The sequence below is a fragment of the Ambystoma mexicanum genome, chromosome 14, assembly GCF_040938575.1.
Source record: "Ambystoma mexicanum isolate Mex_15411 chromosome 14, UKY_AmexF1_1, whole genome shotgun sequence".
NCBI classification, from domain to species: Eukaryota; Metazoa; Chordata; class Amphibia; order Caudata; family Ambystomatidae; genus Ambystoma; species Ambystoma mexicanum.
In genome coordinates, this window is record NC_090940.1 from 640,023,912 (window position 1) to 640,096,000 (window position 72,089).

A 72,089-nucleotide genomic window follows, 5' to 3' on the forward strand; every position below is an offset into this window, starting at 1 on the left:
CCCCATCACAATGGATGACGCCTTTTCAATGGTGAGCGCGGCAGCAGCTAGATTTTGTTTGCATGGGAAGCGGCCCTTCATGACCGGGTCCTGACTCCCGCTGTAATATGCTGGGGGCTTGTACACCAGTGAGGTTCGCTGTGCGAGCACTGGCGTCATAAAATTGCCATCAGTGTTTGAGAACAGGTAGAATTCCTCTGCATAATTAGGGATCTCGAGAACTGGGGCCTTACAAATCGCCCCCTTGAGTTCTGCAAATCCCTTTTCCATTGCCTCAGTCCATTTGATTTCTTCCCTTGTCGCCTGGGTCTTCTTTAGGGCCTGAAGCAATGGCTTGGTATACGAGCTGTAGTCGAAGACCTATGCTCTGACATTATTGCACAGGCCTAAGAAGCTCTGCATTTGTTTTATCGTGAGTGGCTTAGCCGTGTTCATGATAGCTTCAGCCCTTTCCGGGGTTACTTTTTTCCCCTCATGTGAGATTAGCTCGCCTATGTACAGCACCTCTCGCTGACAGTATTGTAGCTTTTCTTTATCAACTTGATATCCAGCCAGGATAGTTAGTAGCTGGACAGAGTCGCGCCTGCAATGTTCCTCAGTGATGTTGCAGATTAGAATGTCATCCACATACTGCAAAACAACACTGTCTACTGCAATATTGCTTAGGTCCATCTGCAGGACTCTGTTGAAAATGGATGGAGACTCACAGTACCCCTGTGGCAACCTCGTGCTTTTCAGGTGCATTTGCCTGAAAGTAAATGACGTCAGGTCTTGTGAGTCACGGTGCAACAGGATTGAGAAAAATGAATTTTTCAAGTAAATCACCGTGAAATATTTTGCCTCAGTGGGTATGTTGCATAGAATTGTGGATGGATTAAGGACTAGAGGGAACTCGGCTTCAACTATATTGTTTAATGCTCTTAAATCTTGGATTAAATGCCAAGACCCTCCTTTTGATTTCATGACAGAGTAAATCACTGTGTTGCAAGGTGATTCTGACATCACTAGGATGCCCTGCTCCATCATGGCGGAAATTGTCTTCACAATCCCTTTATCTGCCTCTCTGGACATAGGATATTGTCGTGCTCTTGGTAAAATTGCTCCTGGTTTCAGTATAATTTTCACTTCACCTGCTCCCTTCAGGAGGCCTACGTCATAGGGCCCTGTAGTCCATACCACGACAGGCACTTGGGCCATGTCGTCATCAAAGCATTCTGGACATATCAGCACCAACATCATTCTCTGTGGTACCTCTCGTTTGATCATTTTGACCCAAAATATGAGACTCACTTCCACCCTTCTCTCTTCTAGGTCAGGGTGTTCTTCGAACAGATCGTCATCAGTGACGTCAGTCACTCGATACCCTTCTTCGATGCCGATAATCGCACACCATTGTCTACCTTCATCGTCATATCCTTCGACCAATACCACTTTTCCTCGTACTGCGGCAGATTGGATCATTAAGGGAAATACTTGTCCCTCTTCTTCATGCATAGGTATTCTTGGTCTGAATAGGAACTCATCAGGTGTCGTCATAGTTCTATCAGCAAGGCCTGGCAATCCCACCATGAGCACCCGCACGCCATATGCGAAGACTTCTGGCTCTAATGGTATAGCTCTCATGGCTATACGTCCTGAGTATGATCTGATCATTTCGCACACGTTTGAATAATGCATTCCTGGAGTGGAGCATACTATACCATCCTCAGTAAACGAGATTGTCATATTCAACTTAGTCATCAAGTCCCGACTTAGGATGTTTACTGGGGTCTGATGTGAATACAATAAGGGTACATTCATTTCACGCTCTCCCACAGAGACTGAGAGTGCATCTGTAAAGGGAACTCTACTGTGAGCTGGACAAGGAAAACTTGCCTTCTCGTATGCACGAGTGCATTGCACCCGTGTCAACTAAGAAGAAATATTCTTTACCCCCTATGACGACATTCACACTAGGTTACCTGTTAGGGTCTGGAGTTACTGATAGGATAGAACACATCAGAGTCCCCCGTGAGCTGTCCTATTTTATATATAAGTTTGGCCCACTGTATACTTGCTGATTTCCCCCATTTCCAGGGTTGACTCCCCCTCTGGAGCTTGTGCCCTGCGATATTTGCGGCGGTGCCTGCTGGGATTGCCCTTGCGGTACGTTCCCCATGTGCGAAGGTTGAACCACCTGCTGCGCACCTTGCTGTGAGCCTGACACCTCCTGCTGCACTGTGTGATTTTGGGCACTGCTCTGGTGTGGGACGGCAGGCTGATACACCATGCCTGTTCCCATTCCCTGGCCGTTTTGCCACATGGCTTAGCTTCTGCACATGCGCGCCACATGTCCTGTTATTCCACACAGCCAACACACTGGCGGTGGTCGGGCCATCTGTCCATCTGGCGTAGCTGGACTGCCCATCTGTGCGTTCTGAAAGCCACTGCGATTATTCTGAAAGCCTCCTTGGTTACCTCGAAACCCACCCCGATTACTCTGACATCCTCTTCCCCTCGGGTAAAATCCTGCGCTACCCTGATTATTCAGCAATGGGTTAGTCGCTTGCTGGGCGCGTGGTTCAGCTGGGCTTGTCAACATGGCTCCCTCTAGAGCATACTTTGAGAGTTTCTTTTGCACCAGCTTCGCCTCCTCACCCTTACGAGTTGCCTCTTTTTTCCGATTCTTTTCTTGGAACAATCTACAGTAACGCACAATTGTCAATTGCATTTCAGTCCATGGTTTGGCTTCTATTCCTACCAATTTCTTGAGCTGTTTTTGCACTGGCTCAGGCAACTCTTGGCATAATATGTGGTAGAATACAGGGATAGATTTCATCCAAGAGTCATGCATTTCGAGCACCCAAGCGTCTTGAAAATTCTGGATATAAATCAACCGATCCTCTGACTCTTTCATTTTCTGAGTCATTATAGCTCCCATATTGGAAGTGTCTGGATATAGCGTACGCAGCGCTTTCCACACTCCTGCTCTTTAATTATTAAATGACGCTCTGTCATGGGAGGTGTTGATTAGGGTTCCCCTAGGGTAGCCTGCCCGTTTCCATACATCGTCTGCTCTTTCACCAAGTATGGCAATTAAGAGGCCCTTAATGTCCCCTATAGCTAAGGTGACACCCCCCGTCATTTTCTCTAACTCATGTATCCACTTCCCGGCTCCCGATGTCAGCAATGGGAGCTTATTTTTTAGGTTCTCTCGGTCCATGTGTGGCCATGGAATATATTGTGGTCTTGCTCCCCCCTTTTCTAGCAGCGGGAATTGGAATGAGCAGTCCTCCTTTTCTTTCCCCATAGTTCTTTGGTCTATTGCTGGGGTGGCATTCCCGCCTTGCCGTCTCCCTGGCAATGCCTTTAATTTATCTGCATAGGCAGGCGCTGATGGCCCCCTCTGACCGTGGGGTGTTTCTTCATGTTGGCCGGGCTGCGCAGCAGACTTCGGTGTCCTACTTGCGGACTCGCTAGCATCTGACCATTGTACCCCTTGGTCCCCTGGGAGCCTTTTTCCGCACTGTCTCCCTTCCTCGTGTGCCTCATCATCCGTTTCCCAATCGGAGTGAGATTCTAAATACTCCCAGTTTATGCAACTCCTTGCATCTTCTTTGTCCTGCTCCCAATTTCCAGTCTGTCTAGGGACAGTCCCCTATTCCCACTAGTTCGGGTGACATCCTCAGTGTCATATAGCTGAGTGTTCTCCAGGTGCTCTTCTTCCCTTCCCCCATGGGATCTCTGTTCTAGCACCAGCTCATCGTATATCTTATCAATCGTTTCCCCGATGCTTCTGGTGTCGAAGTCATCCTCAATATTTGTCCCACTCTTACCTGGTACCGAGTCATGTGCAGGAAACAATTCTTCTATGTCTTCCCATTCTACAACAGGATTGGGTTTTTTGACTTCCCGCTCCAAATATTCAAGATCCCGTGCCTTCTGTCTGTGCTTACGTTCTGCTTCCTCATCTATTTCCTTGCGCTTCCTTGCTTCTTCTCTAGCCTTGTCTACTTACCTCATCCTTTCGTTTCTACGTTCCTTTGCCCTTCTTAATTTCCTCATCTTCTCTTCTCTTCATTCTCTTCTCTCGTACCCTTTGCTCTTCTTCCAACCTTTGCTTATTCTGTTTGTACTGGTCGTAGGCTGCCTTCTGGTTGCGATCGAGCTGTTTCTCTTGCTTTTCGTGATATAGTTGTTCTCGCTTCAGCCTATCCTCATTTCCTTTTCCTTTTCCCTCTCTCTCCTTGGCGTCTCATCAGACCTCTCTCTTGGCCTTTCATCATCACTTCCTTTTCCATCTAGTTCTAGCAATATCTGCCCTGCCATCCATTCGTCTTTTGCGAATGCTATCTCATCAGTTCTACCTTCGTTTCCCTTTCGTTTCTTTCCCTCTCTCGCCTTAACGAGAGATGCACAAATCTGTGCCTGATCCTTTCCTTCGTCGTTGCGTCTCTCCTTGTCCCTCGGGACTTCGGAGGCAGGATTAATTTCCTGGTGTTTTCTTTATTGTCGTCGTTACTATACATAGGCGACTCACATGCGGGTTTGCTGTACCCCTTGGCTGCCTTTAGTTCTCTGAACGGCTAGAGCCCTCTGTCTTACTTCCCTCAATTGCTGGCTCAGGCGCAGCTGGTGGCGCGGTAGGCATCTCACCCCCCTCTGTGCATACGTTTAATATCCAATCTAGAGGAGGCTCTTCCTCCTTCGTTTGCTCAAACATCTTCCATAGCTCTAGAACAGCAAGATGTTTGTCTAGCTTTTTGCCTGTATATGTGGCATGTAGATAAGTCGTCATGTCTTGTAAGACGACTTTCGATAGGGACCCATTCTGTGGCCAAGGCATAAACATCTTGTGGGCGGTACCCTTAACCCACTCTGTGCTATATTTTTTTAATTTAGGTGCATGCTTAGGTAGTTGTTTGCATAGATGCGCCAGTGGGGTGACCTTCTCCATTTCTATTCCATTACCAAAAATATTTATACAGTTTGTTTATCCTTCTACTAGTATGAGTGAGCACCAGATACGCAAGCTCCAATCCAATCTTCTCCCGCCAAAATGTATACTATCAATTAACTCAAAACCATCAATTCATTGGCGATTCCCTCTTCTGCACAGAATCGCGTAAAATCAAATTTCATCTCACACAATCAACGATACAGTTCTCTTGCATTCAACATACAACAGAACACATAGGACAGACACTTGACAGACTAGACGGACACCAGCTGGTCAACATATACCTGCCTTCTAATCAGTACTCTGTCATGGAGTTTAAACACACTCCTTTAATGCATCTTTAAAGGTCATCGTAGTCTAATTGTCCCTTATTATATGGGCTATGACATTTCTTCTGACCGCTGTATTAAAGCGCAGGAACAAGGCGAATCCTTACGTTTTTCTCTCGGATGCCCCTCCGGTAACCTTACGTTTTTCTCTCGGGTCTCCCCCCCCCCCAGTCACCTTATGTTTTTCTCTGGGGTGCCCCCTTGATAACCTTATGTTTTTCTCTCGGGTGCCCCCCCGGTAACCTTACGTTTTTCTCTCATTTATACTCGAGTTATTAACCCCTTATATATATATATACAGTCTTCTCTAATTCTGACTATTTTTTTTTTCTTCGCCACCCTCCGTTACCTTTCCTTTGCTTGTTCTAATGCCTACAAGACATTTGCCAAAGTAACGAGTTTGTTGTTTCACTCACCGATCGCATCTTTTCCTCTCTGGAGCTTCGGGATCACCGCCCCTTCCTCTTCAGCCTTTTGCAGTCTTTTCGTCCGATTGACTGCCCGTGGGAATGAGAAGGGTTATGCTTGGAAAGGCGGGTTCCTTCAGACCCACTGCAGATTTTTATGGACTTACACTACCATTGTCCATGCGAAGCTTCTCAGCCTACTCAGCCGGAATGGCGAAAGGACTCGTGATATTGCCGAAGGCCTAGAGTTACTTCGTGCCGTTGGTCTACAGGTGTCTTATAACTATATTAATCAATAATCCATAATCGATGGCCGAAACCATCCTCTGCTACCAAGTGTACAGGAAAGCGAGATATTCACCAACGGGCCCATAGGTCAGTGCTCACCCTCTAGTACTTGTAAAACAAGATAGCTGCACCATGTGAGGACAGGGGGTGCAGGATTCACTTACTCCAACACGACTCAATAATGAGGACTCAGTAATTTGGCAAAGGGAAGTCAGTTTAATGACAAGTACATCAACCCGGGAAGCAGTTGGGAATCAGCATCGTTGCGACCACCTGTCTCGCTCTGACTTCCTCGATCTTCTGTTGAACAGCAACTTGTATGCACAAATCTCGTCATCATTGACGTCTAATTCTACAAAACTTGTCATGAAATATAATTGGTTGGGAAAGGTAACTTAAATATAGGTGCTATATCTGTATACAATAATGGAGCATACGGATTGGATAACTCTTGTTGGGTGGGCGTCTACACCCCTCCCTTTACATCACACGTGATAGACGTCACTACAAGTACGACATCTCATTGGTTCTACGATATATAGGACCCTAGATAACTTGGTCCAGTGTGATTGGGCAGGTTACACCCCTAGACATAAATTTCCACTTTTAATTAGCAGCATGCAGAATGGACACCCAGGTGCCTGGTGTCCCAGGTTTCACCCTGCCTCCCTTCCATCAATCAGTATCTTAAGGCTATGTGTCAATTAGTTGGCTGGGTATGGCCTCGAAACTGTAGCCTCTTATCAGGAAAATTTATGGCATCCTCGGGTTCTGGGTGACATCAGGCGGTGGTACCTCTTCGCGCCTGGCTGATCACGTGTTAGTTCACCATGAATCTGCTTCAGTTTCCAGCTTTTAGTGTATTTAATTCTGTTTCAGCCTCGCCACCTGCATGGGCCCCCCCTTATCTTGACCTTCATGGGGCAGGCTGGTATGCTCTGAAATTTGGGTCTTCTTAGCTGACGCTCTCCTCCCTTTCTCTGAATGACCTCGATTTCCTAGGCATGAGCCACTCTTTGTTGAGTTTCGATTCCGCTCCTTCTCTTGACTTTGGCTGGGTTCTGAAAATTGGCCTGTTAGGCCTCTGGCAGCCTGGGCACATTTCTGCTTTACAAAATGGAGTCGCACTTGTATAATGTGCCTTATTCAGGTAGATATATGGTTGGCGCTTGCCGCTCCACTCTTCTACTAAGCATTGCAAGCAGTATCGTTTTCTTTAGCTTCTTGCATTCCAAGCCTATTTACACACGTTTAACTGGTTGGTTGCTTCCATCTTGTTTTGTAGCAATGTTTCCTTACGTTTTAACATCGTCTCTTCCCTGTGTCCATTACATCTATTTTTATAGTTACTCGCACTGGCGTGCTATCTTCGAATGCCGGTCTTGTTCACTCATGAGTCTGTCCAGGCCCTTTTGTCATTTCCACTGGCCTTCCATTAAGGCTCTTTGGGTCTCTTCATGGACTGTCTGTAGGTACTCTTCGTTTCATCAAAGGGGCTGGTACGGCTGTCTGATAGGGTACTGTGCTGTCCAGGGATGTCTGGTTATGGGCACTTCAACAGATATGGATCTTCTGATGTACACTGGGCAGAGTCCCAGTGCAGCTCTCTGTTGGTTAATTTGTTCCTCATACATCACATACCTTGGCGAGTATGTTCCTGATACTTCAAAATGGGGGGCTGGGGTGCAGGCCATGTCTGGGACCTCCTCTATACAGGTTTGAGCTTCTCGGGCTACACTTGCTCGGCGTTGGCATCCCTTTTCTTCAAGACCTTTTAAAATGTATATATGTTCTTTCTGGACCCTCCCCAGCAGAGGATCATTGCCCTTCTTCAGTCTCCATGAATTATTCTTCATTAATTCATGGCTCCAACTCTTCCCAGTGATGTATGCTTCCAATGGTGGAGTGAATGTTATTACTCCTTCACTCTTCTTCTTCCCAGTATCATTGGATTCCAATCTGTTGGCACTCTTCATGTTTCCTTCATTCTTCCTCTTCTCAGTGGTTGTGGATTTTAATTGTGTAAGGGAAGAGGTGTTACAATAGCAAACAGTGTTTTTTTCAGATTGAGGTACTGATGACCTGAGGGCCTCTTAGGACAGAGGTTTAGGGAGTTCCTTTACAGAACAGGAGTGCATATACCCAAGAGGGGAGTCTCTCCCCACGATGTCCCGCTTACCACCACCGTTAGGGGGAATATTGTGTAGCAGGCTCACCTCTCTAGCCTCACCGGGAAGGGCTCTGCTCTGGGGAGATGTGATGAGATCCCATGAATCGTCACACAGAAATTCCAAAAAACAAAAGGTGTATTACATTAATGACCATGCCCATGTGAATTTTAGAATGTTGATCCCATTTAGATGGGCAAGGCCAGGGATGACACATGACGGCCTATGTGTATACAACAACAGTACATATGTGTCATGCAAGATTAGTAGTAACAAAGGGCATGGCTTCGTAGTGTGTCATGGTACTGGATCACATTAATCTTCAAGATGCCCATCGAAAGCCACGCAGCACTCATCCATTGCAACACGGTGTGACCTAAGCAAATAATGTATGCTATCCTTTGCAATTGAACCCGAGAGCCTATTGGAAACATGTATTTGCATGCGCACTTACATGAAACATGATAGAAGAAATGTGCAATCTGCTGAAGAGATAGGTGGATCTCCTGCACGTGCAAGAAATGCTCCATTGCTAAGAATATTTTCAAATGAAGTTTGAGAACATTTAAAGGAGTATTCAGCAGCTAAGGAAAAGTAAAGTGATATATAAAGGATAGGCCTACTCTGGAATAGAAGAGTTGAACTTGAACTAGTTACTAAAATTGAATGCCATCATTTATTGTAATCATGCTAAAATTGAATGTGATAATATATTGCAATTACGTTAAAAATTAAAATGCTAATAGATCAACAAGCTTAAATGTGGGAATGATCTTTGGTCAAATGAGATATGAATGCAAATTAATTGTTTGAGAAGTGTGCTTCAATCTTGAAGAAAACTCTAAGCTTTGCGTGGCTGTACAAAAAAATATTTCTAACGAACCAAACAAAGAATGTATGCGATCGTCAAAGCACGCAAACTATATAACTATTTAATGGAAACCCGAATCATAAGTCAGAAATGTAAGATGATGGGGTTTAAGGAGGACTGTTTGAGGATATAACCGTAGCTAAATAGAATAACAATAGAGAGATGGTTGGTACGTCATTACGTAAACGTATGATGACGTCACTACGTCCTTTATGTGACGGAGAATGATAATGGTGTGAACCGCGAAAACACAGGAAACTTCAGGTATATAAACATAAGAGAAGAGATGTTGGCTTTCTTAGAATTACAAGCTGAAAGATGGATGAATGTAATTGCATAATTGCACTCCTCCAATGGAAGAATTGTAGCTCACAGAAATTGTGTCTATTCTGAAGATTAGGTATATTTATCGCGAGCAAGAAAATAATATGAGTTAAAATATATTTTTTTATTTTTTTCTTGATTTTTGCCGCTGAAAAGCATTTGATACCCCATATTACCAATACAATAACAAAAGAAAATCATTCATTTGAGGCTTAACACATATCTGAAAAATAAGTAATTGTAACACAGCCATAAGATAATAAGAATGTAGTTTTAGTATTCAGTAATTTACTGTATTAATGGTTAGAATTTGGAAATGATACTACAGTGATAATATGTAATTTTTTAGGTTGTTTGAAACTGAAGGAATGACAGAACACTGATAAGTGGAGGATTACAATTGAGAAGATACTAGCTAATATACATTTGGAACTGAGGTAATTGATCAAATATGTGAAAGCACAAATATATATAATCTGAGAAAATAGCATTAATGTACAAGAACTTTTTGCTTTTTAAAATTTTTAAAAATACGTTTCTGTTTTTCTGTCCTTTTTAGTCTGCTTGGTTTTAATTTGCTGAGTTCATTAAAAAATGTGAAGAGACGATATTTGTAAACTACAGAACAGAGTGATGCAAATTAAACAATTAATATGTGTTCTATTATCTATTTATTCAATAGCCTGGAAGAAGATCCAAATGGATTGAAACATGTGTCAGCATTCATAATTATGGCAACTATTATTTAAATTGTGATACTTTAGATTGATGTGAAAACTTGCAGGGTAATCTTTGATTTGTAACTATAAAGCATCTGTTATTGTGAATTTGATGAACTTGTGACAATAAATATTTGTGACAAGGTGACTAAATACCTAAATTATTCAAGTGGTTTAAGTGAAAAGGTCAGCACCCTTAAAAAAGAGGTACAATGTTCTAGAAGTTAGTGTTTAACGCAGCAACTTCCCTAATGAAAGCAAAAATGGCTGCACATCTGTCGACGAGATGTGATGAATCCTACAGAGCTACTGCTGATTGCCAGGTGATGATCTCCCGCATGGCCAGGGGGTGGCAGCCGCTACCTGATCCTGACCCTGGGGGTGGTACTATGAGGGAGGGTCATGTGGAAGGAGGCGACTATCAGGAGAAAGTGGTGACTCCAATTGAAGAGAAACAGTACCCCCCACATACCCCTGAAACAACCTCTAAAATACTGATGGCATATTGTCAATCTGAGCAAATTACCATTACACATAATGCTCACTTAACACCTCCTGTGTCTGACAATTGTGATTCTAAACAATGCAAAGTATACAACTTTAATGGACTCCAACTCCCAGAAAACCTACTATAGTACTGGGACAAGGATGAGGAGAGAAGAGTTAATGCTGAGTAGAAAACATACCAAGCTGAATGTACATTTTAGTTGTTTTAATACCAATCAGCCATGTGGGACATTTAAAAATGGTGTACCTTTGAAAATGGAGAGAAGAGCAAAAGGAGAAGAGAGGGGCAGAGCGGGCGCAGAAGAAAGCAGAACCGAAGGCAGACACACGCGAGAGGAGTGGAGAGAGACCGGGAATAGAATGGCAGGTGAAGAAGGGGGACCGCTGAGGAGCTGGCAGCAAGGGAAAGGCTGTCAGTGATGCGGTCATGCTGAAGAGCAACCATTCCACCGGTGTGTGAAAGAGAAGCCAGCGGGAGAACCGGAAAACTGTCTGCAGAGCGGCAAACACTTTTTCTCCACACAGCCTTCACAGCAGCTACACGCCAACGTTCAGGAACGTAAGTAAACACCTGTGGGTCTGCCCAGGAGTATTAGGAGCCCTGGGGCATACCAACAGGTGTATAAACAATTGAAAAACTGTTTTGAATACCAGCCAAGTAATATAGAAAGACTGAATTGACATACATCTCCATATATGAAATGTCGATATGAGGAAAGACTGTCGGGTGAGGACAAAGGCAGTGAATATGGCATGGGAAATGTGCACAAGATCACACAGTGAATAGCTTTGAGTCAAACAACATGCACACAGGAACCAAGACACATGTATACTAAAACCCAGGAGTGCAAACAGAGTGTGACAACAATACAAATATATGAAAAGGGATGTGGGGCAAGCACTTAGAAGCTCCTTATGACTGCAAGGAAAGTCGGCAAGCTCCTTACCCACAATTGCTATTGCAGATACTGACAGCGCTAAGCCCACATACAGGGCAAGCAACAACAGGATCTGTGAGCTAACACTCTTGATGTTATTGAATAAGGTAACTTAAAAACAGAACTCGCGAGGACGAGAAATACCACTTGAATGTCAGCAAAGCCCACAAACCCTGTTGATCAAACAGGGACCCAGAAAGGCTATAACAGCAATAGGAGGATAACTTAATACATAAGAGTCCTGACAAGGGACAAGTAGGAATAGTGATTACAGAATAGTGAGGAAAACATAGGCATTAACACAGGAGCTAGCTACAATAGCACACCACACCTAATAATCAATGGGAAATAAATTCATAAGTGCAAGGGAAAACCTGGAATGGATTCCAAGAGAAAGTAAAGGAACAGGAGCAGAGAAAAACAAAATTACAAAGGAAAACCTCCTCAACCCATCCAAGGAAAAAGGCAGGAAGCTAAATCTATAAAGAGGAAAGACTAAAGGATCAAGGTTTACAGCAGCAAAGGGCAAAGTCAACGAAATATAGAACACAGGCAAACTGGGCTGCACCAAAAGGGAAAGCACTGAGAAATGCTGCCTGCAAATAGAGGAAGACAGAAAGGGAATCTAGGAAGCAGAAATCACAATTAAGCACATAAATTCAAAATCTAGGGATAGGGAACGAGAAATAGAAACTAGGAACTAGGCACAAAGCTAAGAACCAGGAACAAGGGACCAGTCACAAACAGGAACATGGCATCAATGACCAGTGCTGGACTGAAGCAAACAGAGGCTTTTAAAGCTGCTTAACGAGCACACGCCTCAGGTGTGCTGCTTGCTGCACCTGCAGCCACAGGTGTTGCCTATCCTCCGCCCAACCTTGTCCTGCAAGGGTGGAGATGAAGCTGTGGGCCAAGCATTCTGGGAAGCATAGTCATTTGATTAAAGCAGCATGCTGGCTGCCAAAAACCTGGAATGGATCTGGAAGGGAAGTAGTTTGGAAAATAAGGATTTAGCACTCCCAATTCATCACAGTACTGTAGCATAGGGTTCAGAAAGAAAGTCCAGTAGGGGATGAACTCCAAATGATGCCCCCAAGTGGTGGGAATGGGAGCGAAGGGAGTGAATCGTGACAAAGACGGAGTGAATGTTGTCATAAGCAAATGAACTTTAATGAAGCAATTGAAATGCAAGATCTGTACAACTCTTCACATATGGGAAGTCAATATGGGGAAAATTGGAACACGCATTGCCACAAGCCAATTAATACTAACAATAAAGTTAATCAAAACTTGAACAAGTCTCCATATAAGGCATACCAATATGGGGGGAGTTGGAACAAGTAATATCTAAAGCCAATATAGAATAAACAGTGAAGGAGTGCAACAGTGTCATACTCAAAGAGAAAGAGAACTAAACAAATGCAAGAATACCTGTTGACATTTATACACCGGGGTGAGCCTTTTAGGGGGAAATATACCTGGCAGGAGAGTATACCAGGGGATCTACCAACCCCAAAGGAGGATTCCTGGCAGGGGTGTACACAGGTAATCCATCTAGAGTGTGTAAAAGGAAAATACGTTGTGAAAGGGTTCCTGGCAGGAGAGTATACCGTTGAAGAGATATTTTACCAGCCATAACTCAATGAAAGCCATTCAGAGACGTAATTGTGCATAAAACAAAGGCTTTTCTTTGTTTTCAGCTGGCTGGGAGAATCCCACATGCCACAGATTATTAAGTAACACTGAAAGACTCAAAAGAGTTTGTCCATTTTGAACACATTCTAATATAAAGCAAAGCATTGCACAATAATTCAATGACCTCATATTATGCTAATTAGCATGACTGGTTGCTTTCCACTTTTACGGAATCACAAGGCATATGTTGCAACATAAAAACTAAAAAAAAGCAGTTCTGGGAGGACACATGCTCCAGACATCCTTCCAAGGACATAGATCAGCTGTCTGGTTTCGTATTGGCTTCTTTTCTCTACCATATCCTTTTCTGACTTTATGCCAGATTCATTTGTGAGCAGCACCCTTAGAAAATATATATTCTAGCATTTGATTCTGCTAAGCCATGCACCTGGCTTTCCCAGGCTCCAACCTGCAATCTTGGCTTGAGCTGCTGGCTGCTCTGAGCCTCCACACAGCCCTATATTTTCTGTGTGTTCAGTACCTTTACATTTCTCTAAGGCTTAAGGCCTGTAGCCATTTGTAATACATGTGGTGGCATTCGTTTTGAAAGGAATTGATCCCTTTGATAGTGTTATAGGTCTTATTCTGATGTGTTGTTCTATTGTCTATTGCGTGTGAATAATATTTCTTATGTCAGGTTGCTATGATCTGTGTTTTCCTAAATGAATGTGTGCCATGTAAAATTTTCCATATCTCTTAAATACATGTGTACATATATACCTCTTTCCCCTATTCTCTGCCACCTTCAATTTACTTTGTACTTACTTTCTAATGTGTCTGTTTGGGATAAGGGCAGCATGCCTGCCACAATGGACAATACTTCTAACGTTTCCAATGTTTACACAGGAGGGTGGGGCATGGGCCCTAAATGACATATTCACCTGTCTGTCACCAGAGGGAGAAAGAGTCTACTCACATTCAATGCCAGGAGATCATCTTTGATACATTGCTGAGTAGAAAAGACATTTTTGCCATCCTCATAAAAACCACCAGTGTTTTGAAAATACACTTTTTTCATCATCTTTAAGGGAGTGTTATGTGAAATAGACATTTCTACCACTCTTCAAGAACTATTGTTTGGACTGAACATTTCCAATATTCTACCTGAAACTGTCCAGGGGAAGGAAATCATCCCCTGGATACAAGGATTGTTTTGTTGGATATATATACTTGGTCTCTGCACTTATTCTGCTGAGTTTAAAGCAGAAACATGTACCTTGCACATTTTGCTGTTCAATTCTAGTGTGAGAGTCAGAAACGTTTTGGACACAGGGTCAGTTTGCTTAAGTTGGACGAAGAGACACAGACTGATCCCTAGTTTTGATTTCATAGGCAGGGAAACTCTTATTTGGATAGGGATAGGAAGGCCTTAATGATATAATATGATGATATGAAATGGCATTTATAACGCGCCTATACACAAGTGTTTCAAGTGTTTTATCCAAACCTTTTCAATATAATAGAATGTCTAATGTTGAAAACATTACAACTTTGTGTCCATGCCTCCTTCCTGACCTCTCACAGAGAAGCCCTTCATTCACAAGTTCCTGTGGTGGAATTCAGTGAGAGGGATACCATTTCAGTATCCTGTGTTTGACACATGCATCTTTCTCATACATGTTCATTTTTAGAGCTTGAAAGCCTTTTTCATCTCTGTTGCATTGCAAATAGCACAGTGTCATGGATTGTCCCCCATGACCACTGAGGTCCACTCCTGTTCTAGTTAGCTCTGCCAACCCAAGAGAAGACGTCTCTGTGTCTACTGTAAGGATGCAGAAGAAAGACTCAGACATGGAAAGGTCATAGCGTTTGCTATAAACTTTTATTCAAGGCTAATAAGGAAAAGAAAATCCTATATCGCCTTAACTCTAAGAGGGGTTTCCCTGCCTCAACTGAAATAACTAGTGTCAGTATGTCCAAAGCAAAAGTCCCAATGTCCACTGTCAAAATCCTAATTCTGCCCCTTACACACTAAGCTAACTAAAAGGAGATGTCTTTTTGGTCCAGAGGGGTGTCTCCCTTTCCCTGGACACAAGTCAATTCTTGTCTTTGTAGGATGTTCCAAATGTTGTTACAGCCACTCCTTAGCTATTGGGGAAAGGTCATCCTACCCCCACCCTTCATGAGGGTTACAAAGTAGTTCCTTGGGGTCCCAGAACCTGATTGATAGCCTCAGAATCATCTTGCCGTATACTGCACTGAAGAACAGCCTTCAGTCACTCTGCAAGCTGTAGTGGATGTTTTGGCCACAAATAGCGAATCAAAATGCAGAATGCGATCTTAATGTGCATTGAGCATGGGGAAAAAAAAGATTCTCATAATGTTGCACAAGTGGAGCGGGGGTTGTGGGGATGTCCCCCACTCCCCTTGTTCGATATTATGGGTTTTCAAGTAACATGAAAAGCGGGGGGGAGAAAGTGATAAAAAACAGACCCTGCGGCAGGGGTTCTGTCACACAATCGGGAGGCAGAACTCACACCGCAAGGGAAGAAAGTAACACAGGTAAGTAAAAAAGGTAAGTGATTCTCACCTTACATAGGGGTTTAGGGGTGGCGGGTAGGGGAAATGCTGGCAAGGTTGATCTATGTGATTATTCCAACCTGCATTTTTCAAAGTCGGAATGTTCTGATTCAAAATGTTCCGAGCCACAATAAACACGTGGATCTGTAGTGGGTCCCTGACCCTGGTTGCCCGACCAGTTTCCCTCTCACCAGGTACTGCAATGAAGAAGAATAGCATGGAACACTTCACAAACTGGAGTGGGTCCCTAGCCCTGGTGGGAAGATTTGGTTCCCTCGCACCCACTCGGCAGGCTTGCCTCAATTATCTCTCATTAGTGTGCACTGCCACAAACTGGAGAACAAAGAAAGGCAGATCCATGGAGCCTTTGATCATTTAATTAGGCTGCTCATAGATGGAGGAAGGTGTGCCTTCCCCCTTCTTGGAATGCTTTCATGTATCCAGGGATGTCACAGTCCCGCTGAATATGACAGGGAAGATGGCGCCTGTATGCTGTGCCTACCCAGAGTACAGGTGACTATGTGTTTGGTGCGGGAAGCAAATGAAATGGGTGCGGAATGGCCACACTCATTTCTCTGAGGCTTGTCTTCCATCATTCATTTTCATTTATCAAAAAATCAAAAAGCCCAGACAAGCGCACTTTCCCTCTGTGGATGGTCGAATTCCTCAAACCCTGACCCTGGTGGGCGGATCTGGTTCCCTCTCACCAGGCACTGTGACAAAGAAGAGTAGCCTAGATGCACTCCCCAGGCTGTAGTGGGTCCCTGACCCTGGTTGCAAGATCTGGTTCCATGTCACTAGATACTGCAATTAGGAAGAGTCGCCTGGAAGCACTTTGCAAGCTGTAGTGGGCCCCTGACCCTGGTGGGCAGACCTGGTTACATGTCACCAGGTACTTCAATGAGGAAGAGTAGCCTGGATGCACTCCCCAAGCTGTAGTGGGTCCCTGGCCCTGGTGGGCAGACCAGGTTCCATGTCACCAGGTACTTCAATGAGGAAGAGTAGCCTGGATGTACTCCCCAGGCTGTAGTGGGCCCATGGCCCTGGTGGGCAGGCCTGGTTCCATGTCACCAGGTACTGCAATGAAGAAGAGTAGCATGAATGCACTCCCCAGGCTTTGATGGTCCATACAGACGTGGTTCACTAACCTGACAAGTACTGTATGAACTGTCTATTAAATTACAGTTCTCTTTATTTGAGTGCAGTGAGTAGCAATTTCACAATCCGAGCCTTTGCTTCACTTTCTTTGTGCTTGATTCCCTCTCCTGCCAAGCCTTAGTACAAGTCTATGAACTTCTTTGTTTTTCTCCCACTGCAATAGGGTCACAGACCCTCCTTTCCCACCCTTCCGACTGGTGCCACCACCTCCTGAAGCCTTCAGCTACTTCTCAGCTACCCGCGTACCTTGTGGTATGGGCTACGTGGCGGCCCTTGAGGTAGCTGGACTCGTTCACGGGACTCTGGTAACTTGCTGCCGCTTTCTTTGCTCTACGGCGGCTCTGCAGTCTTTTTTCCTTTTGGGGCAGCCTCAGACCCTCTCTCCCCGTTTTCCACATCCCAGTCAGCACCCGCCTGCACGTTGACCTTGTCCTGGCTCTCACGGTTCCTCCAGGGTGGGCCTGATGCTGTATCAAGTCCCTTTTCAATTTTTATCTTGTTTCTTCCAATCAATTGTTTGGGAACCCTAGACTGGTAAAGTGGTTTTGATGGGTATTCGGTATTGCTCTGCACTTCCTCCTCGTCTCAGTACTAAGTGAGCGCTGATGTGGTAACTCACTAAGACTCTTCCTCGTCTTTGCACTCTATATTTCGACTGCTTTAGAAAAGCACATAGGGAATGAGGATAGGAGTGAAGAGGAATGAGGAGAAGGAAAGTGGGATAACTGTGGGAAGGTCGAGGGACATGTGATATGTGGGAATGCCACATTTTCCTACAATAGTCGTCACTAGTCCCATAAGGGGGTTTCCCTCCCCATGAGATCCTCCCACTGTGTACCACCCCTACAGGGATAATCGGGTAGCAGCCTCACCACCCTGGCCTCCTGGGAAGGGTCTGTCCCTATGGAAGCAATGACGATACCCTGGGTTTCGTCTCACTACCTAGACACGTGCCACGTGCCTGGTCAGCACAAACATCGTTGAACAGGTCAGTATTGGTGGCTAGGGGTAGTTTTGTGTCTTTTTGCTGCAAACTACAGGGGTCTCTTGTTTAAAACCATGTCCACCTATGCCAGCGAGCTCTGTCTGAGTGGCAAACTGCCCTCGGATGTAGGTCCTTCCTAGGGCAGTTTGCCACAACAGGTGAAGCGTGCCGAAGAGGCGGGGGTATAGAAGGACCTGAAACCACCTGCACATTGATAATGCCACGTGACCAACACAACAGCTCCCAGAAACATTTAGGTAAGTATTGACAATCCTTTGGGTTACAGAACATACACGTTCTCACGCTGTTGGTGTCTTCTGCAACATACTCTAAATCTGTCCCTCAGCCCCTCTTACCTGACTTTACATACCGCCATTTCTAGGGACTATGTCCAAACCTCTTGACTCTTCCTTAATTTGGCCATTTAGTTGAGCACTTTTCACATGAATAGTGCCTTTCTTGAACACAGTGGCATGGCGATGTAGGCACTTTGCACACATATGCACTCAGTACTGTGCATCCTAAGTGTGCTTCCCACACGGTAACCTTTCCTTTCAAGCAGTGCCAAAAGCAGTCCTGGGATGCCTAAAACAGTTAAATGGAAATGTATATGTCTGCAGGCATGGAGATTGCGCTTAACAAAATACTTTTAAAAATGTCACTTTAATGAATTTTGCAGAAAAAACGTTTTTACTCAACTAACTCTCCAACATGACATGACACAAGGTGCACTTTAAACATATAATTGCCTAATATCTAAAGTGACAGCATGACATTTAATTTTACGTGTGATGTGGAGACTGCTATTAGAAGTTCCTTTGAGTTTAATTCAATGAAATTGCTTTGCGTTTGGTGGAAGCCTGTTGGGCCGCTTAAAGACCAAGGGACAGAAATTCCTGTTGATGTGAAAATATAATGATTCTTTTTTTTTTCCTCAGGCAAAAAATTCATGAAATAAAAAAAAAGAGGTTTTCTGAAAGAAGGACTTGGACCATAAAAGCAGCATGGCGGGAGACCCACCAGGGTTGGCCATCGGACACCAAGATCCAATTAACGCTCAAGGTCAGGAATATTCTCCGCTGGAGCGCGGGGGTTGGGTTGCGGGCCCGCATTCTGATTATGGAGGACCTTGCAGCAAATGAAATTACAGTCCAGCAGCAATCTGATTGTATTGGGAGTGAAAGTGAAGCGCCCGCGCATCGCGCAATCTCCCAGCGCGCCTTCTGCCATATGCCGGCAGAAAGGCGGGAACTACGCGGCGAGAAGCGACGATGAGTCGCCGGAGGCGATGGAAATGACATTGAATAAGAAAGTGGAGGATGCAAAGTGGAGGGGGTCCAAGGAGTTTCCTTCTGTGACACAGGGGTCCATTGTGCCGCTTAATGTCGCTGAGATTAATAAAACATGCAAGCCCGGCCTACCTGAGCGCGGGATTCATTTAACAGATACTCGCATTTGCATAAACCCTTTCAATAAAAATGGTTCTCAAGTCACAGAAAAATGAGAACATTAAATTTCTAAGGAATGCATCAGTCCATCAGTCTTTTGACGTCTTATGGCCAGAAAAATAAAATAAACTGCAAAAATAGGAGTCACCAAGACAAAGACTTGCATAGATCCCCTCCAGCTGTGGGTCCAGCGCAGTATCCTTAAATCAGGCGGTTGCCAGCTGTGATGAGCAGTTGCCAATGCAAGACTTATTGATTAGAAAGTGGAGTTGTAGTCTTGAAACCGTTGAAGTCACTCTTTCTTTGACCACCAAGAGGTGGTATCTGCATTCTTCGGTCTCCCGCCATCATTGTTGTACAGTAACTCCACCAGGGGTGTTGCTAGGTCTGGAAAAGATCCGGGGCTACGCTAATGCCGGGACTGTCGGGACTCGGGGCTAGCTAGCCTTTTGGTTGTAGCCCCTGCGATTCTATCTGGGGCTACAACCAAAAGACCCTGGGCTATAGCCCCTTAACACCCCCACTAGCAACGGCTCTGACCTCCACGTTTCTTCTAAGATTTCCTTCGGTCGAGATCTTCATGGACGGACTTCAGAGTCTGCCACACTTTCACTGTCATTTAACCCAACATCTGAAGCCCCCCCCCCCCGCCCTGCGCCCCCAGGAGAGGTCTGATCACGCAGCAGTGTGACGCTCAATGACGGGGAGCGTCTCTTTAAATGGGCTGTTCCATCAGGCCTGGCTCCAGGAATGTTCATCTCAGGTTATTGATCAGGGGCCCCAATTTCCATTGGGTGTAGGGGCATGAGTACCATAATTGTATTTTATTTATATAGTGCACCGAGCCCTGAGGCAACTCGGCACATTTCTTAGGTACACATAACAGTACATATTTACAGTTACAGGCATAGTGATTCACACAATTTACAAGCATGGAAGATAATCAATTAACACAGAACACAGTCTATAGACATTACAGACTGGCAACAAAGTGGGTTCATTTTCGTTCAGAGTAAGCCAGGATTTGGCCTCATGGCGGAATTTGTGGATGGAAAGAAAGTGCTGGCATAAATCCAGATTTCCCAGATCCGTGATCCAGCAAAAAAGACCTTCCCAGATCCAGAAAATACATTTGCTCAGCTCTATAAACACAGCACAGAGCAAAAGAGAAACAAAGACAATAGAGTTGCAACTATCTTTCCTTCCCATCTGCTCTCCCCTTTCTATTATATCCACTTCTAGTTCACCTACCCCCCACCCCCAGTCACCTTCCATCAGGTCAGGTCTCCCTGACCACCATTCCCATTTACCTCCAATCAGAGGCATTGCTGGGGGGTGGCTGAGGGGGCTATAGCCCCGGGTCTTTTGGTTGTAGCCCCAGATAAAAGCTTAGGTGCTACAACCAAAATGCTAGCTAGCCCCGAGTCCCGCCAGTCCTGACATTAGCTTAGCCCCTGATCTTTTCCAGACTTAGCAACACTCCTGCCTCCAATCCCACCTACCCCAAAAACCCACACCATGCCTTTCCTGGACTGGCTTGGGAGAATCGAGGGTGATGCTTCCTCCTCCTCTGCGATGCCTGAGCAGCAAGGCCCCCAGTCCTTTTTCCATCTCAGATGGTGTGCGCTCAACAATACCACCCTGAACACTGTGGCTCCTTCCAGCAGGCCCCACAGGAGGTGATTGTGGGCCAGCCATGTTGTTGTAAAAGACAGCCCCCACCTCCAGAATACTGAAGCAACAAATAGGACACACCATATAATTTATTTGTTGCATTTCTGCAGAACATTTTAATTGCGTTGAGTGCACAGGGCAGTGCTAGCATGCAGGAGAGAGAGCCTGGGTGGGGGGTAGTGATATCAGGAAGCAGACAGTGTGGATTGAGGGGTTTTCGGCTTTCTGGTATCACTCTTGTGGGGCTTGGCAGGGAGGCAGGGCGTTGCTCCCCTGCCATGGCCCTGTAGCTCATTGTCTGGTACATACTGTTTATATACTGGTTATAATACCAGTCCAATATGGACCTATCACGGAACTAGCTGGCCATTATCTGATGATGTGGACAATCAGAATGTTAGCCATCGTGCAACACATTACGATCACATAGGATCTTTCTATACACCAATCCTCTCCGTCCTGATGAAGGCCGATCAAGTTACAGCCACACAAGAACAGCTTTGAGGCCGAAACACAGTTGTGTAGACCTTTTTCTATGTCACAACAGCTTCACTCAGTAATAGTCCAGTCAATTAACTTGTACTTAATGTACTGCAATTGCATTATTCTCCTCATGGGATCCCCCACACGGGATCATAGAGATTGTAATTGCTACTAAACTTGTCCAAAAGGAGTCATTTTGGCACATGTATTTGTATATTGTTGTATGTATTTTATTGAATGTTCTATGTTTCTTCCCTATGCATATGTAACATATGCTCTGATGCATTACATTTGAATCACATGCAGTAGTCAATGCCACCATGTGTTCGTAGCTTGACTGTCGGGAGTAGCGTTTCCTTTTTCCGTGGGTTCTTACGACCTTGCTCAATTGCACTATATAAATCTTTTATACTTTGCCCGCAACATTAAAGAACACGCTCTTCTCTTGTGTTATTTTCCAGGTGTTCATTATTCATCTAGATAGGCAAATGCTTATTGGTGGGGAGCGGGTGGGAACAATCCTCCCAACCCGCTTCCCTCCCCATCACTGGTGGGGGTCCCACAGCAAATTCTGGCACTGCCTAAATGCCCTGCACCCAGGATTTACATCATACTTACCAAACAAGATCCACAATACACATGATGTATTCTGTTTGCATGCAAACTCTGTTAAGTTTCTCAAGCAATAATAGGTTATCAATACAGTACTTATCAGTTTGAATCATTAAAAGTTTTGTCAGTTCAGGTTATACTTCCACACAGACAAAGATGCATTCTATTTAGTTTGGAACCCCACTGGCAAGTACTCATGAGAGGAAGATCAGAAACTGGTCCATACTTGTCATCCTAGCCTTGCCATTTTAAGGTAGGGTCTTCTTGTTGAACCAACTCGGTGAGGTGCAGCTTAATTCCCCAGGCTAAGGACACAAAGCACCCACATCTGGGCATATGCAGTTTCAGTTAGGGAGAAAAACTGAAACCAACCTGCATTGGCAAAGCCAACAGCTTCGGCTTTTGATTAGGCATGGATAGGCATTTGCCAGGCACTGCCACAAGGGTATCACCTGGCCATAAAATGGGAACTGCGCGAGTACCTGGTCATATGATGTCATTGCCTGGCAAATGAATGTCTAATACCTATACACAAGCCAAAACTGCTGGCTTTGCGAATGCTTGTTTTAGACGGGACTCCCGTGCAAGGAACAGAGACACTGACACAGACATTGCTTATGAAATCAGCTGGCAGAAGACACACAGCAAGAGATTTTTGTCACACCAGGAGCTAATTTCCAGAGGCAGTTGAGTAATTAAACACGTCAAAAGAATGCTTAGATATAACACTGCCAGGCCCTATACAGCATAGATATTAATCTTACTTTGTGATAGAGCTTGCTCAAAGAGTTCCCAAAGCGTACGTTTTGGCGGTGAGGGGCAGGTTGTTGCTAGTAATGCCATAGGCTTTCACATAGCCATGGCAGATCATTGGGTGAGTAAATGGGCAAACACGCCCATAGGCTGTATGTTTCTCCTCACATCCTAACTCCATTCTATCTGTGTTCCACTGCAAAAGTTCTGGCTTACACCTAGTAGGCAAAACTAAAAAAGGACGGATGTAAGACAATCACAACCACCGGCATTGCTCTGGGCGCCTTGCATACACTGTCTGAAAATCAGTCTGGGCCCTGCCACTAACTAGACTGCTAGACCACAAGGCCTAACATTGCCTGTGGTTGCTTGTATTCCAGTGCAGAGGGTACATGGCCTAGCAATTGAGACTGAACTGTACCTTTTGGTGGCAAAACCCGAGTCATTTGCTAATGGCTTGTCCCCTTGTGTAATGACACAGACCTACTAAAGAATTATGCATTGGAATGTTGTGCAGAGCAATGAGAGTGGTAATTCTAAATTGAAATAATTGCATCTATCACTTTTTGACTTTACTACTCTCCCCTCCAGAATTATATTTTTGTTACTACCAACCTGATTTTTTCACTTGTACTTAAGTTGTTAATGCAGCAGAATATATATGTTCAATGTAATTTGTAAGGGCCCTGCGAGGAATCTTTGAACAACATAAATTCTCCACATGGGTCAAGCTGTAAGGCTAGGGTGGGGCAGCCGCTAACCAATATTCCCCCTAGGGGTGGCAACATGTGGGAGGACCTCCCAGGGGGGGCTCCCCTCTTGGGGATGAGGACGGATATTCTGGGTCAAAACCACCTTATTCCTTAATAACCCCATTATCCAGCATACCAGTACACCACCAGATATGCCTTACTGTAGGAAGGTGCTATATTGTAACTTTTTAAGGTACAGTAGTACTGGGACGAGGAAGCCCCGAGGAGACATATAAATCGCCTCAGTAAAACACAAAAGACCCTTGTAATTCTCCAAAAATGAAAACGCCTACAAAAATGGAAGAAGGACTTACCTTGTTGTCAAACCCAGCCGGGAGAGTCAACAGATGCAGAAACCAGCGGGAGTTTCAAACGTTGTGGGCAGGCCAGAGTCGGAGCAGAGCAGAGGATGCCAGTGAAGCGTGGAAGGAGTTCTCCGTGGGTCCAGCTGACACAGATCTGGACACGAAGCAAGTGAGAAGAGCCGAGAAGCATACCAGAGCGTGGAGCTGCCATGGTGCTGTGTAAACCAGAAAGAGAAGTCCAGTGCATTGGAGAGAAGATCCCCAGTCCTAGGAAGTTCCAGTGGCGTACCGGAATCCCTCAGAAGGTAACAGGAGATGTAAGAGACCCGGAACAGTCATGGCGTGGAAGATAGATGGGTCAGGCACCCTAACACTTGTATACCCAGCATCCGAGGAGGTTTCCTCATTGCAGTGGTAACAGTAAGCCCACTGACCACCAGAGATGGGTCAAATACCCCAACCAGTACAAAACCAAGCATGCAAGGAGACCTTGCTCATTGCAGTGGCAACAATAAGCCCATTGACCACCATAAATTGGTCGGAGACCCTAATCAGTACAACTCAAGCATCTGAGGAGAGTTCCATCATCGCAGTGCTGACAAGTCCACTGACCACCAGAGACGGGTCATAGACCCCAAAGATTGCAAAATATGCATCCAAGGACAGCTTCCTCTATGTAGTGGTGACAATAAGCCCACTGACCACCAGAGCTGGGTCAGAGACCCCAACTATTGAAAACCAAACATCCGAGGTAAGCTTCCTTGTCGCAGTGGCAGTAATAAGCCCAGTGAACCTAGAGAAGGGGATCCCAACAAAAGGGAACTGAGCAAGCAAGGAGAACTTCCTCATCGCAGTGGCGGCATTATGCCCAGTGATCAGCAGAGAAGGATTTGGGACTTTGCTAACACCAAAACAGAGTGGCAAAGTGTACATCAATCTGAGGATTGTGAAAAATAACTTTTTAGACACCAGGAGAAGGGAGTCATTCCCCTGTGGAAGGGGCCAAAGCTCTCGGGACAAACTCTAAAGACGCCAGTGGAAGGGAGTCATTCCCCCTGATCTTGTTGTGAACTCGGTCACGAAATACAGGCGAAGGGAGTCATTCTCCTGGTCCCCAACTGGGAGTAGTGCTAGAGACGCCAGGGGAAGGGAGTCATTCCCCCTGGCTTTAATGGAAACTGTATAGACCTGTACCAGAAGAAGCGAGCCATTCTCATGGACGTGTGAATTATATGAAGGCTGTGTGAAACCTGCGCCCCCCTTGCATTCTTGTTGCAAGAGAACATTCTTTTAAACACTATCCGAGCATAGGGAGAAGGGAGACATTCTCGTGGAGAAGTAACTTTCTGTTAGATTATCCTTTAGTTGTAGTGTGAGTGACAGAAGTAGGTTGCGATACAGGACAGTGGAGTTTGAATTGACGGATATTCTGATGGACCCTTTAGTATTAGTATTGAGGCAGGGAAACCCCTCTTGCAAGATGGGGATAATGAGGGCCTTTTTATGCACAAAAAAGTCTATAACCACCACCACCACGCCCCTTTGTGCCAGCTTTCTTCTGCATATATCTGTGTGCAAGCAACATCATGTTTCATTTATTGATTGATATAGGTAAGCATTTTATGAAGCATGATGTGAAAAACCACTATATACCCACTAAAAAATGAACATTCTTTAAATTTCAGAAACCAACTTTGTGATTTAAGTTTTGAGAAAATAGCTGTAGGCAGCATGCTTAAGTGTGTGCCCTCGCTTAGAGGTGTGCATGGCACTTCATCTCCATGGTCATTTGTGCTTTCATGGCTCCGGGGCATAGAGAATTGTCCAGGAAATGTAAACAAATCCTGGCCGGCCCTCCTGCAGTACAGCCTCTCAGAATGCACATCTCTCTGCAGTTCCTGCTGCACATGTCGAGCTAAATACCCCCCCACACCACACACAACGCCTCCACTCACCCGGGTCTCACATGCAAGGCCTCCTTTCTAGCAGGGCGGAAGAGGGGCCTGGCCCCCCTGCTGCAGCTGGGCCTGTTCCATGTTCATTAAAGGCAGGAGAATAGATAGACTCACCAGATTGCCCATGGACGCTGACACGGCCCAGTGTGTTCAAGTTTGCGAGAAGCAGGCACGTGTGGTGAAACGCCCGCTAATCATCAAAAAACCTGCAACTATTCTCAGCACTGACACATAAATATCTGTGGCCATTGAATACAGTATTTCTAGATATGGGGGTTCTGAGGTGAATTAGAGAAAGGTACAGGGAAAAAGCAAGGGGAAACTTGCAACACAAGCTCCATAAACAGAGGTTGTCCAAACATGAAACTCAAGTCGAGATTTAGGACAAAGGTTTGGAGGTAAAGGTAGAAAGCAATACTCCAATGTTGGCGTGTCTGCGAGAAAGACTAATTCAATAGATCAGCTTAAAGGATGGAAGTAGTTCATATCTCCTTGTGTTACTCTAAGACGGCTTTTAACACCCAGGATACTTGTGAGATCAGGATTGTAAGGAGAAAATGGGCTCAATTCATCAAAAGTAAATTGAAGCTCCTGCAAATAATTGGATTAGTTTGTGTAACGATAGAGACTGGAGAGGACTGCAGGAGTAGAGGCTCTGAATTTTAGCAATTCAATGGTAGATCATCATTTTAGCATGCACATGCTAACGTGGGTTTGAACTGCAAATGCAATAGGGGCTCAAGGGGTGAAACTCATCTCTGGAATCATTCATGCAGAGTGTATCAGGTCCAGTATTTTATTTGTTGTTAGTGACCCTGGTAAAAACAATTATTAGGCAATATTCTGAAATTAGTCTCGCCACTATGTGAAAACATAAAAATAATATGAGGCCGGGAAGCCCAGAAAGAAACACACCAACACAGGCTACAAAGAACATAAAAGTGCTTTATTTAAAAGCTACAACAGTTACCAAAGTCAATTGACAAACCGATAGCTATTCGGCTCTCAAAGTAACATAACGAACTTCAACGAGAGTTCACTGCGTTAGTGAGAGAGACCGTACATTGGAATACTTGGGTCTTTTATACTTTTTATCCAGCCCTTGGCCAACCCTCTCGCGGCTTAACCATTCTAGGAGTCGGGCCTATGGGTTCCTTGCCAGGTCAATCCTATAATATATGCATTTTGATCAGTTTCACTGATATAGTTGTACATTTACACATAGGTCAACAGTAGGACAAGGTCTCAGTTTGCGACCCCGTCAAGTGGCCTGCGGGCATATTAATTATTCGTGTGCACGGAGGTCACAACGGCCAGAGTTTTACTCAGAATGTCATTCGGCCTCCATTTTGATGTTCAGGGTGACTTCCATATAACAAGAGAACCTAAAATGGCGGCTTAATCCAAGATGGCGGCTTACATTACTTTCTCTAAGGTCAAGACCTTGCCGTGGAGTTTGTTCGCATATGATGTTTAGACAACTTGGCGCAGCCCAATACACATACAATTGTTGCGATAGGAGGCATAACATTGTTTCAATTCCGACAAACCCTCCTTTTGGCCTATGCCAAGTGCTAATATCATTTCTGATATCTTTGTAAATAACTCCATGCATTGTCATCCATACATCCTGAATCATTATCTGTAATGTCTATAGCCATTAGGTCGTTCATCAGAACTTCTTGTAACACAAACTCTTTAGATGCTGTATCTGGGGCATATATTTTGTGCCCTACTGTGCTCACTGCTTGAGCACAACATCCCCCTAGAATTGCACATATACTAGGTAGACATTGGAAACAGCAACAAAGGAATAGCAGAATTCCCAAAATAACCAGTATAATAGAAAGCACCTTCCAACCCCAAGATCGTAGAGAATCCCAGAACCAGGCGCTAATATTCCAATCTACCACAGGAATATGCATTTCAGAACTAAGGATGTGCAAGTTCTGTATTGCTTTAAAAAAATTTGGTGAGGAATCCGGTACCAAAACACAGCAAGCGGACCCCACTAATTTGCATACTCCACCACGTTCTGCCAGGATGACATCTAATGCCATCCGATTTTGGAGTGCTACCAATCTTATTGCTTTTTGTTCTAGTGTCATATTGTAGAGTATATCCGTGGTCCGGTTGATCGTTCTCTCCAGTACTCTTGCTAGTCCCCTAATATTTTCGGAGTTTGCTATCTGTCCCCAAAATGGCACAACTGATTTCGCTATATCTCCCAATACTTGCCCAGGGGTATCCCCATCCTCGTCCCGCCATGGGCGAGCCTTAGAAACCTCCCATGTACTAGCTATAAATACCCCAGGTAACAGGATCCATAAATAACAGGTTCCCTGCCAATCCTTGGGCAACCAGGGAAATGCTGAACCACCACAAACGAAATAAACAGGCCCCCCCTACATACAGAGGCCTGTTTTCCCCAGTCAAATTTACAATGTTCTTACAACCCTCAAAATCTCCCATTGGCCGAGTGCCATTTCTTTGTACACAGAAGGGGACTGAATCGGGGCTATGATTAATAGAGTAGGAAGGGGGCACAGCGTCCTTATTGCCTATTGGAGCCATTTTAAAGGAAATTAGAGTTTGGAAGGGAAGAGATAGTTTATCAGATGGACTAATAGAAGCGACATTTGATCTACTTCTATTTGCAAAAAGCGAGCATCCCGGGGAGTCAATTCACGTTTCTCAAAATCATTTAAATTAGTTCCATCAAAGTTCCCTGAGACGCTATCATTCCAACGGCCAAAGAATAGTGCTCTAAGAGAAGCATAGCAAGCAGTCATTAAAGGTAAAGGGTGAATATACCATCCTAGCCCCTTGTTCCCATGTTGCGGTAAATGGGTACAAATCCAGCAATTACTCTTATTAAAAATGGCATGCGTTGCATTCATTACTATCATTAAAGTGTTATTATGATACTTTCGTCTATGATGGGAGTCTCTAGGTGACAAGGTGTGAAGGTGTACAGAGGGAGTCAAAGCAGTAGGTACAATCTCAATTGGCAGTAGAGGTTTTAGAGGGTAGATTTCTTCGAAGTACCAAAGTCCCACAGCGGTAATTACACAAATTCCAATTATTATTAACACAACACAGCAATACGTTTTCGGGGCCCAGGCACATTGTTCGGTGTCCGAGTTGGTCACCCCCTTATTTACAAGTCCAGTTCGGGGAGCAGCGGTGGAGGCGGCAGGCATCGTAGTTTCTCAATCGACGACCCCAATGTTCGTTGCTGGCGACACTACGGTCGCGCGACTTCTTAGTCCTTCCCAACCCTAGCCAGCAGAATCCCTTTTTTTTCCTTTTGTTCGAAAGGAACTTCCTTTTATAAGAGAAAACTTTCAATCACTTCTTCTTTCCAAATGCACGGAAAACACCCGTGCCGTAGTTCTATTTTCTTCGTCGAAGGTTGTACCTGGTGGTACCCAGAACTGTTTGATCCGGAAACAAGGCGACGCCACTTCCTGAGGGAAGCGACGTATCGGAGGGGACGGAAGCCGTAGAATTTGAAACAATGTTTTCCGGAAGTGACTTTTCCAAAGAGTGCGGAGACGAAATGGACTGTTCCCCAAGCTCCACGGGCTCAGAGAAATTCTCCGACACACTCACAGTGCTGTTTGCTACTCCAGGATCAGAGATTGTAGCATCAGCGAGGGGTTCTGCTTCTTCTGTAACGTGTGGTGTCGGGTGAGGAAGTTTCTTGACATGCATCGCGTGGATCCAATGTTTTTTTCCAGCCACCCGCACTGCTGTCTGGGTGACCAACAGCACCTGGTAGGGTCCCCTCCAGCGAGGAGCGAGACAGGAAGACCTTTCGTAGGCCTTCACTAAGACCCAACTTCCAGGCTGAATATCGTGTCCTGGGCCCGTAAACCGTACAGGTAAAGCTGCTTGGACCTGATGATAAATGAGATACAGATTTTTAGTCAACTGGTTACAGTAGTCTACAAGCAATATGTTTTCTACCTCCCTTAAGGGTCTGGGCTTCGGAAGGCCCCAAATGTTAGCAGGTCTCCCCATCACTACCTCAAATGGGGAGAGCCCAGTCTTAGTTTGAGGTGTGGTACGCATGGCTAACAATACAATAGGTAAGGCATCTGGCCATTTCAGTTTGGTGTCGGCACATGTTTTTGCAAGCTTATTCTTTAAGATGCCGTTATGTCTCTCTACCAACCCAGCACTTTGAGGATGTCTAGCTGAGTGAAATCGTTTTTCAATGTGTAACGCTGTGCATATCTGCAAAATTGCTGCTGCAACAAAATGGGGACCATTGTCCGACCAAATTACCCTTGGAAGCCCAAATCGTGGAAAGAATTATTTTACCATAATCTTTGCAGTGGTCATGGCAGTAGCATCCTTAACGGGGAAAGCCTCGACCCATTTACTAAAAGCACAATTAATCACGAGAACATATTTTAGATTGTTACACCGTTCCATCTCAATAAAATCAAAATGGATGACCTCGAAGGGAACAGAAGGGGGTCCAAAGCTTCCCCTTGGAGTTACTGTCCCCTTCCCCTCATTGTGCTGTAAGCAAATCATACAATTCTGACCATGGCGCTGTGCAATCTTCGAAATTTTATCATTCACCCATACTTATTCTAACATTTTCGTGATCTGCTGAGCACACACATGCGTAGGACCGTGTGCCATCGTAACCATTGCCAGCACATATGAATCAGGGAGCAACCATTTTCCTTCAGATGTATCCACCCAACACCCATCATCATCCAGTTTCCCCATTCCTTCGGCCCACCTTTTAGACTCTTCTATTGTGGCATCAGTTTGAATATCTCGCACAGACCCAATACCCTCATCCATTACATAGGCATCTTTTGTTTCCCTTAGAGCATACATGTCTGCGCTAAGGTCTGTGGCCGTTTGCCTGGCTATCTGGTCAGCAAAAGCGTTCCCTTTTCCCACATCATCTATGACCTTACGATGTGCTGCACATTTCATGATTGCTAACTACCTAGGGAGTGAGAGTGCCGAGAGCAATTGCACTATCAGGGGACCGTGCTGAATCTTGGTCCCATGTGAGGTTAGGAACCCTCTTTCCGACCAGAGCCTCCCGAAGTTGTGAGCCACCCCAAAGGCGTACTGGCTATCAGTATATATGTTTACTATATGCCCTTCGGAGAGTTCACAAGCTCGGGTCAACGCTATAATCTCTGCGGCCTGCGCGGAGTTATGCGGAATTCTCTTAGTTTCAACAACCGTACTCAACGTAGTAACTGCGTAAGCAGCTGTAGATGTACCATTGGGGAGTTTGAAGCAGGAGCCATCACAAAACAGCTCCCCTTCTGCATTACCCAAAGGAGTATCTATAAGGTCTATCCTACCCTTCGTTTCCTGTTCAGTGGTATACAGGCAGTCATGCAATTCTTCGTCACCGCAAACAGTATTTTGCGGGAAAGGTAGAAGTTCAGCCGGATTAAGAACACAACACCTCTTAATTTGAATGTGAGGGGCAAACAGAAATAATTCATACCTTGTCAGCCGGGCAGAGGTGAGGTGTTGCGTTTGAGTCTTATTCAATAGGACATCTATAGAGTGAGGTACCATCAAAATTAAATCATGGCCTAGGACCATTCCCTCACTCTGTTTTACAGACGCGGCAGCAGCAGCGACAGCTCGCAAACATCTTGGCAAAGCGCATGCGACAGGATCAAGGGCGGAGGAGTGGTAGCCGCACGGCCTATTCTTCCCTCCGTGTTCCTGTGTTAACACAGCCAAAGCACATCCATCACATTCATGCACAAACAACACAAAGTCCTTGTCATAATTTGGAGTACCCAGAACCGGTGCAGAGCATAACGCGGTTTTGAGAAGCTCAAATGATCGTTGATGTTCCGATTTCCATGGCAGCGGCAAAGAAATGCCCTTCTTCGTCAAAGCCAACATCGGTTTTATCACTAGTGAAAAGTCGGGATCCACAACCTACAGTAGGAAGCCATACCTATTAAGGCTCTGACTTCCTTCTGCGTATTTGGAACAGACATGCCAGAAATGTGTTTTATTCTTTCAGGTGTCAATCTTCTCCCCTCCTTTGACAGGAGGTAACCTAAATAGGCGACCTCCTGGCAACAATATTGAAATTTCTTGACCGAAGCTTTATGACCGTTTTCGGCCAGATGAATAAGTAACAATACAGTGCCTTCTTTACAAGCACTTTCAGAATCTGCAGCCAAAAGCAAATAATCGACATACTGAATTAGTGTACAAGTAATGGCAAATCAAGGGTGTCAAGCTGCTCTTTCAAAGCTCTACTATAAATGCTTGGACTTTCAGTATACCCTTGAGGTGCCCTAGTAAATGTGAATTAACGTCCCCCCAAGGTGAACGCAAACAAATATCTACTATCCTTGTGTATAGGAATGCTAAAGAAAGCATTCTTTAGGTCCACAACACTAAAGAGAGTAGCTGTAGCAGGGATCATTGTTAGTATCGTTGTTACATCAGGCACAATTGGAAATTGCGGGGCGACAACTTTGTTAATAGCACCAAGATCAATTATAAAACGGTATGGGATTGCATTGTCGCCTTTCTTGTATACAGATAAAATCGGGCTGTTACTTAAACTATCTGCAATCTCCTCAATCACCCCTCGGTGCACAAAATCGTAGACAATGCACTTCAAAGCACGCTCGCCCTCAACTGATATTTTATATTGCGGAATGCGTGGTAGTTTAACTCCATGTTTCAAAACTATTTTGACGGGCTCAATCTGTAGTACCCCGACATCATTGTCGTCAATCGCCCATAAACATTCCGGGACAACACTAAACTCAGGAGGCAATGGTCGAGTCAGAAACTGAGAATTGGGAAGTTGCTGTGGTGAAACCGTCAGTCGCACTCCGTCAGAGGAACAATGAATTACTGCATTCAGTTTCTTTAACAAATGTAACCCCAGCAAATTCTCTCCACAGTTCGAAAGTCAGAAGGAAAGGGGAATGGTCCGTAAAGGGACCCAAAGAAACAGACACCGGCGAAGAAACCGGACAGACAATTGGTATACCAGAAAACCCTACAGAAACATTTGTTTGCCCTGACAGTGGAATGTTTGGAACCCGGCAATGATCAATGGAGCACTTCTATGCTCCAGTATCTATCAAAAACTGATGTTCCCTATTCCCCACTAACAATTCAACGTAGGGACCTTTCTGATTAACGGGAATAGGTGAAGGTTCCAAACCTTGCTTCGGGCAGTCCTAACGAAATAAAATGTCATCGGAAGGAAGCTCTTCAGAAAGGTAGGCAGCAGAAGGGTGATCAAATATGTTTCTTGTATCCACACTTGAAGTCTGATTTTCCCGTGTAAAAGGTTGCTGAGGATCTTGCGAGAACCGACCTCTATCAGGGCCCCCTGCTCCAGGGCGACCTCTAGGTAGTCTACCCATACTCCCAAATGCATTGTTTGACCTTTGTCAAAGGACGGGGCACTGTGCTCGCCAATGACCTTCCTGGCGGCAATAGGCACATTGATTAATATTCACAGGACCCAAAGGAGTGTTTCCTTTTGGGACATACTGACCTCTGATCTGTGAAGTTCCTCCTCTGGGATTTCTAACAATTTGCTGTAACAATACTTTAGTCTTCAAATATCCTTTCCTCTTCTCTATTTTCTCTTATTCATTATTAACACGGTTCTCATAATACTGAGCCATGTCCAAAACTTCAGATTGGGATTTCGCCTGCCAAGCGCTCTCAGAGGACATAATCTGTGACTGGATGTCGGGCAACAATCCATGTACAAATTTGTCCACAAACAACCTTTTCCCAGACTCTGTGCCCAAGTCCTGTCCACTGAAGTCAGAGAATACCTGTTCGAATCTATTAAAGAATTCGGTGGCACCTTCAGTTTTTCCTTGAACACAGGCCGTAAGCTTGTCCCAAATAATTATTTTCTCTGGAATTATAGTTTTCAATTTTGCGACAATTCTATCAGGCAAAGTAAGTATTACCTGAGGTGGTTTCTCACCAGCTGGTCTTTCCCCATCAAACCTAGTCATGTTAGCCCACGTATCTCCCAACCCTGGCACATTGTCTATTGTCCGAACCTGCTTCCATAAATCTACGGGCAGGAGTACAGGGAATAGCAAGTCAATATCACTTAAGGTGAACACAGAGGACTGCAAAACGGGCTCTATCTCTTTGTAAAACCCTTTCGGGTTTTTCCTGATATCGGGAATTGATTGTCTAATAGTGTTCACTTCCTGTCGTGAAAACGGGATGTGAACAAATTGTGATACATAATGTGCAGGGATATTCACAGCGGGTGCACCAGTCCCAGCGTTAGCGGGAATCTCAACCTTTCGGACAAATGTCGGAGGAACCTCTCTCATAGGCAACTGAGATAAAGGTAACTCCGACCGCTCACTAAGCAACAGAGCCAGGTCGAGCGCTAAGGCAGTCGAAGAAGTGTCGGGCGAAAAAGCCCTTTACAAATTCCCAATAACTCTATAGGACAACTAACCTTCTTCCTTACACATTCTTCCTGCAGGTACTCTACCATTACCTGAATCACCTTCCTTTGCATTTCTACTGTATACTGTCTATACGTGTCATATACTTCATCTGGTGGTATCGATGAATCCGAGATCCATCGAATCGCATCTTTGGTACAAATTAGTACTTCCTCAGGCGCCATCTATGACATGGAAGGAACCGTGTCTGCACATACATACTGTCGTCTTCATCATCCTCATCCCGCAATTTCTCAAAGTCCCTCCTATACTCAAACAATCTCTCAACATGACCATGTACTTTCTCCTCTGTATCCCTCGGAAGTGCTAAAGTATTTAGATCCCTCACCCCTTGTGGGAGATCCGAATTATGTAATCTACCCCACATTACACATAAATGAGTCCCCAAACCTTCGATAAAAACATTTTTCTCGGGAAAATTGTCCATATTTGATAATGTGGAAAAAACGTTGACTTGATCACCTTTCTCCATACAGTGCTTAGCCCATGCAAATAATTCCTGTTTCTTGTCTGCAGAAACAGTATTTCGAGTGACAATCTTTGACCCCGCACCCTGATCAACGTTAGTCAATACAGAACCACTCGGGAGCGGAGATATGGGCAAATTCAATGAGGGTGCAACTATCGGCGCAAGAGGAAGGGGTGGCGGGATAGGTAGAGGAACAACAACTAGAGGAATAGGAACAATAGGTTGTACAGGGGGAACAGGAATAACAGCAGGAACAACAGCAGGAATGGGCAGAGCACCCGGGAGAGGATCATACGGAGGTGGCGCAGAGGCACCAGGCCTGCGTTCGTTTAACAATTTTTCAATAAATTCTTCAGAAACATGGAAATCTTTAGAGGGATACATTTTCTGGATTCCGAGTGAAAAAGCCCTATCCATATTTTTAACTGACTCCGAATGTTTTTCCTTATCATATAACAACGCCTTTCTGGCATTTGTTTTATGACGGCGTGCATGTTTATCCCTACTTTTAAGCTGCTGCAACGCTTCTTTTTTCCAATTCTGCAAAACATCAAATGCTGCAGGTCTGGCCTTCTTTTTTAGCAAGACCGATTCTAGGTATTCAATACGGGGGATTTCGAAACTACCATTGATTGGCCACTGAAATTCGGAGGCATGTCTGGTTTGTCTGTGCCAAATATCATTAAATACTATACTTCCAATGCCATACTTACAGTACATAGTACATGCCGGCGACCCCTCCTGTGGTGCCGGGTGGCTAAATTCCAAAGATTGTCGTTCGCTGTGGAACAGAGCCCTAAAGCAGCTAGACAATTTCCCAGGCATTTCACAAAAAATTGGTGTTACCTGGTCAGTAATTGTGTCTGCAGATACAATACGCCAAATTCAAATTGTCAGGGTTAAATTAAGAGCCGAGTCACGACTGCACCTGACCAAACCTAAGGAGGACCGTACGGTTTACCAAAGAACTTACCTAACGAATTTTACCTTGTGTTTGGTGGTTTCGACAAATCTGCCCGCCTCAAAAATGGACCCTCGTCAAGATGCCGTGTCAGACCACACGACTATCATCCAAGGATCGGATCGTGCAGTGCTGCCGAGGTATCGCGTCTCATTCGGTCGGGCCCGCAGTATCACACCGTCCGATCCCGGTTCGATAGTCTGCATCAACCTTCAATGATCCGGCATCAATCTTGAGGGTCCCTATTCGGGCACCAACTGTGAAAACATAAAAATAATATGAGGCCGGGAATCCCAGAAAGAAACACACCAACACAGGTTACAAAGAACATACAAGTGCTTTATTTAAAAGCTACAACAGTTACCAAAGTCAATTGACAAACGGATAGCTATTCGGCTCTCAGAGTAACATAACGAACTTCAACGAGAGTTCACTGCGTTAGTGAGAGAGACCGTACATTGGAATACTTGGGTCTTTTATACTTTTTATCCAGCCCTTGGCCAACCCTCTCGCGGGTTAACCATTCTAGGAGTCAGGCCTATGGGTTCCTTGCCAGGTCAATCCTATAATATATGCATTTTGATTAGTTTCACTGATATAGTTGTACATTTACACATAGGTCAACACTAGGACAAGGTCTCAGTTCGCGACCCCGACAAGTGGCCTGCAGGCATATTAATTATTCGTGTGCACGGAGGTCACAACGGCCAGAGTTTTACTCAGAATGTCATTCGGCCTCCATTTTGATGTTCAGGGTGACTTCCATATAACAAGAGAACCTAAAATGGCGGCTTAATCCAAGATGGCGGCTTACATTACTTTCTCTAAGGTCAAGACCTTGCCATGGAGTTTGTTCGCATATGATGTTTAGACAACTTGGCGTAGGCCAATACACATACAGTTGTTGCGATAGGAGGCATAACATTGTTTCAATTCCGACAACTATAGAAATACCCCAACAAGTTACCTCAATATACCACCAAGAATAAAAAAATACCACAAGGTAATGTGTATAACTCAAATATATCCAACAGGACTTACTCAGATGAAGGAAGGGGTTAGTTGGAAGGGTGTAAATTCAATGGGAACATGCTTGCCCTCTCCTGACATCTGCTCACCTATATTTTTATGAAAGTCATGTCAAGATAAATGTTATTTTGGATTAGTCACACCCATAGAAATTCAACATAATTACATATGTATAACATCAAAACACCATATAGATGTAAACATTCTGTAAACTGCTCTTTAAATATTCATGATCCAACCACAACTTACAAAATATATAGCTTAAAAAGTACAGATGGCTTGTAGTGCCACGTAGTATGGTGCAAAATGCAAGGGGCCATCAAGGTTACTAATTCCATACAAAGTCGTTCCAAAACAAAATAGATAAATACAATTATTACATCATATTTCACAGCCATTAATAGCATCATTAAGACACCTAACCAAATTATACATTCTAAAAAAATAGAAAACAATAATTAGACCTACAGTTTTGCAAAGGGACACGTACAGGCAATACACAATGGCTTAGAAGAACATGTCTAGGAAAGGTAAAACCCCAGTTCCAATCCATGAAAGGTAATTATTTTCCACCTGGGCTCACACACTTCTCACCCTGATGTATTTTAATAACTGCCTTATAAAAATGCAATTTATTTTATATTATTTACACTGCTGACAAAACCTAGGGTTGATGTCACAGGTCACATGTATTTTAGACCAATATCAGACTTGCTTTTTTAGCAAAATCCCTTACTGTTGAATGTGACTGAAGTTACTGGAAGGTATGAAGACCACTTGCCTTATTTTAGAGTTTTGGGCAGGTCATGAGACTGCGCCCTCTTATGCCTATATTTGGGGTCACGGGAGTTGCACCTCAGTGCAGATGAGCTGTTGGGAAGAACTCAAAAGGCGTTCGGCAGCCAGTGAGGCCTCCTTGAGACATGTGGACCTTCAACAAACCCAGAACAAAACAGAAAACGTTGTGACTTTGTCCCCAGCCTTATTCTGAGGACTTCTAGTGGGGCAACCCAGGAAGCTAGGTCACCCCCCTAATTATTTCTGTGAAATGTTTTCAATTGTGGTATACTATGTCTAAATACCCCTCACTATGAAGTTTAGACTTTACATGTAACAATCTCACTATCTTCCCATTTAACAGTGTTCATGAGGGTCTCAAGAATCATTTGGAAAAATGTAACAGTATTGAAAACAATGTGTTTTTTCAAGAAGGTTTTTTCAAGAAGGTTTCATGAAGGTTTCGCAAAAATGTGTTCAGTTTTTACCCAAATGTCAACAAGAAAAGCTTTTTTGCCAGAGTAATTTAATGTGCTTTTTATGAAACATTTGTTTTAAAAATGGTTCCTTGTTTGCTTCAGGGGAACCCTGGGGTACGCATGGTGTTAGGTGCAAATGTGGGCAAAGGTGCATGTAGGCGCGGTGCTGCTGCTCTTGCAGTCTTGTGGTTTTTTCAGTATACGTAACCCCTCTACAGACTGCCCTGGTTGCCCACATTCTAGAAATGTGATTTATTTTCTGATTGGCCTCTGGGATTTGAAATAAAGATGCAGTTACATTCAAAAGTGGGTTGAGCACACCTCCCTCTCTCCTCACAGGAGATAAAACAGGATTGCAAAGCTGGACTCCTTCCTGAATGTTCCAGAATACCCACCTTTCAGAACTCAGTAGCTTTCCTTGCAGGTTACCCCGCTGCACCACAATTTGCACGTGACGCGCGCCTATCCGTCCAGGTGGTATATTTCCTCCTTAGGCAATGACATGTACCGTTCCTTTTCCCGCCGCTACGCCCAAAGAAAGAAGTGATATCAGCGTTGTTGATATTTCTAAGCAGATGAAGAGATGTTGGACAGGCAAACCTGGAAGAGGACTATTGAAGCCCCGGCTGGTGCGTTGCAGGTAGGGGACCCTTGGGGACCTGGGCAAGTCACCCCTCCCTGCACTACCTAGATGTCTGCGTTTCAGAAACATATGGTGTTGCTGCTCTTCCATGGGTGATGGACTCCTAAGACCTTCCAAGGGACATCTTGAATTTCCATCAGCATTCATGCCGTGCTCTCTTTGTACCAAATTTTCCTAGTTGATGCCAACCTATCCTATAATTGGGTAGAATGTTTAAACTAGAAGGTTCACCACATATGTGTACTGGTACCACAATACTCATGAAGAGGCTCTCATGTGCCAAAGCGACATGCAGCAGATGAAGTACTAACCTATGTGTACTTCTGATATGGTTTCCCTGAAACATAAGCAGTACTATGTTCTCCCTGTGAAACATTGAACAGTCGAGGGGTACAAGATTATTTCAGGCATGTGGGGTGAACAGTGGTTGAGGAGGGCTTGCTTCCTGAGATGCCCAGGAAATAGACACAGTAGTGATGGATAAAAAATAGACAGAGTGTTTCAATGGGTGCAACATAACAATGCGTTTCTTCTGTGTCGCCGCGTCCAGGCGCTCTTGGGATCTATAGAGGACCCTTCCAATGAGGCTTACACACTGTATGTTATGTGACAAGACGTGGAGGGTGCTATCTACACTAGAAGACTCAGAAGGGAACATTATTCCATGGCCCTCGCGTCAAAGTCCCATCCCCTCATGTTACATGCATCTGTGGGAGGATGGGTCTTTCTACACTCGGGAGACTAGGTAATACTTAGGGCGCAGGAGCTCTGAGGGTGACCTGACACCCGGCACATCATTGTATGTGGGGCCTGACGGATTATGAAATACTCTCACCTGAATGGCCTAGTCCGAGGGACCCAACTGTATATCAACATGTTGCAGTCAAGGAGCAAGACCCACGATTGCCCGAAGGGATCCTTGCAAAGACCTGTGGGGCTGGTCCTTGGTAGGAACGCCAGAATGAAGAACAAGGTACGCTGTAGCGTAGCGTGTAATGTCCCACCATGAACAGGATTCCCATTGCTACGTGTGAGGTCTCCCACACGTGATGTCAAAGTAGGAAATGTACAAGTAATTGAGGGTAAGAAGACACATCGGTGTAACTTGAGGGTACGATGTGGAGGAGGGGCCACTGCCTGATGTTAAGATGGCTGCCGAGTCTTTTGCTTTCTCATGACGTCACACACATGCACCAGCGAGGTAAAGCACAGCCATTAGGCAAATGTACCGATCCAGAATCCTCATAAAACACGAACCAGAATAGAACCGCCTAGAAAAAAAGACTATGAGGGTCCGGCCTACATAAAGGAAGAGTGAGGCAAGGCCACGGGAGAAGCAGTCCTCAAGAGTCAACTGAGCCACAGCAGGAGAATGAGCCAAGAGCTTGCAGGAGCACAGCAGGAGAACCTGCCAAGGGTCTGCACAAACATGGGGGAAACAGAAGTCCTCAGCACCCTGGGACAGCTGGGCAGGCTAACCGAGCTTCTGGTGCTGAGGAAGGTGGAACGCCCTCAGAGCTGAACCCCCTTGATAAACCTGATGGGACTCGGACTGCATGACCTTGAGAGGGAACACATGACAGTTACAAGGGCAACACACCTCTTTTGAGTGAAATGGGACACTATACACTCAGGAAGAGTTGGGCCAGGCACGAACCTCTTGGCTGGATTGCAAATAGCCCCATTTTGGGGCTATTGCCTTGCGCAGGGGATTCTTGACCAAGGCGCTATCTCCCAATGACTGAACCTTCAGCAAATAAGTGGCTGGGTGCTGTATGTATGTCTATGAAAATGTGAAACGTACCTGCTTGCTATTTTTCTGAGACTGTATGGGGAATACAGAACCTGGGGGAGTCTGGCATCCGGAATGATCTTGAGAAAGAGACATTGGGGTTGGACAATGCATTTTGGGATTTTATACCTTGACCGATCCTGACATTGTCGAGCCTAGATAGTTCCTGACGAGGATCTGCTAGTTCCCTGGTACATAAACCCAGAGTCACACTCAATGTTTATTCTAGCCATATCCTGCATTTAAACAACTAATGTTTCTGAAACCTTACGTTCTGTGTCTAATGCTCGTTGGTCGACCACAGGTAGGAAGTCACACTCCGAGTTCCAGCGGGCACCAACTCCAGTCATTATCTCACACCTCTGTGCTTGAGGCCTGCTGCCTCCTATTCATTATCTCACACCTTCATGCCTGAGGCCTGCTGCCTCCTTGTCATTATCTCACACCTTCATGCCTGAAGCCTGCTGCCTCCTTGTCATCTCACACCTTCATGCTTGAGGTCTGCTGCCTCCTAGTCATTATTCCACACCTTCGTGCTTGAGGCCTGCTGCCTCCTAGTCATTATCCCACACCTTTGTGCTTGAGGCCGGCTGCCTCCTAGTCATTATCCCACACCTTCATGCTTGAGGCCGGCTGCCTCCTAGTCATTATCCCACACCTTTGTGCTTGAGGCCGGCTGCCTCCTAGTCATTATCCCACACCTTCATGCTTGAGGCCGGCTGCCTCCTAGTCATTATCCCACACCTTCGTGCTTGAGGCCGGCTGCCTCCTAGTCATTATCCCACACCTTCGTGCTTGAGGCCGGCTGCCTCCTAGTCATTATCCCACACCTTCATGCTTGAGGCCGGCTGCCTCCTAGTCATTATCCCACACCTTCGTGCTTGAGGCCTGCTGCCTCCTAGCCATGATCTCACACCTCCACTTGGTCTCCAGGCCCCCGCTCTGCCTCCCTTGCTCCACTCTCCTTCTTGGGTCTACTCATCAGGATCGGTTCCGGCAGTTGTGCTTGGACCGGGTGCATTATGGCTCTCTTGCTCTAGGAGCCCTCATAAACCCGCTTCCTCAGGAACACTGCCACCCAGCTATTTTCTAGGTCACCCGTATGCTGTGATGGTTCTTCACTGATGCTACAAGCATGCAGACCATCAAACGCCCCACGGCTACCACCCACCCCCTCTCACCTTTACAAATCACATGTGTTTGCTTAACAATGCTCTGCATTCTCCCTTCCTCTCCTTTGACACTCTCTTCCATCCTCTGCAGACTAAGGGCGAGCTACCCCTGGCGGTGAGGGCGTAATAAGCCGCCTTGTGGGTCAGTCCTGGTGCCGTTTGACCACTACTGTGGTGCCTGGGGCAATATAAAACCTTTCATAGTCAGGGAACGTAGACACTGCCGTGATCTTCCTGCAACAGTCCTGGATCAGGGTCCGACTGGGCCATAACATTGTCTCGGGCACTAATGAAAAAGTGGCACCCAGTTACAAATGGCAATGCATTCCTGTTGTGACAGACTGTTTGACTAGTACCCAAGGGGGAGGTTTTTTTTATAACATGTCATGCAAAATGTGCATTAAAAAAAATATTTACCCAGCAACACTGGTCAAAACTACTAACCGCAGAGTGAAGTAAAAAAAAGGGCCCCATACCAGCAGTTTGCGTTTTTGGTTCGGCCATGGGCCTATTGCCCTATAGGCCAGTCCGAGCCTGTCCTGGGTGAGAGGCCATCACACGGAGAAACTGGTGTCAAAGAAACCTATGACGGTACCAGCCCTGCAGTAATTACTTCAGCCACACAGGACCTTGTTGTGGTTTGGTTCCCTTGCTGAGTGATGGAGAACGGGCCTGTAGCTCGGGTCTTTCCCGTTCCCATAACTCAGGCAAGGCCATTGCCGTGGCGTGCTGGCGAAGCAACAGATCTGAACACTAGTTAATAATTGCCCCAGTCTCTCCACTCTGGGCGAGGCCCAGAAAAGTGCCAGGGCGCCGCGCGTGAACTAACGATGCGGCGTCGCCATGCGCCCGGGAGCTACGGTGCAGGGCTGGCAAGGTGGCCAAGGAGTCCCACGTCAGCTGCCCGTGCCCAGGCCTGCAGGGGTGAATTCGATTCCCATGCAGAGGGCCACACGGCTCTCCAGCAGCAGCGCGGACGCACGGGGTGCAATTCCTTCCAAGACTGTCTTGTTGGGAAATGTGCATTTTCTCTAATTGCGATATGATTTACAAAATGTAATCAAGCGGGCGGGCGGATTCTGTAAACGCTCTTTAATTTTCACAGCGCGTTCAAAACATAATTCCTAACGTTTGCAATAAAGGCATAAAAATCAGCGTTAAGCATTATTTTAAATAAGAGGAGGCAATCATGATGGTGTTAGCATATTCATTTGCGCTTAACAACTGTGGGCCAAAGCACTCAGTCTGATAATGGAACTCATTATACAACGTGATGGGGGGCGGGGAGTGGGGGGACTGGACCTCCAGATTTTAATGTAGCCGGAAAACTCCATGGCTTCATTTTCCAAACAAATGCAGGCTGTTTTGGGGGGTTGGACATGACTGGTCGATGCACTGGGTATGGCCGTGATGTTTCAGTCACTTTGCAACGCTTTTGGGGTGCCTTACAGGCTTGTGACACAGTGCCAGCTTTATTCCAAAGGCTCAACCGCGGGCAACAAGGTTTTAAGGTACTGAGCGCTTCCGTGTACGGGTTATCAGTGGGTGTGTTTCAGAATTCGGTATCACTCAAAAACAGCATCACAACTGGGAGTCTTCTGTCACTCCAATGTGATTTATTTATTTATTTATTTATTTCATTTGTAAAGCGCACATACAACCCAGGGGCATTGAGACTGCTGTTGCGCATACAGGTCAGGTACAGGTGTGGGGGGGCACAATTAGTGGGAGCAACAGGGCAAAGGTGGAAGGTCAGCGATAGATACATATGTTATGTTAGGTTATGTTACTTTGCATTTATATAGCGCCTTATGTACCATTGGTATGGTCTCAAGGCGCTGGTAGGTTGAACGCCCTCGGGAACCGAAGTTCAAGTCAGTAGAGAGAAATAGAGGGAGTCAAAAAGGTGCGCGTAAGCACTGGATATGTGAGCAGCAGGTGTGGCATTTGTGTGATAGCTGCTTCTTAGCGGTAGGTGTGGTGGTTGAGAGATCAAGAGTATGTGTTCGTTCTGGCAGGTTGTTATCCAGACCGAGTGTGGCTGCGTTAGGCCTGAGGAGAATGCCTGGCTGGAGGGTGTGTAACCAGCAGTGTTTAGTTAGAGTGATGGGGAATATGAGGCAAATGATGGTATGAGAACAGCTATACCAAATGGTGTCATAGTATCGCTGTGTTCTAGTTGAGTGGTGGTGTAAGGAAGAGAGTAAGCATGGAGATGTGATATGGTGGTTTACTTTAGGTGCTTGCGATCGAGCACAGTCCAATAGTTCCATGTACTCCATCCGTTCCATGTACTCTGACTGTTCTATGCATTATGACCGTTTCAAGCACTCAAAACCGTTTGTTTCAATGCTCTTTCAAACGTTCATGCACTCCAAACCATTCCATGTAAGTCACGCCAATTCTATGCAATCCAATTCGTTCCATGCACTCCAATCCATTCCACGCACTCCAATCCGTTACATGCACTCCAATCCATTCCATGCACTCCTGTTCCATGCACTCCAATCCGTTCCATGTGTTCCAAGCCATTTTATGCACTCCATTTTATGCACTCCAACCATTTTATGCACTGCTCCTTTCATTCGTTCTACCCATGTTATCCTTTCTCCATGCATCATCCATCCACATACGTCATCTTCACACGTTCCATCCACTTCACTGGTTCCACCCGTTTCACACTTTCCATCCACTTCACCCATTCCACCCACTTCACCGGTTCCAAACACATCACCCGTTCATCCACCTACTTCATCTGTTTTACCATTTCACCCGTTCCACCCACTTCACCCATTCTACACCCGTTCATCTGTTCCATCCACATACTTCACTCATTCCTTCCACATATTTCACCCGTTCCATCCACATACTTCTCCCGTTCCATCCATATACTTCATCCGTTCCCTCCACATACTTCACTCGTTCCATCTATATCCTTCATCCATTCCACCCTGTTCACCCGTTCCACCCTGTTCACCCATTCCACCCGGTTCATCCGTTCTACCCGGTTCATCTGTTATACCCAGTTCGTCCGTTCTACCCAGTTCATCCATGCCACCCAGTTCGTCCATTCCACCCAGTTTGTCCATTCCACACAGCAATAGTGTTACATACATATGAGGCATTCTGAGCAAACTGATGTAGGGAGACAAGGGTGGTTGAGAAAGGCGGTAGAGGAGGGGAAATTAGACGAAGAGCTCGGTTGTGAGGGCTTAGCATATCATCACTCACGTCATGCACACTGAACAGCACAGGTGATAAACTGCTATTGCAACTGGACCTCTTTTTGCAAAATGCGCATAAACTGTCACGTGTGTTGTGCGATATTCGCTTTAGAATTATCGCTTTGGCATTTCCGTCTCTGCTGGAGACCGAGTGTATCCACCTTGGCCATTACATACCACACTGTTCATTCCGGTCTTGTAGGCTACATATGTGTTATGTGCCTGTCTGATATATTTGTATTTTTCCTGTCATCTACTAGCCAGCATACACAAACAAAAGAATCTAAGTACACAACCTCTATAACCATGGTGTGGCACCATACTTATATCACGCTATCTATATCAACGCGTTTGGATCAAAGACAATGGGCCTCATTACGAGTATGGAGGTAGCCATGCTGCTTTTAGCGGCATGGCTACCCCCAAACCGGGTACCGGGTCTGGGTTCCAGGAATAGGGAATTACCAGGCTATTCCGACCTTGGAGGGCTCGGTAATTCCCTTTCCTGGGACACGGACCCGGTACATCCCTCTTCCCATTTAAGCCCCCATAGGGGTCAATGGGAATGGGGAGGATGCTAAACACGGGCCTGTTAATGACGGGCCTGTTGTTAGCATAATGGTCTGCTAGCGGGTCCCGTTAAGGACGCCTGGTCTGACCAGACGTCCTCAGCGGGACCCGCTGCAGACCTCGTAATGGGGCGGCCCGGTATGAACGGTGCCGGTCCCGTTACCGGCACCGTTCATACCATGCCCGCCATCGTAATGAGGCCCAATTTGTGTCTTCTTTCCCTGGTAGTACCAAAGTGCCAACCCCAAGATGACAGATATAGCCAAGCCCAAAATGGCAGGTAGACCCAAACCCCAAGATAGCAGATAGAGCCAACCCCAAGATGAAAGATAGAGCCAACCCCCAAGATACCAGATAGAGCCTACCCCAAGATGGCAGATGGAGCCAACCCGCAAGATAGCAGATAGAGCCAGGCCCCAGATGACAGATAGAGCCAGCCCTAAGATGGCAGATAGAGCCAGGCCCAAGATTGCAGATAGAGCCAACGCCAATATAGCAGATAGAGCCAACCCCAAGATGACAGAAAGAGCCAAACCCAAGATGGCCAATACTACACAACCTCTATAACCATGGCGTGGCACCATACCTATATCACGCTATCGATATCAACACATTTGGATCAAACACAATGTGTGTCTTCTTTCCCTGGTAGTACCAAAGTGCCAATCCCAAGATGACAGATAGAGCCAAGCCCAAAAATGGCAGGTAGACCCAACCCCAATATAGCAGATAGAGCGAACCCAAGATGACAGATAGAGCCACCCCACCAAGATACCAGATATAGCCTACCCCAAGATGGCAGAAGGAGCCAACCCCCAAGATAGCAGATAGAGCCAACCCCCAGATGACAGATAGAGCCAGCCCTAAGATGGCAGATAGAGCCAACCCCCAAGATAGCAGATAGAGCCTACCCCAAGATGGCAGATAGAGCCAACCCCCAAGATACCAGATAGAGCCTACCCCAAGATTGCAGATAGAGCCAACTGCCAAGATACCAGATAGAGCCTACCCCAAGATGGCAGATAGAGGCAACCCCCAAGTTAACAGATAGAGCTAAACCCAAGATGGCAGATGCACCCAACCCCCAAGATAGCAGATTGAGCCAACCCCAAGATGACAGATAGAGCCAACCACCAAGATACCAGATATAGCCTACCCCAAGATGGCAGATGGAGCCAACCCACAAGATAGCAGATAGAGCCAACCCCAAGATGACAGGTAGAGCCAACAACCAAGATACCAGATATAGACTACCCAAAGATGGCAGATGGAGCAAACCCCCAAGATAGCAGATAGATCCAACCCCCAGATGACAGATAGAGCCAGCCCCAAGATGGCAGATAGATCCAACCCCCAAGATAGCAGACAGAGCCTACCCCAAGATGGCAGATAGAGCCATCCCCAAGATAGCAGATAGCGTCAAACCCCAAGATAGCAGATAAAGCCAACCCCCAAGATACCAGACAGTGCCTACCCCAAGGTGTCAGATAGAGGCAACCCCCAAGTTAACAGATAGAGCCAAGCCCAAGATGGCAGATGTAGCCAACCCCCAAGTTAGCAGATAGAGCCAGGTCCAAGATGGCAGATAGAGCCAATGCCAAGACAGCAGATAAAGCCAACCCCAAGATGGCAGATAGAGCCTACCCCAAGATGGCAGATAGAGCCATCCCTCAAGATAGCAGATAGCACCAACCCCAAAGATAGCAGATGAAGCCAACCCCAAGATGACAGATAGAGCCAACCCCCAGATGACAGATAGAGCCAGCCCTAAGATGGCAGATAGAGCCAACCCCCAAGATAGCAGATAGAGCCTACCCCAAGATGGCAGATAGAGCCAACCCCCAAGATACCAGATAGAGCCAACCCCAAGATGACAGATAGAGCCAACGCCAAGATAGCAGATCGAGCCTACCCCAAGATGGCAGACAGAGCCTACCCCAAGATGGCAAAGAGACCCGACCCCCAAGATAGCAGATTGAGCCAACCCCAATATGACAGATAGAGCCAACCACCAAGATACCAGATATAGCCTACCCCAAGACGGCAGACGGAGCCAACCCCCAAGATAGCAGATAGAGCCAACCCCAAGATGACAGGTAGAGCCAACAACCAAGATACCAGATATAGACTACCCAAAGATGGCAGATGGAGCGAACCCCCAAGCTAGCAGATAGATCCAACCCCCAGATGACAGATAGAGCCAGCCCAAAGATGGCAGATAGAGCCAACCCCCAAGATAGCAGACAGAGCCTACCCCAAGATGGCAGATAGAGCCATCCCCAAGATAGCAGATAGCGTCAACCCCCAAGATAGCAGATAAAGCCAACCCCCAAGATACCAGACAGTGCCTACCCCAAGGTGTCAGATAGAGGCAACCCCCAAGTTAACAGATAGAGCCAAGCCCAAGATGGCAGATGTAGCCAACCCCCAAGTTAGCAGATAGAGCCAGGCCCAAGATGGCAGATAGAGCCAATGCCAAGATAGCAGATAAAGCCAACCCCAAGATGGCAGATAGAGCCAACCCCCAAGATAGCAGACAGAGCCTACCCCAAGATGGCAGATAGAGCCATCCCTCAAGATAGCAGATAAAGCCAACCCCAAGATGACAGATAGAGCCAACCCCAAGATGACAGATAGAGCCAACCCCCAATATACCAGATAGAGCCTACCCCAAGATGGCAGATAGAGCCAGCGCCAAGATAGCAGATAGAGCCAACTTCAGGATGGCAGATAGAGCCTACCCCAAGATGACAGAGAGAACCAACCCCAAGATGACAGATAGAGCCAACCCCAAGATGTCAGATAGAGCCAACGCCAAGATAGCAGTTCGAGCCTACCCCAAGATGGCAGATAGAGCCTACCCCAAGATGGCAAAGAGACCCAACCCCCAAGATAGCAAATAGAGCCTACCCCAAGATGGCAGATAGAGCCATCCCTCAAGATAGCAGATAAAGCCAAACCCTAAAATAGCAGATAGAGCCAAACCACAGATGACAGATAGAGCCAACCCAAAGATGACAGATAGAGCCAATGCCAAGATGGCAGATAGAGCATACCCGAAGATGGCAGAGAGACCCAACCCACAAGATAGCAGACAGAGCCTACCCCAAGATGGCAGATAGAGCCAGCCCCCAAGATAGCAGATAGAACCAGCCCCAAGATGGCAGATAGAGCCTACCCCAAGATACCAGATAGAGCCTACCCCAAGATGGCAGAAAGAGGCAACCCCCAAGTTAACAGATAGAGACAAGCCCAAGATGGCAGATGCAGCCAACCCCCAAGGTAGCAGATAGAGCGAGGTCCAAGATGGCAGATAGAGCCAACGCCAAGATAGCAGATAAAGCCAACCCCAAGATGGCAGATAGAGCCAACCCCCAAGATAGCAGACAGAGCCTACCCCAATATGGCAGATAGAGCCATCTCTCAAGATAGCAGATAGCACCAACCAAAAAGATAGCAGATAAAGCCAACCCCAAGATGACAGATAGAGCCAACCCCAAGATGACAGATAGAGCCAACGCCAAGATAGCAGATCGAGCCTACCCCAAGATGGCAGATAGAGCCTACCCCAAGATGGCAAAGAGACCCAACCCCCAAGATAGCAAATAGACCCTACCCCAAGATGGCAGATAGAGCCATCCCTCAAGATAGCAGATAAAGCCAAACCCTAAAATAGCAGATAGAGCCAAACCACAGATGACAGATAGAGCCAACCCAAAGATGACAGATAGAGCCAATGCCAAGATGGCAGATAGAGCATACCCGAAGATGGCAGAGAGACCCAACCCACAAGATAGCAGACAGAGCCTACCCCAAGATGGCAGATAGAGCCAGCCCCCAAGATAGCAGATAGAACCAGCCCCAAGATGGCAGATAGAGCCTACCCCAAGATACCAGATAGAGCCTACCCCAAGATGGCAGAAAGAGGCAACCCCCAAGTTAACAGATAGAGACAAGCCCAAGATGGCAGATGCAGCCAACCCCCAAGGTAGCAGATAGAGCCAGGTCCAAGATGGCAGATAGAGCCAACGCCAAGATAGCAGATAAAGCCAACCCCAAGATGGCAGATAGAGCCAACCCCCAAGATAGCAGACAGAGCCTACCCCAATATGGCAGATAGAGCCATCTCTCAAGATAGCAGATAGCACCAACCAAAAAGATAGCAGATAAAGCCAACCCCAAGATGACAGATAGAGCCAACCCCAAGATGGCAGATAGAGCCAACCCCCAATATACCAGATAGAGCCTACCCCAAGATGGCAGACAGAGCCAGCACCAAGATTGCAGATAGAGCCAACTTCAGGATGGCAGATAGAGCCTACCCCAAGATGACAGAGAGACCCAACCCCAAGATGACAGATAGAGCCAACCCCAAGATGACAGATAGAGCCAACGCCAAGATAGCAGATCGAGCCTACCCCAAGATGGCAGACAGAGCCTACCCCAAGATGGCAAAGAGACCCGACCCCCAAGATAGCAAATAGAGCCTACCCCAAGATGGCAGATAGAGCCAATGCCAAGATAGCAGATAGAGCCAACCCCAAGATGGCAGATAGAGCATACCTCAAGATGGCAGAGAGACCCAACCCACAAGATAGCAGACAGAGCCTACCCCAAGATGGCAGATAGAGCCAGCCCCCAAGATAGCAGATAGAACCAGCCCCAAGATGGCAGATAGAGCCAACCACCAAGATACCAGATATAGCCTACCCCAAGATGGCAGATAGAGGCAACCACCAAGTTAACAGATAGAGCCAAGCCCAAGATGGCAGACACAGCCAACCCCCAAGGTAGCAGATAGAGCCAGGCCCAAGATGGCAGATAGAGCCAACGCCAAGATAGCAGATAAAGCCAACCCCAAGATGGCAGATAGAGCCAACCCCCAAGATAGCAGACAGAGCCTACCCCAAGGTGGCAGATAGAGCCATCTCTCAAGATAGCAGATTGCACCAACCAAAAAGATAGCAGATAAAGCCAACCCCAAGATGACAGATAGAGCCAACCCCAAGATGGCAGATAGAGCCAACCCCCAATATACCAGATAGAGCATACCCCAAGATGGCAGATAGAGCCAGCGCCAAGATAGCAGGTAGAGCCAACTTCAGGATGGCAGAAAGAGCCTACCCCAAGATGACAGAGAGACCCAACCCCAAGATGACAGATAGAGCCAACGCCAAGCTAGCAGATTGAGCCTACCCCAAGATGGAAGATAGAGCCTACCCCAAGATGGAAAAGAGACCCGACCCCCAAGATAGCAAATAGAGCCTACCCCAAGATGGCAGATAGAGCCATCCCTCAAGATAGGAGATAAAGCCGAACCCTAAAATAGCAGATAGAGCCAAACCCCAGATGACAGATAGAGCCAACCCCAAGATGACAGATAGAGCCAACCCCAACATACTAGATAGAGCCTCCCCCAAAATGGCAGATAGAGCCAATGCCAAGATAGCAGATAGAGCCTACCCCAAGATGGCAGATAGAGCCATCCCTCAAGATAGGAGATAAAGCCGAACCCTAAAATAGCAGATAGAGCCAAACCCCAGATGACAGATAGAGCCAACCCCAAGATGACAGATAGAGCCAACCCCAACATACTAGATAGAGCCTACCCCAAGATGGCAGATAGAGCATACCTCAAGATGGCAGAGAGACCCAACCCACAAGATAGCAGACAGAGCCTACCCCAAGATGGCAGATAGAGCCAGCCCCCAAGATAGCAGATAGAACCAGCCCCAAGATGGCAGATAGAGCCAACCACCAAGATACCAGATATAGCCTACCCCAAGATAGCAGATGGAACCAGCCCCAAGATGGCAGATAGAGCCTACCCCAATATACCAGATAGAGCCTACCCCAAGATGGCAGATAGCTGCAACCCCCAAGTTAACAGATAGAGCCAAGCCCAAGATGGCAGACACAGCCAACCCCCAAGACAGCAGATAGAGCCAAGCCCAAGATGACAGATAGAGCCAACCGCCAAGATACCAGATATAGCCTACCCCAAGATGGCAGATGGAGCCAACCCCCAAGATAGCATATAGTGCCAACCCAAAGATGACAAATAGAGCCAACCACCAAGATACCAGATATAGCCTACCCAAAGATGGCAGATGGAGCCAACCCCCAAGATCCAAGATTGCAGATAGATCCAACCCCCAGATGACAGATAGAGCCAGCCCCAAGATAGCAGACAGAGCCTACCCCAAGATGGCAGATAGAGCCATCCCCCAAGATAGCAGATAGCATCAACCCCGAAGATAGCAGATAAAGCCAACCCCAAAGATACCAGACAGTGCCTACCCCAAGGTGGCAGATAGAGGCAACCCCCAAGTTAACAGATAGAGCCAAGCCCAAGATGGCAGATGCAGCCAACTCCCAAGGTAGCAGATAGAGCCAGGCCCAAGATGGCAGATAGAGCCAACACCAAGATAGCAGATAAAGCCAACCCCAAGATAGCAGACAGAGCCTACCCCAAGATGGCAGACAGAGCCATCCCTCAAGATAGCAGATAGCACCAACCCCGAAGATAGCAGATAAAGCCAACCCCAAGATGGCAGATAGAGCCAGCGCCAAGATAGCAGATAGAGCCAACTTCAGGATGGCAGATAGAGCCTTCCCCAAGATGACAGAGAGACCCAACCCCAAGATGACAGATAGAGCCAACCCCAAGATGACAGATAGAGCCAACCCACAAGATAGCAGACAGAGCCTACCCCAAGATGGCAGATAGAGCCAGCCCCCAAGATAGCAGATAGAACCAGCCCCAAGATGGCAGATAGAACCTACCCCAAGATACCAGATAGAGCCTACCCCAAGATGGCAGATAGAGGCAACCCCCAAGTTAACAGATGGAGCCAAGCCCAAGATGGCAGACGCAGCCAACCCCCAAGATAGCAGATAGATCCAACCCCAGATGACAGATAGAGCCAGCCCTAAGATGGCAGATAGAGCCAACCCCCAAGATAGCAGATAGAGCCTACCCCAAGATGGCAGACAGAGCCAACCCCCAAGATACCAGATAGAGCCTACCCCAAGATGGCAGATAGAGGCAACCCCCAAGTTAACAGATAGAGCCAAGCCCAAGATGGCAGATGCAGCCAACCCCCAAGATAGCAGATTGAGCCAACCCCAAGATGACAGGTAGAGCCAACAACCAAGATACCAGATATAGACTACCCAAAGATGGCAGATGGAGCCAACCCCCAAGATAGCAGATAGATCCAAACCCCAGATGACAGATAGAGCCAGCCCCAAGATGGCAGATAGAGCCAACCCCCAAGATAGCAGACAGAGCCTACCCCAAGATGGCAGATAGAGCCATCCCCAAGATAGCAGATAGCGTCAACCCCCAAGATAGCAGATAAAGCCAACCCCCAAGATACCAGACAGTGCCTTCCCCAAGGTGTCAGGTAGAGGCAACCCCAAAGTTAACAGATAGAGCCAAGCCCAAGATGGCAGATGTAGCCAACCCCCAAGTTAGCAGATAGAGCCAGGCCCAAGATGGCAGATAGAGCCAATGCCAAGATAGCAGATAAAGCCAACCCCAACATGGCAGATAGAGCCAACCCCCAAGATAGCAGACAGAGCCTACCCCAAGATGGCTGATAGAGCCATCCCTCAAGATAGCAGATAAAGCCAAACCCTAAAATAGCAGATAGAGCCAAACCGCAGATGACAGATAGAGCCAACCCAAAGATGACAGATAGAGCCAACCCCAACATACTAGATAGAGCCTACCCCAAAATGGCAGATAGAGCCAATGCCAAGATAGCAGATAGAGCCAACTCCAAGATGACAGAGAGACCCAACCCACAAGATAGCAGACAGAGCCTACCCCAAGATTGCAGATAGAGCCAGCCCCCAAGGTAGCAGATAGAACCAGCCCCAAGATGGCAGATAGAGCCAACCCCAAGATACCATATAGAGCCTACCCCAAGATGGCAGATAGAGGCAACCCCCAAGTTAACAGATAGAGCCAAGCCCAAGATGGCAGACACAGCCAACCCCCAAGATAGCAGATAGAGCCAAGCCCAAGATGACAGATAGAGCCAACCACCAAGATACCAGATATAGCCTACCCCAAGATGGCAGATGGAGCCAACCCCCAAGATAGCAGATAGAGCCAACCCCAAGATGACAGATAGAGCCAGCCCCAAGAAAGCAGACAGAGCCTACCCCAAGATGGTAGATAGAGCCATCCCTCAAGATAGCAGATAGCGTCAACCCCCAAGATAGCAGATAAAGCCAACCCCCCAAGATACCAGACAGTGCCTACCCCAAGGTGGCAGATAGAGGCAACCCCCAAGTTAACAGATAGAGCCAAGCCCAAGATGGCAGATGCAGCCAACCCCCAAGGTACCAGATAGAGCCAGGTCCAAGATGGCAGATAGAGCCAACGCCAAGATAGCAGATAAAGCCAACTCCAAGATGGCAGATAGAGCCAACCCCCAAGATAATAGACAGAGCCTACCCCAATATGGCAGATAGAGCCATCTCTCAAGATAGCAGATAGCACCAACCAAAAAGATAGCAGATAAAGCCAACCCCAAGATGACAGATAGAGCCAACCCCAAGATGGCAGATAGAGCCAACCCCCAATATACCAGATAGAGCCTACCCCAAGATGGCAGACAGAGCCAGCACCAAGATTGCAGATAGAGCCAACTTCAGGATGGCAGATAGAGCCTACCCCAAGATGACAGAGAGACCCAACCCCAAGATGACAGATAGAGCCAACCCCAAGATGACAGATAGAGCCAACGCCAAGATAGCAGATCGAGCCTACCCCAAGATGGCAGACAGAGCCTACCCCAAGATGGCAAAGAGACCTGACCCCCAAAATAGCAAATATAGCCTACCCTAAGATGGCAGATAGAGCCATCCCTCAAGATAGCAGATAAAGCCAAACCCTAAAATAGCAGATAGAGCCAAACCCCAGATGACAGATAGAGCCAACCCCAAGATGACAGATAAAGCAAACCCCAACATTCTAGATAGAGCCTACCCCAAAATGGCAGATAGAGCCAATGCCAAGATAGCAGATAGAGCCAACCCCAAGATGGCAGATAGAGCATACCCCAAGATGGCAGAGAGACCCAACCCACAAGATAGCAGACAGAGCCTACCCCAAGATGGCAGATAGAGCCAGCCCCCAAGATAGCAGATAGAACCAGCCCCAAGATGGCAGATAGAGCCTACCCCAAGATAGCAGATAGAGCCTACCCCAAGATGGCAGATAGAGGCAACCACCAAGTTAACAGATAGAGCCAAGCCCAAGATGGCAGACACAGCCAACCCCCATAATAGCAGATAGAGCCAAGCCCAAGATGACAGATAGAGCCAACCACCAAGATACCAGATATAGCCTACCCCAAGATGGCAGATGGAGCCAACCCCCAAGATAGCAGATAGAGCCAACCCCAAGATGACAGATAGAGCCAGCCCCAAGATAGCAGACAGAGCCTACCCCAAGATGGCAGATAGAGCCATCCCCCAAGATAACAGATAGCATCAACCCCCAAGATAGCAGATAAAGACAACCCCCAAGATACCAGACAGTGCCTACCCCAAGGTGGCAGATAGAGGCAACCCCAAGTTAACAGATAGAGCCAAGCCCAAGATGGCAGATGCAGCCAACCCCCAAGGTAGCAGATAGAGCCAGGCCCAAGATGGCAGATAGAGCCAACGCCGATATAGCAGATAAAGCCAACCCCAAGATGGCAGATAGAGCCAACCCCCAAGACAGCAGACAGAGCCTACCCCAAGGTGGCAGATAGAGCCATCTCTCAAGATAGCAGATAGCACCAACCAAAAAGATAGCAGATAAAGCCAACCCCAAGATGACAGATAGAGCCAACCCCAAGATGGCAGATAGAGCCAACCCCCAATATACCAGGTAGAGCCTACCCCAAGATGGCAGATAGAGCCAGCGCCAAGATAGCAGATAGAGCCAACTTCAGGATGGCAGATAGAGCCTACCCCAAGATGACAGAGAGACCCAACCCCAAGATGACAGATAGAGCCAACCCCAAGATGACAGATAGAGCCAACGCCAAGCTAGCAGATTTAGCCTACCCCAAGATGGCAGATAGAGCCGACCCCAAGATGGCAAAGAGACCCGACCCCCATGATAGCAAATAGAGCCTACCCCAAGATAGCAGATAAAGCCAAACCCTAAACTAGCAGATAGAGCCAAACCCCAGATGACAGATAGAGCCAACCCCAAGATGACAGATAGAGCCAACCCCACCATACTAGATAGAGCCTACCCCAAAATGGCAGATAGAGCCAATGCCAAGATAGCAGATAGAGCCAACCCCAAGATGGCAGATAGCGCATACCCCAAGATAGCAGAGAGACCCAACCCACAAGATAGCAGACAGAGCCTACCCCAAGATGGCAGATAGAGCCAGCCCCCAAGATAGCAGATGGAACCAGCCCCAAGATGGCAGATAGAGCCTACCCCAATATACCAGATAGAGCCTACCCCAAGATGGCAGATAGCTGCAACCCCCAAGTTAACAGATAGAGCCAAGCCCAAGATGGCAGACACAGCCAACCCCCAAGACAGCAGATAGAGCCAAGCCCAAGAAGACAGATAGAGCCAACCACCAAGATACCTGATATAGCCTACCCCAAGATGGCAGATGGAGCCAACCCCCAAGATAGCAGATAGAGCCAACCCAAAGATGACAGATAGAGCCAACCACCAAGATACCAGATAAAGCCTACCCCAGAATGGCAGATGGAGCCAACCCCCAATATCCAAGATAGCAGATAGATCCAACCCCCAGATGACAGATAGAGCCAGCCCCAAGCTAGCAGACAGAGCCTACCCCAAGATGGCAGATAGAGCCATCCCCCAAGATAGCAGATAACATCAACCCCCAAGATAGCAGATAAAGCCAACCCCCAAGATACCAGACAGTGCCTACCCCAAGGTGGCAGATAGAGGCAACCCCCAAGTTAACAGATAGAGCCAAGCCCAAGATGGCAGATGCAGCCAACCCCCAAGGTAGCAGATAGAGCCAGGCCGAAGATGGCAGATAGAGCCAACACCAAGATAGCAGATAAAGCCAACCCCAAGATGGCAGATAGAGCCAATCCCCAAGATAGCAGATAGAGCCTACCCCAAGATGGCAGACAGAGCCATCCCTCAAGATAGCAGATAGCACCAACCCCGAAGATAGCAGATAAAGCCAACCCCAAGATGACAGATAGAGCCTACCCCAAGATGGCAGATAGAGCCAGCGCCAAGATAGCAGATAGAGCCAACTTCAGGATGGCAGATAGAGCCTTCCCCAAGATGACAGAGAGACTCAACCCCAAGATGACAGATAGAGCCAACCCCAAGATGACTGATAGAGCCAACCCACAAGATAGCAGTCAGAGCCTACCCCAAGATGGCAGATAGAGCCAGCCCCCAAGATAGCAGCTAGAACCAGCCCCAAGATGGCAGATAGAGCCTACCCCAAGATACCAGATAGAGCCTACCCCAAGATGGCAGATAGAGGCAACCCCCAAGTTAACAGATGGAGCCAAGCCCAAGATGGCAGACGCAGCCAACCCCCAAGATAGCAGATAGAGCCAAGTCCAAGATGACAGATAGAGCCAACCACCAAGACACTAGATATAGCCTACCCCAAGATGGCAGATGGAGCCAACCCCCAAGATAGCAGATAGATCCAACCCCAGATGACAGATAGAGCCAGCCCCAAGATGGCAGATAGAGCCAATCCCCAAGGTAGCAGACAGAGCCTACCCCAAGTTGGCAGATAGAGGCAACCCCCAAGTTATAGCTCAGTGGCAACGTGCATGCCTTGGAGGCAAGACGACACAAAGCAACACAGGTTCGATCCCCGGGTCCGCGCTTAGAAACCTCTGGGTGTTTAACCTCTGGGTGTTTAAGTGCATTATAAATACACAATTAAGACAAAAAAATATAATTACGCAACTAAATAAACAAAAACAATTCCTGTAACAGTGCCTCGATGCCTGCGGGCTGTGTGAGCGCTTTAAAAATGTAAAAATGAATGAAATGAAGATGGCAGATAAAGCCAACCCCCAAGATACCAGACAGAGCCTACCCCAAGGTGGCCGATAGAGGCAACCCCCAAGTTAAAAGATAGAGCCAAGCCCAAGATGCCAGATGCAGCCAACTCCCAAGATAGCAGATAGAGCCAGGCCCAAGATGGCAGATAGAGCCAACGCCAAGATAGCAGATAGAGCCAACCTCTAAGATAGCAGACAGATCCTACCCCAAGATGGCAGATAGAGCCATCCCCCAATATACCAGATAGAGCCTACACCAAGATGGCAGATAGAGCCAGCACCAAGATAGCAGATAGAGCCAACTTCAGGATGGCAGCTAGAGCCTACCCCAAGATGACAGAGAGACCCAACCCCAAGATGACAGATAGAGCCAACTCCAAGATGCCAGATAGAGCCAACCCCAAGATGACAGAAAGAGCCAACACCAAGATAGCAGATCAAGCCTACCCCAAGATGGCAGACAGAGCCTACCCCAAGATGGCAAAGAGACCCAACTCCCAAGATAGCAGATAGAGCCTACCCGAAGATGGCAGATAGCGACATCCCTCAAGATAGTAGATAAATCCAAACCCTAAGATAGCAGATAGAGCCTCACCCCAGATGACAGATAGAGCCAACCCCAAGATGACAGATAGAACCAACCCCATCATACTAGATAGAGCGTACCAAAAAATGGCAGATAGAGCCAATACCAAGATAGCAGATAGAGCCAACCCCAAGATGGCAGATAGAGCATACTCCAAGATGGCAGAGACCCAACCCACAAGATAGCAGACAGAGCCTACACCAAGATGGCAGATAGAGCCAACCCCCAAGATACCAGATAGAGCCTACCCCAAGATAGCAGATAGAGGAAACCCCCAAGTTAACAGATAGAGCCAAGCCCAAGATGGCAGATAGAGCCAACCGCCAAGATAGCAGCTAGAGCCAAACTTCTCATGTGACCACAGCACTCTTGCATATGCAGGGAACACACACTCCATTTCCATTCTTGGGAGAACAGGGGTAATATGTGCGCATTCTGTTGCTGGGTAAGACCTGCATCATTCATACATTTATTTGCAAGCCCCGCACTTCGGACCTTTTCTTCCATTCCCCTGGTGCAATCTACACTCAACCTGCCTCCCATTCACCTCGTCCAACATCCCCACTCCCACCATCCGCCCAGACGGAGAAGATTGGTCCTTTGTGTCCATCCCGTGACCAGAGCACCTCCACATCAAAGGTTCCTACGGGGCAGCCTTGCCCGGGCAGCCGGCTAAGGATCAGAGGCAAAGGACAGTCCCATCCTAGGCAGCTCCCCTTTCCCTGTTTGCCAATGGATGCCTGATGGTACACCCTACAGCAACAATCACGTAAGGTGGTACAGGCGGGGTGCACAGCCATTGCTGTGCTCAGGAAAAATGTGCCACTCCTATACCACTACTATCTGCGCTTAACTCTATGCTGATTCACACTGTGCTCTTTCACCGTCGCAAAAGCCATCACTTCGCATCTAGAGAATCTGGAAGGGTGGCCAAACTGTTGCCCTGGGGAAAAGGTGGGGGTAGGTACTGTATTGCGCCTGGCAAAGTTACTAATTTCAGGTTGACATATACTCATGTATTGTTGTACCCCTTACACAGTGTATGCTTTGAATCTAGGTACAATTTAACACAGTGTTATGTTCTGAACCCATTTTACACAGAAGTGTGTTATGAATCTATAGGGTATTCCCACGCAGCAGCATGCTCTGTATCTAGCTGCATGTCATGCAGTGTGTTATGAATCTATGGGGTATTCTCACGCAGCAGCATGCTCTGAATCTAGCTGCATGTCATGCAGTGTGTTATGAATCTATGGTGTATTCTCATGCAGCAGCATGCCCTGAATCGAGGTGCATTTTACGCAGCAGTGTGTTATGAATCTATGGGGTATTCTCACGCAGCAGCATGTTCTGAAACTAGGTGCATTTTACACAGCAGTGTGTTATGAATCTATGGGGTATTCTCATGCAGCAGCATGCTCTGAATCTAGGTGCATTATACACAGCAGTGTGTTATGAAACTATGGGGTATCCTCACGCAGCAGCATGCTCTGAATCTAGGTGCATTATACACAGCAGTGTGTTATGAATCTATGGGGTATTCTCATGCAGCAGCATGCTCTGAATCTAGTTGCATTATACACAGCAGTGTGTTATGAAACTATGGGGTATTCTCACGCAGCAGCATGCTCTGAATCTAGGTGCATTATACACAGCAGTGTGTTATGAATCTATGGGGTATTCACACAGCAGTGTGTTATGAATCTATGGTGTATTCTCACGCTGCAGCATGCTCTGAATCTAGGTGCATTATACAGAGCAGTGTGTTATGAATCTATGTGGTATTCACATGCAGCAGCATGTTCTGAATCTAGGTGCATTTTACACAGCAGTGTGTTATGAATCTATGGGGTATGCTCACGCAGCAGCATGTTCTGAATCTAGGTGCATTTTACACAGCAGTTTGTTATGAATCTAATGAATCTATGGGGTATTCTCACGCAGCAGCATGCTCTGAATCTAGGTCATTATACACAACAGTGTGTTATGAATCTAGGGGGTATTCTCATGCAGCAGCATGCTCTGAATCTAGGTGCATTATACACAGCTGTGTGTTATGAATCTGTGGGGTATTCTCATGCAGCAGCATGCTCAGAATCTAGGTGCATTTTACATAGCAGTGTGTTATGAATCTATGGGGTATTCTCATGCAGCAGCATGTTCTGAATCTAGGTGCATTATACAAAGAAGTGTGTTATGAATCTATGGGGTATTCTCATGCAGCAGCATGTTCTGAATCTAGGTGCATTTTACACAGCAGTGTGTTATGAATCTATGGGGTATTCTCACGCAGCAGCATGTTCTGAATCTAGGTGCATTTTACACAGCAGTGTGTTATGAATCTAATGAATCTATGGGGTATTCTCACACAGCAGCATGCTCTGAATCTAGGTGCATTATACACAGCAGTGTGTTATGAATCTATGGTGTATTCTCACACAGCAGCATGCTCTGAATCTAGGTGCATGGTGCATTTTACACAGCAGTGTGTTATGAATCTAATGAATCTATGGGGTATTCTCACGCAGCAGCATGCTATGAATCTTGGTGCATTATACACAGCAGTGTGTTATGAATCTATGGGGTATTCTCACGCAGCAGCATGCTCTGAATCTAGGTGCATTATACACAGCAGTGTGTTATGAATCTATGGGGTATTCTCACGCAGCAGCATGTTCTGAATCTAGGTGGATTTTACACAGCAGTGTGTTATGAATCTATGGGGTATTCTCACGCAGCAGCATGCTCTGAATCTAGGTGCATTATACACAGCAGTGTGTTATGAATCTATGGGGTAATCTCAAGCAGCAGCATGCTCTGAATCTAGGTGCATTTTACAAAGCAATGTGTTATGAATCTATGGGGTATTCTCACGCAGCAGCATGTTCTGAATCTAGGTGCATTATACACAGCAGTGTGTTATGAATCTATGGGGTATTCTCACGCAGCAGCGTGCTCTGAATCTAGGTGCATTTTACACAGCAGTGTGTTATGAATCTATGGGGTATTCTCACGCAGCAGCATGTCCTGATTCTCGGTGCATTTTACACAGCAGTGTGTTATGAATCTGTGGGGTATTCTCACGCAGCAGCATACTCTGAATCTCAGTGCATCATATACCGCAGTGTGTTATGAATCTATGGGGTATTCTCACGCAGCAGCATGCTCTGAATCTAGGTGCATTTTAGACAGCAGTGTGTTATGAATCTATGGGGTATTCTCACGCAGCAGCATGTTCTGAATCTAGGTGCATTATACACAGCAGTGTGTTGTGAATCTATGGGGTATTCTCACGCTGCAGCGTGTTCTGAATCTAGGTGCATTATACACAGCAGTGTGTTATGAATCTATGGGGTATTCTCACGCAGCAGCGTGCTCTGAATCTAGGTGCATTTTACACAGCAGTGTGTTATTAATCTATGGGCTATTCTCACGCAGCAGTGTGCTCTGAATCTAGTTGCATTTTACACAGCAGTGTGTTATGAATCTATGGGGTATTCTCACGCAGCAGCGTGCTCTGAATCTATGTGCATTTTACACAGCAGTGTGTTATGAATCTATGGGCTATTCTCACACAGCAGCGTGCTCTGAATCTAGTTGCATTTTACACAGCACAGCATGCTCTGAATCTAGGTGCATTTTACACAGCAGTGTCTATGAATCTATGGGGTATTCTCACACAGCAGCATGCTCTGAATCTAGGTGCATTATACACAGTGGTGTGTTATGAATCTATGGGGTATTCTCACGCAGCAGCATGTTCTGAATCTAGGTGCATTATACACAGCAGTGTGTTATGAATCTATGGGGTATTCTCATGCAGCAGCATGTTCTGAATCTAGGTGCATTATACAAAGAAGTGTGTTATGAATCTAGGTGCATTTTACACAGCAGTTTGTTATGAATCTAATGAATCTATGGGGTATTCTCACGCAGCAGCATGTTCTGAATCTAGGTGCATTATACACAGCAGTGTGTTATGAATCTATGGGGTATTCTCACGCAGCAGCGTGCTCTGAATCTAGGTGCATTTTACACAGCAGTTTGTTATGAATCTAATGAATCTATGGGGTATTCTCACGCAGCAGCATGCTCTGAATCTAGGTCATTATACACAACAGTGTGTTATGAATCTAGGGGGTATTCTCATGCAGCAGCATGCTCTGAATCTAGGTGCATTATACACAGCTGTGTGTTATGAATCTGTGGGGTATTCTCATGCAGCAGCATGCTCAGAATCTAGGTGCATTTTACATAGCAGTGTGTTATGAATCTATGGGGTATTCTCATGCAGCAGCATGTTCTGAATCTAGGTGCATTATACAAAGAAGTGTGTTATGAATCTATGGGGTATTCTCATGCAGCAGCATGTTCTGAATCTAGGTGCATTTTACACAGCAGTGTGTTATGAATCTATGGGGTATTCTCACGCAGCAGCATGTTCTGAATCTAGGTGCATTTTACACAGCAGTGTGTTATGAATCTAATGAATCTATGGGGTATTCTCACACAGCAGCATGCTCTGAATCTAGGTGCATTATACACAGCAGTGTGTTATGAATCTATGGTGTATTCGCACACAGCAGCATGCTCTGAATCTAGGTGCATGGTGCATTTTACACAGCAGTGTGTTATGAATCTAATGAATCTATGGGGTATTCTCACGCAGCAGCATGCTATGAATCTTGGTGCATTATACACAGCAGTGTGTTATGAATCTATGGGGTATTCTCACGCAGCAGCATGCTCTGAATCTAGGTGCATTATACACAGCAGTGTGTTATGAATCTATGGGGTATTCTCACGCAGCAGCATGTTCTGAATCTAGGTGGATTTTACACAGCAGTGTGTTATGAATCTATGGGGTATTCTCACGCAGCAGCATGCTCTGAATCTAGGTGCATTATACACAGCAGTGTGTTATGAATCTATGGGGTAATCTCAAGCAGCAGCATGCTCTGAATCTAGGTGCATTTTACAAAGCAATGTGTTATGAATCTATGGGGTATTCTCACGCAGCAGCATGTTCTGAATCTAGGTGCATTATACACAGCAGTGTGTTATGAATCTATGGGGTATTCTCACGCAGCAGCGTGCTCTGAATCTAGGTGCATTTTACACAGCAGTGTGTTATGAATCTATGGGGTATTCTCACGCAGCAGCATGTCCTGATTCTCGGTGCATTTTACACAGCAGTGTGTTATGAATCTGTGGGGTATTCTCACGCAGCAGCATACTCTGAATCTCAGTGCATCATATACCGCAGTGTGTTATGAATCTATGGGGTATTCTCACGCAGCAGCATGCTCTGAATCTAGGTGCATTTTAGACAGCAGTGTGTTATGAATCTATGGGGTATTCTCACGCAGCAGCATGTTCTGAATCTAGGTGCATTATACACAGCAGTGTGTTGTGAATCTATGGGGTATTCTCACGCTGCAGCGTGTTCTGAATCTAGGTGCATTATACACAGCAGTGTGTTATGAATCTATGGGGTATTCTCACGCAGCAGCGTGCTCTGAATCTAGGTGCATTTTACACAGCAGTGTGTTATTAATCTATGGGCTATTCTCACGCAGCAGTGTGCTCTGAATCTAGTTGCATTTTACACAGCAGTGTGTTATGAATCTATGGGGTATTCTCACGCAGCAGCGTGCTCTGAATCTATGTGCATTTTACACAGCAGTGTGTTATGAATCTATGGGCTATTCTCACACAGCAGCGTGCTCTGAATCTAGTTGCATTTTACACAGCACAGCATGCTCTGAATCTAGGTGCATTTTACACAGCAGTGTCTATGAATCTATGGGGTATTCTCACACAGCAGCATGCTCTGAATCTAGGTGCATTATACACAGTGGTGTGTTATGAATCTATGGGGTATTCTCACGCAGCAGCATGTTCTGAATCTAGGTGCATTATACACAGCAGTGTGTTATGAATCTATGGGGTATTCTCACGCAGCAGCATGCTCTGAATCTAGGTGCATTATACACAGCAGTGTGTTATGAATCTATGGGGTATTCTCACGCAGCAGCATGCTCTGAATCTAGGTGCATTTTACACAGCAGTGTGTTATGAATCTATGGGGTATTCTCACGCAGCAGCATGCTCTGAATCTAGGTGCATTTTACACAGCAGTGTGTTATGAATCTATGGGGTATTCTCACGCAGCAGCATGTTCTGAATCTAGGTGCATTATACACAGCAGTGTGTTATGAATCTATGGGGTATTCTCACGCAGCAGCGTGCTCTGAATCTAGGTGCATTTTACACAGCAGTGTGTTATGAATCTAGGGCTATTCTCACGCAGCAGCGTGCTCTGAATCTAGGAGCATTTTACACAGCAGTGTGTATGAATCTATGGGGTATTCTCACGCAGAAGCATTCTCTGAATCTAGGTGCATTTTACACAGCAGTGTCTATGAATCAATGGGGTATTCTCACACAGCAGCATACTCTGAATCTAGGTGCATTATACACAGTGGTGTGTTATGAATCTATGGGGTATTCTCACGCAGCGGCATGCTCTGAATCTAGGTGCATTTTATACAGCAGTGTGTTATGAATCTGTGGGGTATTCTCACGCAGCAGCATGTCCTGATTCTCGGTGCATTTTACACAGCAGTGTGTTATGAATCTATGGGGTATTCTCATGCAGCAGCATGCTCTGAATCTAGTTGCATTATACACAGCAGTGTGTTATGAATCTATGGGGTATTCACACAGCAGTGTGTTATGAATCTATGGTGTATTCTCACGCTGCAGCATGCTCTGAATCTAGGTGCATTATACAGAGCAGTGTGTTATGAATCTATGTGGTATTCACACGCAGCAGCATGTTCTGAATCTAGGTGCATTTTACACAGCAGTGTGTTATGAATCTATGGGGTATGCTCACGCAGCAGCATGTTCTGAATCTAGGTGCATTTTACACAGCAGTTTGTTATGAATCTAATGAATCTATGGGGTATTCTCACACAGCAGCATGCTCTGAATCTAGGTCATTATACACAACAGTGTGTTATGAATCTAGGGGGTATTCTCATGCAGCAGCATGCTCTGAATCTTGGTGCATTATACACAGCTGTGTGTTATGAATCTGTGGGGTATTCTCATGCAGCAGCATGCTCAGAATCTAGGTGCATTTTACATAGCAGTGTGTTATGAATCTATGGGGTATTCTCACGCAGCAGCATGTTCTGAATCTAGGTGCATTATACAAAGAAGTGTGTTATGAATCTATGGGGTATTCTCATGCAGCAGCATGTTCTGAATCTAGGTGCATTTTACACAGCAGTGTGTTATGAATCTATGGGGTATTCTCACGCAGCAGCATGTTCTGAATCTAGGTGCATTTTACACAGCAGTGTGTTATGAGTCTAATGAATCTATGAGGTATTCTCACACAGCAGCATGCTCTGAATCTAGGTGCATTATACACAGCAGTGTGTTATGAATCTATGGTGTATTCGCACACAGCAGCATGCTCTGAATCTAGGTGCATGGTGCATTTTACACAGCAGTGTGTTATGAATCTAATGAATCTATGGGGTATTCTCACGCAGCAGCATGCTATGAATCTAGGTGCATTATACACAGCAGTGTGTTATGAATCTATGGGGTATTCTCACGCAGCAGCATGCTCTGAATCTAGGTGCATTATACACAGCAGTGTGTTATGAATCTATGGGGTATTCTCACGCAGCAGCATGTTCTGAATCTAGGTGGATTTTACACAGCAGTGTGTTATGAATCTATGGGGTATTCTCACGCAGCAGCATGCTCTGAATCTAGGTGCATTATACACAGCAGTGTGTTATGAATCTATGGGGTAATCTCACGCAGCAGCATGCTCTGAATCTAGGTGCATTTTACACAGCAATGTGTTATGAATCTATGGGGTATTCTCACGCAGCAGCATGTTCTGAATCTAGGTGCATTATACACAGCAGTGTGTTATGAATCTATGTGGTATTCACACGCAGCAGCATGTTCTGAATCTAGGTGCATTTTACACAGCAGTGTGTTATGAATCTATGGGGTATGCTCACGCAGCAGCATGTTCTGAATCTAGGTGCATTTTACACAGCAGTTTGTTATGAATCTAATGAATCTATGGGGTATTCTCACACAGCAGCATGCTCTGAATCTAGGTCATTATACACAACAGTGTGTTATGAATCTAGGGGGTATTCTCATGCAGCAGCATGCTCTGAATCTAGGTGCATTATACACAGCTGTGTGTTATGAATCTGTGGGGTATTCTCATGCAGCAGCATGCTCAGAATCTAGGTGCATTTTACATAGCAGTGTGTTATGAATCTATGGGGTATTCTCACGCAGCAGCATGTTCTGAATCTAGGTGCATTATACAAAGAAGTGTGTTATGAATCTATGGGGTATTCTCATGCAGCAGCATGTTCTGAATCTAGGTGCATTTTACACAGCAGTGTGTTATGAATCTATGGGGTATTCTCACGCAGCAGCATGTTCTGAATCTAGGTGCATTTTACACAGCAGTGTGTTATGAGTCTAATGAATCTATGAGGTATTCTCACACAGCAGCATGCTCTGAATCTAGGTGCATTATACACAGCAGTGTGTTATGAATCTATGGTGTATTCGCACACAGCAGCATGCTCTGAATCTAGGTGCATGGTGCATTTTACACAGCAGTGTGTTATGAATCTAATGAATCTATGGGGTATTCTCACGCAGCAGCATGCTATGAATCTATGTGCATTATACACAGCAGTGTGTTATGAATCTATGGGGTATTCTCACGCAGCAGCATGCTCTGAATCTAGGTGCATTATACACAGCAGTGTGTAATGAATCTATGGGGTATTCTCACGCAGCAGCATGTTCTGAATCTAGGTGGATTTTACACAGCAGTGTGTTATGAATCTATGGGGTATTCTCACGCAGCAGCGTGCTCTGAATCTAGGTGCATTTTACACAGCAGTTTGTTATGAATCTAATGAATCTATGGGGTATTCTCACGCAGCAGCATGCTCTGAATCTAGGTGCATTTTACACAGCAATGTGTTATGAATCTATGGGGTATTCTCACGCAGCAGCATGTTCTGAATCTAGGTGCATTATACACAGCAGTGTGTTATGAATCTATGGGGTATTCTCACGCAGCAGCGTGCTCTGAATCTAGGTGCATTTTACACAGCAGTTTGTTATGAATCTAATGAATCTATGGGGTATTCTCACGCAGCAGCATGCTCTGAATCTAGGTCATTATACACAACAGTGTGTTATGAATCTAGGGGGTATTCTCATGCAGCAGCATGCTCTGAATCTAGGTGCATTATACACAGCTGTGTGTTATGAATCTGTGGGGTATTCTCATGCAGCAGCATGCTCAGAATCTAGGTGCATTTACATAGCAGTGTGTTATGAATCTATGGGGTATTCTCATGCAGCAGCATGTTCTGAATCTAGGTGCATTATACAAAGAAGTGTGTTATGAATCTATGGGGTATTCTCATGCAGCAGCATGTTCTGAATCTAGGTGCATTTTACACAGCAGTGTGTTATGAATCTATGGGGTATTCTCACGCAGCAGCATGTTCTGAATCTAGGTGCATTATACACAGCAGTGTGTTATGAATCTATGGGGTATTCTCACGCAGCAGCATGTTCTGAATCTAGGTGGATTTTACACAGCAGTGTGTTATGAATCTATGGGGTATTCTCACGCAGCAGCATGCTCTGAATCTAGGTGCATTATACACAGCAGTGTGTTATGAATCTATGGGGTAATCTCACGCAGCAGCATGCTCTGAATCTAGGTGCATTTTACACAGCAATGTGTTATGAATCTATGGGGTATTCTCACGCAGCAGCATGTTCTGAATCTAGGTGCATTATACACAGCAGTGTGTTATGAATCTATGGGGTATTCTCACGCAGCAGCGTGCTCTGAATCTAGGTGCATTTTACACAGCAGTTTGTTCTGAATCTAATGAATCTATGGGGTATTCTCACGCAGCAGCATGCTCTGAATCTAGGTCATTATACACAACAGTGTGTTATGAATCTAGGGGGTATTCTCATGCAGCAGCATGTTCTGAATCTAGGTGCATTATACACAGCTGTGTGTTATGAATCTGTGGGGTATTCTCATGCAGCAGCATGCTCAGAATCTAGGTGCATTTTACATAGCAGTGTGTTATGAATCTATGGGGTATTCTCATGCAGCAGCATGTTCTGAATCTAGGTGCATTTTACACAGCAGTGTGTTATGATTCTATGGGGTATTCTCACGCAGCAGCATGTTCTGAATCTAGGTGCATTTTACACAGCAGTGTGTTATGAATCTAATGAATCTATGGGGTATTCTCACACAGCAGCATGCTCTGAATCTAGGTGCATTATACACAGCAGTGTGTTATGAATCTATGGTGTATTCGCACACAGCAGCATGCTCTGAATCTAGGTGCATGGTGCATTTTACACAGCAGTGTGTTATGAATCTAATGAATCTATGGGGTATTCTCACACAGCAGCATGCTATGAATCTTGGTGCATTATACACAGCAGTGTGTTATGAATCTATGGGGTATTCTCACGCAGCAGCATGCTCTGAATCTAGGTGCATTATACACAGCAGTGTGTTATGAATCTATGGTGTATTCTCACGTAGCAGCATGTTCTGAATCTAGGTGGATTTTACACAGCAGTGTGTTATGAATCTATGGGGTATTCTCACGCAGCAGCATGCTCTGAATCTAGGTGCATTATACACAGCAGTGTGTTATGAATCTATGGGGTAATCTCACGCAGCAGCATGCTCTGAATCTAGGTGCATTTTACAAAGCAATGTGTTATGAATCTATGGGGTATTCTCACGCAGCAGCATGTTCTGAATCTAGGTGCATTATACACAGCAGTGTGTTATGAATCTATGGGGTATTCTCACGCAGCAGCGTGCTCTGAATCTAGGTGCATTTTACACAGCAGTGTGTTATGAATCTATGGGGTATTCTCACGCAGCAGCATGTCCTGATTCTCGGTGCATTTTACACAGCAGTGTGTTATGAATCTGTGGGGTATTCTCACGCAGCAGCATACTCTGAATCTCAGTGCATTATATACCGCAGTGTGTTATGAATCTATGGGGTATTCTCACGCAGCAGCATGCTCTGAATCTAGGTGCATTTTAGACAGCAGTGTGTTATGAATCTATGGGGTATTCTCACGCAGCAGCATGTTCTGAATCTAGGTGCATTATACACAGCAGTGTGTTGTGAATCTATGGGGTATTCTCACGCAGCAGCGTGTTCTGAATCTAGGTGCATTATACACAGCAGTGTGTTATGAATCTATGGGGTATTCTCACGCAGCAGCGTGCTCTGAATCTAGGTGCATTTTACACAGCAGTGTGTTATTAATCTATGGGCTATTCTCACGCAGCAGTGTGCTCTGAATCTAGTTGCATTTTACACAGCAGTGTGTTATGAATCTATGGGGTATTCTCACGCAGCAGCGTGCTCTGAATCTAGGTGCATTTTACACAGCAGTGTGTTATGAATCTATGGGCTATTCTCACACAGCAGCGTGCTCTGAATCTAGTTGCATTTTACACAGCACAGCATGCTCTGAATCTAGGTGCATTTTACACAGCAGTGTCTATGAATCTATGGGGTATTCTCACACAGCAGCATGCTCTGAATCTAGGTGCATTATACACAGTGGTGTGTTATGAATCTATGGGGTATTCTCACGCAGCAGCATGTTCTGAATCTAGATGCATTATACACAGCAGTGTGTTATGAATCTATGGGGTATTCTCACGCAGCAGCATGCTCTGAATCTAGGTGCATTATACACAGCAGTGTGTTATGAATCTATGGGGTATTCTCACGCAGCAGCATGCTCTGAATCTAGGTGCATTTTACACAGCAGTGTGTTATGAATCTATGGGGTATTCTCACGCAGCAGCATGTTCTGAATCTAGGTGCATTATACACAGCAGTGTGTTATGAATCTATGGGGTATTCTCACGCAGCAGCATGCTCTGAATCTAGGTGCATTTTACACAGCAGTGTGTTATGAATCTAGGGCTATTCTCACGCAGCAGCGTGCTCTGAATCTAGGAGCATTTTACACAGCAGTGTGTCTGAATCTATGGGGTATTCTCACGCAGCAGCATGCTCTGAATCTAGGTGAATTTTACACAGCAGTGTCTATGAATCAATGGGGTATTCTCACACAGCAGCATACTCTGAATCTAGGTGCATTATACACAGTGGTGTGTTATGAATCTATGGGGTATTCTCACGCAGCGGCATGCTCTGAATCTAGGTGCATTTTACACAGCAGTGTGTTATGAATCTGTGGGGTATTCTCACGCAGCAGCATGTCCTGATTCTCGGTGCATTTTACACAGCAGTGTGTTATGAATCTGTGGGGTATTCTCACGCAGCAGCATACTCTGAATCTCGGTGCATTATACACAGCGGTGTGTTATGAATCTATGGGGTATTCTCACGCAGCAGCATGCTCTGAATCTAGTTGCATTTTACACAGCAGTGTGTTATGAATCTATGGGGTATTCTCACGCAGCAGCATGCTCTGAATCTAGGTGCATTATACACAGCACTGTGTTATGAATCTATGGGGTATTCTCACGCAGCAGCTTGCCCTGAATCTAGGTGCATTTTACACAGCAGTGTGTTATGAATCTATGGGCGATTCTCACGCAGCAGCGTGCCCTGAATCTAGTTGCATTTTACACAGCAGTGTGTTATGAATCTATGGGGTATTCTCACGCAGCAGCGTGCTCTGAATCTAGGTGCATTTTACACAGCAGTGTGTTATGAATCTATGGGCTATTCTCACGCAGCAGCGTGCTCTGAATCTAGTTGCATTTTACACAGCAGTGTGTTATGAATCTATGGGGTATTCTCAAGCAGCAGCATGCTCTGAATCTAGGTGCATTTTACACAGCAGTGTCTATGAATCTATGGGGTATTCTCACACAGCAGCATGTTCTGAATCTAGGTGCATTTTACACAGCAGTGTTTTATGAATCTATGGGGTATTCTCACGCAGCAGCATGTTCTGAATCTAGGTGCATTTTAAACAGCAGTGTGTTATGAATCTATGGGGTATTCTCACGCTGCAGCATGTTCTGAATCTAGGTGCATTTTACACAGCAGTGTGTTATGAATCTATGGGGTATTCTCACACAGCAGCATGTTCTGAAGAAAGGTGCATTTTACACAGCAGTGTGTTATGAATCTATGGGTTATTGTCACACAGCAGCATGTTCTGAATCTAGGTGCAATTTACACAGCAGTGTGTTATGAATCTATGGGGTATTCTCACACAGCAGCATGTTCTGAATCTAGGTGCATTATACACAGCAGTGTGTTATGAATCTATGGGGTATTCTCACGCAGCAGCATGCTCTGAATCTAGGTGCATTATACACAGCAGTGTGTTATGAATCTATGGGGTATTCTCACGCAGCAGCATGCTCTGAATCTAGGTGCATTTTACACAGCAGTGTGTTATGAATCTATGGGGTATTCTCACGCAGCAGCATGTTCTGAATCTAGGTGCATTATACACAGCAGTGTGTTATGAATCTATGGGGTATTCTCACGCAGCAGCGTGCTCTGAATCTAGGTGCATTTTACACAGCAGTGTGTTATGAATCTAGGGATATTCTCACGCAGCAGCGTGCTCTGAATCTAGGAGCATTTTACACAGCAGTGTGTATGAATCTATGGGGTATTCTCACGCAGCAGCATTCTCTGAATCTAGGTGCATTTTACACAGCAGTGTCTATGAATCAATGGGGTATTCTCACACAGCAGCATACTCTGAATCTAGGTGCATTATACACAGTGGTGTGTTATGAATCTATGGGGTATTCTCACGCAGCGGCATGCTCTGAATCTAGGTGCATTTTACACAGCAGTGTGTTATGAATCTGTGGGGTATTCTCACGCAGCAGCATGTCCTGATTCTCGGTGCATTTTACACAGCA